This window comes from Etheostoma cragini, chromosome 9 (assembly GCF_013103735.1).
Source record: "Etheostoma cragini isolate CJK2018 chromosome 9, CSU_Ecrag_1.0, whole genome shotgun sequence".
NCBI lineage: Eukaryota > Metazoa > Chordata > Actinopteri > Perciformes > Percidae > Etheostoma > Etheostoma cragini.
In genome coordinates this window covers 10,706,380-10,778,145 of record NC_048415.1, presented here as the reverse complement: position 1 = coordinate 10,778,145, position 71,766 = coordinate 10,706,380, and the positions used below count along the sequence as shown (strand labels likewise).

General features: G+C 40.0%; 3 protein-coding genes and 2 long non-coding RNA genes across 7 annotated transcripts in view; 4 read left to right on the top strand and 1 right to left on the bottom strand.

Annotated features, from left to right (window-relative positions):
* Positions 1-5,182, top strand: part of LOC117950501 — a 786,205-nt gene extending 781,023 nt beyond the window's left edge. The window contains exon 3 of the long non-coding RNA XR_004657922.1: positions 5,111-5,182. This is a non-coding gene — a long non-coding RNA (uncharacterized LOC117950501). The remainder of the gene's footprint in view (positions 1-5,110) is intronic.
* A 1,270-nt stretch (positions 5,183-6,452) lies between these two features.
* On the top strand, positions 6,453-16,708 carry alpi.1 (alkaline phosphatase, intestinal, tandem duplicate 1). Of its 2 annotated transcripts, none has more exons than XM_034882414.1 (11): positions 6,453-6,914; positions 7,862-7,990; positions 9,118-9,233; positions 10,282-10,456; positions 11,225-11,397; positions 11,646-11,780; positions 11,869-11,944; positions 12,485-12,619; positions 12,930-13,121; positions 13,826-13,942; positions 15,191-16,708. In XM_034882414.1, exons 1-11 carry the CDS (start codon positions 6,821-6,823, stop codon positions 15,463-15,465), a joined length of 1,617 nt encoding a protein of 538 aa, XP_034738305.1. In that variant the 5' UTR covers positions 6,453-6,820; the 3' UTR covers positions 15,466-16,708. The 2 variants fall into 2 exon arrangements, with proteins under 2 accessions (XP_034738305.1, XP_034738306.1); XM_034882415.1 differs by having other exon boundaries at positions 7,865-7,990; positions 15,191-15,465.
* Positions 16,709-18,068: 1,360 nt separating this feature from the next.
* Positions 18,069-24,799, top strand: alpi.2 (alkaline phosphatase, intestinal, tandem duplicate 2). Its single transcript, XM_034882417.1, has 11 exons — positions 18,069-18,178; positions 18,659-18,775; positions 20,225-20,340; positions 21,033-21,207; positions 21,690-21,862; positions 22,336-22,461; positions 22,609-22,678; positions 22,904-23,038; positions 23,205-23,396; positions 23,509-23,619; positions 24,445-24,799. Exons 1-11 carry the CDS (start codon positions 18,103-18,105, stop codon positions 24,708-24,710), a joined length of 1,557 nt encoding a protein of 518 aa, XP_034738308.1. The 5' UTR covers positions 18,069-18,102; the 3' UTR covers positions 24,711-24,799.
* A 332-nt stretch (positions 24,800-25,131) lies between these two features.
* ankle1 (ankyrin repeat and LEM domain containing 1) lies at positions 25,132-35,534 on the top strand. Its single transcript, XM_034882302.1, has 9 exons — positions 25,132-25,571; positions 26,903-27,055; positions 27,405-27,510; positions 27,644-27,767; positions 29,419-31,893; positions 32,274-32,442; positions 33,264-33,426; positions 33,505-33,637; positions 34,397-35,534. Exons 1-9 carry the CDS (start codon positions 25,507-25,509, stop codon positions 34,561-34,563), a joined length of 3,555 nt encoding a protein of 1,184 aa, XP_034738193.1. The 5' UTR covers positions 25,132-25,506; the 3' UTR covers positions 34,564-35,534.
* A 7,005-nt stretch (positions 35,535-42,539) lies between these two features.
* LOC117950720 lies at positions 42,540-69,085 on the bottom strand. 2 transcript variants are annotated; one of them, XR_004657979.1, is made up of 4 exons: positions 68,812-69,085; positions 57,069-57,183; positions 45,628-45,739; positions 42,540-42,845 (listed from the first exon to the last, which is right to left on the bottom strand). It is a non-coding gene; the product is annotated as an uncharacterized LOC117950720 (long non-coding RNA). The 2 variants fall into 2 exon arrangements; XR_004657978.1 differs by lacking the exon at positions 42,540-42,845 and having other exon boundaries at positions 45,429-45,739; positions 68,812-69,081.
* Positions 69,086-71,766: the final 2,681 nt, after the last annotated feature.

Genomic DNA, 71,766 nt, shown 5'->3' with positions numbered 1-71,766 from the left:
AATTTGACCTGATGATGGTGTTAGATGAAAAAACGAGGGATTACCAAAATTAATCTAATTCATTTCTCATCCTCATAGGGATATGAAAGTGTGCACCTCATTTCTCAGATATCCATCCAGCAGTTGCATTTCACTCAAAACCAAACATGTGGGGTTTCATTCATGGGGGTGCTAGAAGAAACAACAGCAACAATCACAAGGACTCATCCTGTGGGCACCTTGTTTGTGGAGAGGGCCAAGAGTAGCAGAATGTTGCCTCAGTAGCGTTTGTTCTGGACCAGTGAAGGTTTAGACCTCTCCAATAAACATTTATTTTGTACAGTGGTACTTTATTCATCCATTGTGAAATTGCAAGTGTGGACTGTGTGATGAAGCTCATAGTGGACTTACTGTCAAACCCATGCAATGACAAATTTCTTAGTGCCCACTGGGTGGTCCAATGTGGTCCTCAAAAAATGTCAACCCCATTCCTTATTGGTAATCCATGCATGAGTGTGTGACGTCGAATGCCTAAATTGTAAATACCCCCAAACCAGCTGAAGGAAAGAAGCTGTCCATTCCACAGCAGTTCTCCTCACTCTGCTAACAGGCTTTGTCTGTTCAGCACCTGGCGGACACTGAGGATGCTGCGGAGGATGTTTTTGGACAGAGGCCTGCCTAGGAAAATAAACCTAAGTCTGACCTCAAGCGCCAGTCGCGGAGACTTCCAACCTCACCACCTGACACAATGTTCCTCCCACAAGCACAAGCATCACGCCTGGGTGGCCATGTAGGAAAAAGGAACTCTCTTTGGCGTCCTCCCAGAAGGGAAAACAAAAGCTGTGAGAAACAAGAGCAATATTCTGATTTGAGGCTGTTCCAGCACTCCAATTGGCCTTCATTTACTTGGACTCCAATTAAAAACTTATTTGGGAATATTTTTGCACATTTTTCTTTGGCAACTGCTCGGCTATATCTTGTGTTTCTGTCTGGTCTTGTCCAAGGTCTCGCCGGATGAGGCAAATAGCAGCTGGAATTAATTTGTTTTGTACGATACGTCTGTATCCAATAGGAGTGTGGTTGCTGTCCTTCACCCTCTCTGCCCTCCCAACTCTGTTCCTCCCTCTCTCTCTCTCTCTCTCTCTCTCTCTCTCTCTCTCTCTCTCTCTCTCTCTCTCCCTCTCTCTCTCTCTCTCTCTCCCTGTCACTCCCTGAATCTTTCTGTGCAGGTTTGATAGCTCCCGTAACGAGGGCTCTTTGATGTGGAGGAGATCTAGGGTAAGCAGATTGCTTAGCTGAATGAGAGTCGAGGAAAGCAACTCCGTTCTCCCATCGGACCATGCTCGACCATCCTGAATGCATCTCACTGGGTTTCCCATGTTTCTGTCTGTCTGGTTTTCAATCAACATTTAGCTCATTAAAGTACACGTTTATTTTCACATGCTCGTCTTTGTAATACACAGCATCTTCACACTTGTTAATATAATAATAATTTGCATCCTCCAAACCTTTTGTCCCACTTTGACTCCTCTTAAATCAATTCGGAAATTTCCTACAGCAAACTTCAAAGCCTAAACCTGTGTGAGCTGCTGACAGACGGGTCCACAAAGGACAGAGAGAAAAGAACACTTTGATATGAATTGTGGAGGGAAAATATGGCAGCATAGGGAGGTAAACAGACCCGCTATCTGATTTGATGGATATTTGTGACGCAAACAAAGTAAAAGGTGAGTTATGCTGGTGGTGCCATATAAGTGTGTTCCTACTTCCTTCTCTTCTTCCTCAAACAGAAGATGCAAGCCAAATCTACAAAACGGTAGTGGTGGAAGGAAAATAACTTTTTTTTTATCAGTCATTCGTTACTTCTCTGGATTCCTTGGAGGTTAGAAACTTTGCCCGCCATTGTCTCGAAAGGAAACAAGAAAACAGGAGAGGCAGAAGAGGAATAAGGTCAGCAAAGTGGAGATAACTATAACAGTGTTGGGAAAAGAGAAATACGTCTGATATACTTTCAGGTTTTAAGACTCAAAGGCAAGATGATACCTTTGATGAGCTCACTTCTCACTGGATGTGGCTGCGCACGTGAGTCCAAATTTTGTATTTGTGATGTTGCTATGGAAGCGAGAAAAAGGGCGAAGGTTAGGAAACCAAAAAACTTGCAAATATTTAATGTGGTCAATGTGTGCCCACAAAAACGTTTTTTCATGACATGATGTCAAATGCACTTGGTAACACTGGAGCCATTAGCCTGGATATGACTTTAACTTTTTCATAACTTTTGGTCTGAACTCAGACATAACAAACTATAGACAATTATAACACATCACAAAGAGGCAAGGGAGGCACAGACAGACAGACAGACAGACAAACACACACGCACGCACACACACACAAACACATGTGCACACACACACACACACACAGTAAAGCTTAATGAGGATAAAGTCCATATTTCCTTTATGAGACTAATTAAAAATTAAGAGGGGCCCCTTCTCAAAACTTTGAGACTGTTTGATGTCGAGGTAGCAGTCTCTCTTGACTTTCTGTGAGCCGCCTTGTGTCAGGACGTGGGTCTCTCTGTACTTCACTTGTAATTGTCCCCCAATTGAGTTGCATGCCAGCAGTAAAACCTTTTATGACTGGCCGTCAAACTGTTCTGAGATGGGATCTCAGTCACCAGTGTTTCGCAGTAAAAGGGGTTCATTCATTTGTGGTACCTCTTTAAATTGATGGAGCTATATTCGTCACCTGTCTTTATTATCGGGGAAGGGCGGTTCATTTTTGTTTCGGGCCAAAATAGATCGGAGGCATCACAGCAGACTTAGTGTAGTTGTTCCACCAGTGCTGTCTCTGTTTTTTATTCTCTCTAAGATCTGGCAGTCCATCGGTCTCCTCCAACTTTTTCTTTTTTCACTGGATATCTAACTCTCTCCCTTCTGTAAGATACCAATCTAAAACTTTGACCATCATTATTATTGGCCCAATCGCTCTCTCTCTCTCTCTCTCTCTCTCTTTCCCGCTATTTCTCTCTCTCTTTGTCTTACCTAAAAATAAGCAATTTTAAAAGATTTTAAAAAGGTGTTTAAAAAGCCGTGAAAAGGATTTGGTTCTTTCTTTGAAATTGTGGTTGTGTGGTCTGGCACTACCCACATGTACATCCTTGCTTTGGCAACCTGAACCTAAACATTTTCCTCCATGAGTTGTAATCTAGATGCAAAAAAAACTGGTTAAGTACTGCAATTTGCAGAATCTACAGAATCCGTTAAAGGAGCCTGGCAGGGGTGCAGAGGGGAGTACATTTGTAATTTACTTTTAGGGGAGTCTGACTCAGGATCCAGATGCTGGAGGGAGGGAGTTCTTGTGTGTGTGTGTGAAGAGGTATGTGTGTAACTGTAAACCAGTGCGGTCTGCTGTAGGTTCTTACATATCAACCATACACGGAAACCCCTGCAAGAAACATCTTTGTAAGAGCTCAGGAATCCCAATTCACTTGGAAGTACTTTCGTTCTCTCTGTATTTTTAAAATATGAACATTTTCATGCTTTTTGAGAAATTGGATAGGTGACAGCTGCACAAGACCAAGGATGGTCTATGTCTTACACCCTATCACCCACCAGGACGACCAATTCCTTCATTTTTGTGGTGGTTTTGGGGGATTTTTCCTTCAGATTGATAATTAACACAGGACATCAGTGTTTTGTGCCGAACACACTAGAATGCCAATTGACATTTCATCAAGAGAAACTGGGAGGATTGATTTTCAGTAAGGGACTCCAAGGAAATTATATAATTATATCTGGAACCCTTCTTAAATAATGGTAGTAGATGCTTTCTCCTTGATGTATTATTTCCTGGTACTCAGTTTAGAAAGGGAGGTGGTGTAGAACTTGGATTAACCAAATCTAATACATGAGTTTAAAATCCAGCTTAGGTCTCACTGAAAATTTGTTGATGACCCTTTCTCTTATGAGCGTTTCATTGGGCATCACCTAAGAAAAGAAAACTCTTGATAAAGCAGACAACCACAAAACAAGTAGGAAAAGATATTACCCAAGTGTAGAATTTCCTTGCACAATAAAATATTCGAAAAAGACGTGACACCTGTATGTGAAGCAATGGCGTCATAGATCTAAAACAAAAAAATTGCTGTTTTAGCAACACTCATTAGTCCTGTTCATGAGTTATGATTGTTCTTTACCAGGCCAGTATGATTTTAAGATTCATGGACAGGTGCTTTATTTTTGTTGCTCAGAACAGGAAATCAGTTTGAACACACCACATGATGAATAAAAGCCCCCCACTGTGTAAGTTCCTCTGCGTCATGATCTCAATAGTGTACACAAGTCACCATCTGCTAGACTATAAATATCCTATATACACTTGCTTTTCATTATAGGCCAGGACATGTCTATATACAGTTGGCTACACTGTATATATTCTTTAAGCAGAGACTCTGCACGCGGCATGTGATTTGTTTCACTGGATCATGGCTACTTGCAGTCATGATTTGCTCAGGGGAATAAAAACATGATACGTGTTTTTAGATAGATAGATAGATAGAAAGATAGATAGATAGATAGATAGATAGATAGATAGAGAAATATATAGATTACTATTGATCCCACAAGAACAACTATTACATTAACACATATTTAAAATGCATACAAGTTGGGAATACAAATGTACAACTACTTACCTGACATTGATAAAGATGTAAATAAACTTATTGTGCAAGATGCACTTAGTGCAGTTGTGATGTCTAGGAGTCTTATCTAACACTCAGTGATGAAGTGCTAAAAATGTTATTGCCTGTGGTAGGAATGACTTCTTTCATGGTTAGGGTTAGTTAGTTAGCCAATAACGGAGCCAGCCTTCCTGCTGCTCATCCCCTTCTTGTAAACAGCAGTGCTGTTGATCTTCCAGTTCAGCCTGTTGTGGACACCCAGGTATCTGCACTCCTCAACCATGTCCACAAACTGTGGACTGCCTGTCAGGTAGTCAGTGATCCAAGAGACTGTGGACGCACCAACACCCATCACCTAGTAGCAGTGGTTGGATAGTGTTGAATGCACTGGAGAAATCAAAAATGTGATTCTCACAGTGCCGCCACCTCCATCCAGGTACAAATGAGCTCGCTGCAGAAGATAGATGACAGCATTGTCCACTCCCAGACGAGGCTGGTAGGCAAACTGCAGAGGGTCCAGCATTAAGTGTCTGTGGGTGGGAGATGAAATGTTCTGTAGTGGTGTCAATAGGAAATATCTAGGCTTTGGAGGTAGTTAGGTGAAAAAAGATACTTTTTAATACATACAGTAGCTCAAGTTGGAAGTATTCTGTAAAACCTATGAATCAGTGGCTTTCATTTTAGATACTTTATGTTTAACATCAGAAATTGGTTTCATTACTGAAATGTATGTAAAGCATACATTGGGATTGAATTTCTTAGAGTGTTGTTGTGCTCTGCTTTGTTTACATCATTCTTCTACATTCCCAGGAGTTTGCCGCCTTCCCACAAGCATTAAGCTTATCATGTAATCAGCCAGTAAAGCTACTGAGAAGTGTTTGGTGGATGGATGATCCACGGTAAGACCTTAAACAGCCACCAGGTGTTTACACTTGTCTTGCAGGAAACTAATTTGACTTTCCCAACATAAGATAGACTTTCTCTCAGGGGCAAACCCATAACAAATGGAGACAGACAGGCCTCCACAAGAATTCCTGTTCTTTGCACGTTGCACATTGCCACTGGTATTTCTAGTTCATGCGGTGTGGCCCACATCATGTGAGGCCTCTTTACCAAGATCGCTGCTATGGTTTTATTCCAGCCTTGATTAGGCACATGTGACTAACTGCAAACTCCTGTTGGCAATGGGTGAACGATCTTCAAGAGCACTGAATTGTAACAAGATTCAGCCTCCCGGGTTCACGAGGCGAGACCCGTTCCTTGGGAATTTGATTCTTCTGGCCGAGTGAAACAAAGTTGGCCCAACTCACTTCATTTCTCATATTAACTGTTGTTTTAGCATAGAAGAGAAAATTATTCATTTTGCAGGCAGTATTCCGCAGCCACTACCTCACTGAAGAAAAATGTAAAACCCTCTTCACTTCCCTTGGAAAAACGAGCCAAGACAAGATGGTGAGGGAAAATGTTGGGGTCTTTTAAATGCAAGAGGGGGGAAATGGAAATATGATCATTTTCCTGACATGAAAAGCAGAGCACATCGAGGCAGGAGGGGGGGTTGGAAAAAGACACAATTATGATTTGTATTGTGATGGATGCCAACACAAATTGGGTAGCCATTTTTTTCTCTCCCTGTTAAAGGCTGCTGCATGAAAAAAAGACCCATTTTACATTTACCACATCAAAGGACCATTCACATTCCTATCACACTTCACAGTGGAGTGTGTGTGTGTATGTGTGTGTGTGTGTGTGGGGGGGGGGGGGGGGCAAGCAACCTTTTAAAACAATAAAATGGGGGTGGTGCATTTTCAGAAATCAAAGTGAGTAGAGGGGCTGTGATCCTACTGCACTCTTGTGTGGTCCCAGGCTCTCTCTCTCTCTCTCTTTCTCTCTCTCTCTCTCTCCATCTCTCTCTCTCTCTCTCTCTCTCTTTCTCTCTCTCTCCCCTGGCTCTTCCTCCTTCTCTCACATTTTCTCTTCCCTCTTTTGTGGCTCTAAGCCTATGAGCTGGCGTGGGCACTTCCTTACTACACACCCAGTGGGGCTTTAAAAAGGCAGGGCCGGAGGTCTTAGCAGTCACACACACTCTCTCCCTGTCTCCTTTGGTCTTGGTGTGCTACTTGGTGTGCTTCTCCAGCCTCCAGGTTGCTTGGATTAGAGATGCAGACGCCACATTGCAGGACCCCCAATCTCCTGCTCATCCTTCTGGGCCCCGTACTGTTGGCTGTGGGCCGGGCCGCGATGAAGAGCCAAGGTGAGGAGACGACAGACTTATTATGGCTGCCTGTGGTTGGGATATTAGTAGCACTTTGTGGGCAGGCAAATGGACGCGCAGAGGGACTCAAGCAGGTAACCTCAACCTGGGAATGGGTGAGTGTGTGAGAACAGACTGTGCTTGAGAACTTCAACTGCGTTCATGAGCACAAACACAGGTGTGTAGTTGTAATTAAGAGTCTGTGAAAGTGTAGATGCACATAAGTGCGTAAGTATATTTTTGCCTGTGTCTACCTGTTTATGTAAAATGTGGGAGGGGGTGTTTGCTTTTCCGTTGTTTTGATTTGTGGCAGGAGGGATGTTCTTGTTTGACCTCCTGCACTGTGACTCTCAGTGGGCATGAACGGATTGAAACCAAAGTGGCTGTTTTTGTCATTTTGACACCGCTTAAGAAAGCCTCCTCTCTTGTCTAACCCCAGGCAAAATATAATTCAAAGTGTCAGAAAAAGACGGCGAAAGATGCATGAGTGTGCAGTCTCCCACAGACACAGTTCAACTCACTTGAAGCCTCTGTGTTCTGGAGCTTTACTATTCCACGCATGCAAACACCACACACCCACACATACACAATCATTATGACACTTGATTCCAGTGGTGAAATGTAACTATTGACATTTACTTTACTACTTACTACTTACATTTACTACTTAAGTGCACATTTGAGGTACTTGTACTTAAGGATCTTTCTGCATTGAGTACTTTTATTTTCGGTACTTTAAGTACATTTCCCTGATGATACTTATATACTTTTACTCAAGTAACATTGTCAATGCAGGATTTTTACTTATATTAGAGTACTTTTCACAGTGTGGTAGTAGTACTTTTACTTAAGCAAAGGATCTGAACATTTCTTCCACCACTGCCTGATTCTCTTCTTGCCAAACCCATCTCATTCTCCATCTACTGTATGTGTTTGTTTCCACCAAGAAGTGCTGTATGAACTTGAGAGGGAACCAGCCTATTGGGATGCTCAGGCTAAGGCAACACTGGATGCTGCGCTGAAACTCCGCCCTCGGGAGCACCAAGCCAAGAACATCATCCTGTTCCTCGGCGACGGTGGGTCATGCTATCATTATGGAATATATTCCAGCAAATATTTAACACTGACTTGGTTGTGGTTGAAGTTGGAAAAGCTGCTACTTTCAGCCTCAATGACAAATAAAGCTCAATATGCAATGCAAGTCAATGCTCAAGTGTGCCACTCACACTGTGTTTGCTGTGCTCAGAATAGATTGAGGGAAAATGATTGGTAGAGCAGACATTTGTTTGAAAGGGCTGATGAGCAAGTGGTTGTAATAAAACTTTGGACTTTCTTTTATCATTCTTTGATCAAGAAATGCGACTCTAAGAAGTTGCTAATGTAAAACACTGATTGGCACAAACTGTGCCTATTTTGTTGTTAAAGTAGGACAACTTGTTGAACTTGGCATTGTATTTTTGTGTGAGTACATTTTCTTTTTTTTCTTGTGTTTTTCCTTTTAACTTTTAGAATATTTGCTTTAAATCAGACTTACTGAGTCACATTTCTGGGTGGTCGAGGCTGAGTTTTCTTTGAGCATCTCTCCAGAAATGCCCTGCCCAGAGCATGTTCTCAGTTTTATGACTGTGATGTTGAAGGGAGAGTTAAGTGCACCACTGGGACATGGGCTTTGTAAAGTATGGTTTTCAAAATCAGGGGTGGAATCCAATAATGGACCACAGGAAGATATAAAACAGGTCCCTTAATAGAAAATCTAAACACATATACTGAATGCTTATATATAGTGACATAGCTGAATCTTTAAGTATTTTATGTGTTATATGTTCTAACTATAGTGGTCTGAATACTTGCCTGGTAGAGTCAGTGTTGGTCTGTGTGAAGACGTGGTTATCCTAGACAACCTTAAATGCCCTGTTCATTTGTAGCTTCAGTTGATGTTGATGGCCTTGACATGCTTTTACTTAGATTGTTAAGAGAAGTATTGAATCATCTTTTCCCCTTCAATCTGACAGTTATATAATTTTAGCTTTTCAAAAAAACGCATTAAAATGTTTGTGGTCTGGATTTTTTTAACCGTCACTAACTGGACAGAGGGCAATAAACCTTTACATAATGTGAACACATTAAGAACATATATTTCCAAAGTGTTGTTTCTTTAAGATGTCGATATCAGTGACTTTACCTGTAAATCATTGTCTCTCAGGGATGGGCGTGTCCACAGTGTCAGCAGCTCGAATCCTGCGAGGTCAGATGGAGGGCGGATCAGGGGAGGAGACAATGCTGGCCATGGACACCTTCCCATATGTGGCCCTGTCAAAGGTGAAAGCACAAAACTGTTAACTCTTAGCTCATTAGTCATTATTTACTAACACATTAAGTTTTACTGCAACACAATTTGTAATTTGAAGGTGGCAATAGGGTTACGTCATAAAACTTGCTTTTTTTAATGAACTATTTCCCATTTCTCCAAATATTGTTCATACTCAATGTATATATGTTGTTTTTCTGTAATGTCCTGATCAGCACATGCATTTTTAGCTTTATTGCTAAAAAAGCTTTATTGCTAAAAAAGCTTCTATATTTTTTAGCTTTGTGATCTCAAAGTAGTAGTAGTAATTTAGTATGTGCATATGTTTTTCAAAATACGTTACAGCTAATGAATGGAAATAGGTCTAAGTGACATTTTTCAGTCTGTCACCCCTCTGTGAATTGCTTTGTCTCCCCACACACACACACACACACACACACACACACACACACACACACACACACACACACACACACAAACACACACACACACACAAACACACACACCAAACACACAAACACACACAAGAAGAAAAAGATAGGTATTGTAATACACTTATTATTCAGTTTATTATTTATTGTTATTCAGGCATGTGTATGCATGTGTCTGTGGTTGCTTGGTAAATCAATACATTGTGACACATGGAGTGAGTGTGTTTGTGTGTGTGTGTGTGTGTGTTTGTGTGTATGTGTGTGTGTGTCCATTTTTCACATGCTTCGGTCTTCACAGAAGTTTCATCTCGCCTCATACAATCCCGCTTTAAATTAAGTACTCCAACCTTTGTGTGAAAATGATTTTAAGGGATTTTGTTATAAACAAATCTTCAGCTGAAAATGCTGATATTGGGACAGAAATATTAAAACAGCAAAAGTCAGATAAAATTAGTTTTCCTGCTTCATGGATAAGAATAATCCCTCCATTATTGTGTGAGTGAGAATTAGTATTCAGCGTCTTTGGCGTCTCTGTGTTATATCCTATAGAATGGAGATGGAAATGATGCTTGAAATAAATGTTTATTTCCACCCTGGCCTTTAATAGTGTTGTGCTTTTACTCCACAGACCTACAGTGTGGACAAGCAAGTAGCAGACAGTGCTAGCACAGCCACAGCCTACCACTGTGGGGTGAAGGCCAATGCTAAGACAGTGGGGCTCAGTGCTAACGCTGTAGCCTACGAGTGTAACACCACCTTTGGTAATGAGGTCTACTCAGTACTACGGCGTGCTAAAGCAAAAGGTAAAGCCACTAACTAGTTTGCAAAGTGTAGTCAGTGTGCTGTGGATTGGAAAGGTCATCTGGTTTGAGTCACATTCCTATCTCAAGATATGCAATGTCCATATCTGCCGTTGAATAAAACATGAGGAATAAAACAATAAAACCCTGCTACCTTAGCTGCTACTCCCCAGTTCAATGTTCACACTACCTGTGTCTAAATAAGATATAATTTAACATTGGCCTGCATTTACTTTTGTTCTTATAGTCATGTATGTCACATGCACAAGGTCCTGTATATCATTTGTGTGCAACTGCCTGTGTCCATCTATGTTCATGACTCATGTTTGAGAGCTCATTAGTGTCAATTAATAGAAATATTACACTCACTGTGTGAGCAACAAGATGTATGAGTTGTGTTTTCTATGTGTAATTTGGCGCATGTACAGTCTTTATGCATTTTTATGTTATTATGTCAACACGCTATATGGTTATATATTTCCCATAAAGCCATAAAGCAATACAGTTGTTATCATAATCACGTTTCTAGGAGCCAAGTTTCCCAAGGGCAAGTTGATTAGGATTCATGATTTTTAATTGAATTAGTAATAGTTGGACCAGTAAACACAACAAAATAGAGCAGCTCTCTGTCCAAGAACATTTTGAATAAGTAAACTTCTAATGTGCATACCCAAGGTCCCACTTTCATTTGTCCAACAGAAAACTTTCACATTTTGTTTGATTGCCTAAACAGTGTTTTCTCTGATTTGGGTGTGTCTATGTGTTGTTCAGGTAAATCAGTTGGTGTAGTGACCACCACCCGTGTCCAGCATGCCTCCCCGGCCGCTGCTTATGCCCACTCTGTCAGCCGCAGCTGGTACAGTGACGCAGATCTTCCTTCCAGCGCCCGCCAACAGGGCTGCGTCGACATTGCAACCCAACTGGTCACCAATGTTGACATTGATGTATGTAAGAAGAATTCCGTTATGCACTTTTTTTTTTTTTCAGCTTAATGCATTTTCATTTTCCATCTTGATCATCAGGACTCAGAGATTATTTCTGGTTTAAATTGTAGCTACAAAATCAAATGAGTGTTTATAAGGAGCTCTGTGAAATCAACAGTGCTCTATTAGATTAGTATTATTCTTCAGTACCATGACCACCATAGGCTTATCAAATATAATGTTCCCATTCTGTCTGGGTTCCCTTTAAGGTCATTCTGGGTGGAGGGAGGATGTATATGACCCCAAAAGGCACCCCAGACCCCGAGTACCCTACCTCCAACTCTCGCAAGGGGGACCGCAAAGACGAGAGGAACCTCATTGACGTGTGGCTGAAGGCTAAACCAGTAGGATTAGTCAAGATTGCTTTTGAACATTTCTATATATTTTAAGATATAAGTCACAGATGCAAATGTCTTCTGGTTTGTTTTTCAGAACAAGAAGTCACACTATGTTTGGCACAGAAAGGAGTTTGATGAGCTTAATATTAAAACAACTGACCGGCTCATGGGTGTGTATAGATGTGTTAACCCAGGCAGAAAAGCAACAACACTGCATATGCATGTGATGTACACACACACATATACACAACTTGACCCTGAGGTGTTGAGATAAACGTCTTATCTAAAATGACGCAACATAACCGTTTCTGTCTTGCACAGTTATAATGCTTTCATGTATGTGTTCTGTCTGTAATCTTTACTACATATAAAAGTGCTCTGACATGTTTCCCAAAAACATGTAGCAATAATAATTCTTACTATTTTTATTGTTAGCAGGCTTGGAGAATTTTCTTGATGAATGGAATTGCTTGTCTGAACATCTTAACTGTCTAAGCAGAACCCCTGTTCAACTTTTCAAAATAGAAATAGTATGTGCAGCAATTTTGATTGATTAATTAGTAAATGGCATTCGTGATTTTGGAAGCAGCTTGGATTTTTGGTCATAAGTCTTGTGTTTTCTCTCACTCTGTTCTTCAGCTCTGACAGTTTAGATTTAGCTCAGCATTACCACCATACAAGGCCAAAGTCTTTTCTTTTTGTGGTTCCAGGTCTGTTTGAGCCAAAGGACATGCGGTTTGAAGTTTTCCGGAACAGAACACGTGACCCCTCAATTGTTGAGATGACAGAGAAGGCCATTCAAATCCTCAGCAAGAATCCCAAAGGATACTTCCTGTTTGTGGAAGATGAGTACTATATCAACAATCCTCTAACAGAAAATCTTATTAAACTTGCTGTTGTAAGAATCATGAAGAATTATGTTCATGGTGGTCATTTATACCTTGAGGGACTTTTACTGTATTGTCCGTTAAAATCTGATTGTACATGGCTTTTAATGTAAAACAGGGAATTAATTTCAATTCAAGGTTTTTAAGATACTTTTGGGAAGAATTCAAGGCAAAGACTGCGGCTACTGCTGAAATGAGTTTAGTTGATGTGCACTAGTCAAATGTTTTGGCCCAAGTCTAATTCACTTGTTTTGTGCTGGTCTGTTACGAGGGAGAATTGATCATGGTCACCATGATGGCATTGCCAGACTGGCACTGACAGAAGTTGTGATGTTCGACCAAGCCATTCAGCGTGCTGCACAGCTAACCAGGGAATCCGATACTCTAACTGTGGTCACTGCTGACCACTCCCATGTCTTCACCTTTGGTGGTAACACACCACGAGGGAATCCAATCTTTGGTATGGTTCAAAACACTTGAATTCAGTCCAGATTGAAATTGGCACGAGAGTCATCCTCAGACACATGCCATTTACAAAATAGATGTGTGTTCAGATGCAAACCATATGTGGAAAATAGCATGTAATGACTAGAGTTTAGAGTTTTTTTCATATGTGGAGCTTTTTACTCAATGTTTAAGATTGTGGTTATATCACTTGCAAGTTGAAAGCTTCAAATTTGTATTTTAGGGGGTGGCAGTAGCTCAGTCCATAGGGAGTTGGGTTGGGAACCGGAGGGTCACTGGTTCAAATCCCCGTATGGACCCAAAAAGTTGGGAGCGTGGATTGGTGGCTGGAGAGATGCCAGTTCACCTCCTGGGCACTGCCAGGTGCTCTTGAGCAAGGCACCGTACCCCCCCGACCGCTCAGGGCGCTGGTTCAGCTGGCAGCCCACTCACTCTGACATCTCTCCATGTATAGTGCATGTATAGGTCCTGAGCATGTGTGTGTATTTCAGGCCTGTGTGTGAGTACTAACAAAAAAGTGTGTACACAGAGTGTAGTGCAGTAATTTCCCCATTGGGGACTAATAAACAAATTATCTTATCTTATCTTATCTTTTTTGTCTCATAAAGTACATGTGAGTCTGTTTACTTGTTTTTGCTCTATGTGAAAACATGCTGTGACTGTATTATTCATTACTCACCCTCATTTTTTGTCATTTAGGTCTGGCACCAAAGAAAGCCGATGACAAAATGCCTTTCACCAGCATCCTGTACGCCAACGGCCCTGGTTATGTCCACATAAATGGAACCAGAGGGAACATCACAATGGTGGATTATTGTAAGCACAAACTAATGTCTTTCAGATGTGGCACTTGTATATACTGATGTGTATATAGACAGGGAATACTGTTGTAGTGACATCTGACTCATGTCTAGAAAGCAAAGATGAAATATGATGAAATGAAATTATGGCATTCACATTGATGAATTTGGTTCTGTTATTTGCACAGGCATTATTGCATACATGTAACATTACAGTTATTTGTATTTCTTTGTGGAACACTGGACAGCAATGACCCAGTTCCTCCTCCTCCTCTTGTTCTGCACCATTCACTTCAATCATTGCATGAGTGTGTTCAGTATAGTTTGAGGTGGAAATTTCTCTTTCCAAGGATGAAATACCATCTAAAACCCCATATTTGTCTTTTTGAAAGGACTGGCGTCACTTTATGTTTTTGGAACCACTAGTTATGTCTCAAAAGGGCACAGTCAATCCATCTGGCACCTTAATAAACGTGCAATGCAAGTGAGAGATTTATTTCTTAAATCTTTATGTATACATCTGGAGAAATTTGAAGCACTTAAAATTCAGCATCTATATTATGATGGAGAGCGTGGGGCCAAAACAGTCTTGCAACATTTTTTAGAGAATAGAGGTATGATTAGTCAAAGTTAATAAGAATTCTAACAGCTTTTTTTCCAAAAATCAATCCACAATGATAAAAAAGCCAAGTCACCAAATACTACACTCTGTTTACATCATAACTTTAATAACACAGTGGTATTATACTTTTTTCCACTTTTGGATGTCAGCATTGTTTGCTTTTAGGGAGGAAAAGTTATACAAACTGTCAGTACACTGACTTTCGCTCTTACACTGTACTAAAGTCAGACAGTAAATGCTATAATTTCATTGAAATGACTTAAATTACCTTATGGGCATAGAAGATGTTGTAATTGAATTTAATAAGTTAAATTACAGCAGATTACACATTTTCCTGGGAAACAGCCACAAAAACATATATGAGGCAAATGTAACCTTTAAGCTATCCAAAGGTGTCCTCTGGATTTGAATTACAAACAAAGGGAATCCAGTGCTGTGAGCAAAAGGTGTCTCACTTAATAGGCTACTTGTTTGCGAGTGACACAGTCACTGTGAAGAATGAAGTTAATCTGGACTGAATTTGTGGTTAATTTATAATGAAGTCTATAAAAGCATCTGTTTTGTATGGACAGTTGATGATCCAAGCAGAGAGTTGTCTAAAACAGTGGGTTACATTCTACACTCTACTTGTTTTCTCTCCAGACGATGAGGAGTACATGCAGCAGGCTGCCGTCCCACTGGATTCTGAGACGCACGGCGGGGAAGATGTGGCCATCTACGCCAAAGGTCCAATGGCTCACCTGTTCCATGGGGTGAAAGAGCAGAACTACGTGGCACACGTCATGGCCTACGCTGCCTGCTTAGAGCCCTACACAAACTGCCCTCCTCACCCTCACAGTCATACCTCGAGCGGTTGTGTAAACACAACCTCAAGCCTCCTATTTGGCCTGCTTAGCCTCCTCTGGTTGCTAAAATGACCCCCCAAAACACACACACACACACACACACACACACACACACACACACACTTACACAAACATATTGTATGCCTACAGCAAAAGAGACACTTGATGCACTAAACATTTGTAGAGTGCATGCACACAATCACTGTACTCAGGCTGGCAAGTCAGAATGCAGGGATACACGTATACAGTACTGTGTGTGTTAACATAAATATGCTACATCTTGACAACACAATGTACATTCACATTAGCTTGTAACAAGAGTGCATCCAAAATGCCAGCACAGACATGCATGTAGTACCTCTTATTCAAATACAAACTAAGAAATAGGCACACATTGCAGGCTTGAACACAGACAATTATGCAAACATAAATTTACACGGAAGCAGCTCTTTAAGAAACACTACATGCAACTGTTGTCATTGTAGAGCCATCTATTTCAAGGACTCTTTCAAAAATGTTCTTGTATCATGACTACTAACTTGCACTAACTAACTCTTTTATTAGTTAGAATTTTGTCCTCTTCTTGTTTTTCAAAGTTCAATGCAAACTCTGTTAGCACTCTCGCTTAGAGGTATGAGACATTTGCAAGAAGCTGAAATTTACTATTTATACATCAATCCGAGGCTCTACCCAGAATAACTTGAAATAGGCAAGCAGGCTGAGGGATCACTGTACAGCTTGTGGACATTTAGACAGTACACACAGCTGTTGATGTTCTGTACATGATCGTCCTTCGCCAGATTATGACAGTAGCAGTAACCTGGACTGCAAGCCATCGTGCCGTGCCACGCTGCAAAACCAAAAGACCTTACAAGAAAATGCTGTACCTCTTTCAGGAGTGAAACATATGTAGCTTTATGTTTGTTTGTTTTCATCAAGTTTGCATCTTGACCTTATGGCTCCAAACAGTACTGTAATCTGTTTTCTGTCAGATCACTTGATTTGTAATCTATTTGGATTGTAAGGTACATGAATGTATTTTGTAAGCAAATATTTTGTCAATGTATTTTTATACTGTGTTTTTGCAAATGTAACTTAAATAAAGGTGAAACACTTCTCTGGCTGAGTCCCAATTCATTTAACAACACATATTTTAGGTAACACCTTATTTTATGGGTCCCTTAGTTTTATAACGATTTCCTAGAGCAACTTATATCTGGGACTTTTTCCAAAACGGGTTTGGTGATTTTTATAAAAAGAAACATTTAAAATAGAATGAAGAAGGCTTGGCACAATTTCAAAATGTGACTTTTTGTTTGAGGCTTGCCCATCGATCAATTTTGTCTTGGCTGTATAATGTTCTCTAACTATATAGCTGGTTGGGGGGGGGGGGGGGGGGGGGGGGGGGGGGGGGGGGGGGGGGGGGGGGGGGGGGGGGGTTTAAATGTACATGTAAGATCTCTGCTGCTGCATTTTGAGTTGGGGGCGTCCTACTGAATGTTTGGATAGTCCTGCAAATCAGTGGTGTAGTCTAATGTTTGGTAGTGTAGTAGTTTGTACTATACTGTACTGTTTTTTTTGGGGGGGAAGCATATTATAGTGGGGGGTCTGGGTGTGCTCCCTTAAGGGAGTTTTGAGCATCAACGATTTAATTTCCTGTATATACTTTTAAGCACCAATCTATGGTGGAAATACCTCTGTGAAGAAAACAACTCCAAATGTATCAAAAATGTAATGGAAAGTGTGTTTTTGCGTGTCATTTGGCATTTTTAAGTGGGTATATGGAAATCCTGGCAGTTTCCTAGTGGGTGCACTGCGTATACCTGAGTATGACTGGGGATGGCAGTAGCTCAGTCAGTTGGGAACCGGAGGGTCGCAGGTTCAAGTCCCCACACGAACCAGTGTATGGTGGTGGACTGGTAGCTGGAGAGATTCCAGTTCACCTCCTGGGCACTGCCAATGTGCTCTTGAGCAAGGCACCAAACACCAAATTGCTCAGGGTGCCCTTTCCATGGGCAGCCCCCCTACTCTGACATCTCTCCATTAGTGCATATATAGGTACTGAGCATGTGTGTGTAATTCAGGCATGTACAGTATGTAATAACAACATAGTGTAAATTGTAATTTTCCCTTTCCCTATTATTATTAGTATTATTATTATTATCTCGCAGACTACACAACTGCTGCAAATAGAGCGTTACAGTAATCTAACCTGCTTGTGATAAAGGCATGAACCAGTTTCTGAGAGTCAGTACCCAAAATAATTGGCCAAGGTTTCTGACTTGCTCACTGTATTTCAGAGAAAGTGATGCTAGATGTGAACACATTGTCTGTCTCTGACTTTTAGGACCAACTATGAGTATGTCCTGTCTTCAGCTGCAAAACGTTTTTCTACATCCAGCAATTAATATCCTGTGTAATATCATGTCAGACAACACAAGGATCTACATGCCTAAACACCTGTCAGATGTCACCTCTTCCACACAGCAAATATTGGATACCTACAAAGGAAAATTGAGAAATGTATTGACTTTGCTTTTGTCCTTTTTCTGTGTGTGTGTATGCGTGCGTGCGTGTGTGTGTTGTAAATAACCTGTGGCTCACGTTCAAAGGCTCCTCTATGTGCCCTTTGCTCCTTGACTGCAGCTATAAAAGGAACATCAGTGCGTGTCACTCCTGTGTGTTTTTAATTCACATAAAGTCAATGCAATGGCTAGCCAAAATAACTTCATTTTCATGGTTTTATTGATTTTTATTTCGGTGCAGTGGACTTTGTCCGTTCTAGGTAAGGATCTGTTGAATGTTATATATCGCTGCTGTTTGATACAATTAGGTATCTACAGAAACTAAGAATGCTTACTTTCAGATGTCACGTTGGACTTATTTACCTGGAATTCAAGGACAACTTGAAAAAATGCCTTAGTTAGAGGACTCAACTTTCAGTTCAAGAAAGACAAATGTTTCCTGTTAGAATAAAACATTGTTAATAGGCTGCCAGTGTCTTTTTTATTATCTTGATCCAAAAGGTGACTCTCCTCATGCTAAAGAAATACTATTCACTATTACTCATTTGTTACAACCATTTTTCACAATCATCAATAAACAATTTTTCATTAATTTTCCTGTCTTTTATGACTCATTTTATCTCATATTTTTTATGTAATAATTGGTAGATGGATTTAAATTTAAAATATTAAAAAAACGTTTATTTAAGCCATAACTAAATGTGGATGACCCTATTATTTTGTCTTTTTCTTGTTTATAGAGGAAGAGCTCCATGCCAGCTACTGGAACAACAAAGCAAGACAGGCTCTTCACACTGCCCTGTATGTCCAGCCTAATGTTCACAAAGCCAAGAACATCATCCTATTCCTGGGTGACGGTGAGTATAGGAAGGGAGCTCTTCCCAGCATTTAAGATGTTTCCTTGATTTGTGGAACATTTTCCCTTTAGATAATTGAGTTTGTTCAGCTGAGAAGAATACATTATAGCTTAAAAGTACCAGTCTCATCGGTATTGTGGTGTAGTTTACCAAGGGAGAGAGAGAATGCAATGCAAACCAAATGTACTTATGTGAGACACAAAAGCATGGGTTTTATGGGTAGAAAAAGATGAATGTTAACATCTGATCACCAGCACTTCTAACTGCTTGGAAAGTCAAGCATAACAAAATGAACTGAGGCTAAACCACAGTCAGTCATTGACTGCATTGTCAGTGCATTGTGTAGCAATTTCCATGGGATCTTAACTGATCTAAACACCAGAAAAGGTAAACCACTGCAAAGAGTTCAAAACAATCCCTTGCATAGCTAAGGTTTTAGAAACTGGTTGCCAATTAAATTAGTTTCAACTTCCCTTAATACTTAAATCTCCAAACAGCTAAGACCGGTTACCAGAATATGCTGTGTGAATATAAATTTAACAATTCTGTTCAAACATTGAGCCAAGTGAATTAAACAAGATAAGCTGAGATTTGAACATTTGAACATTAGCAATGACCCAGCATCAAACCCGAAAATAAAAAATAATCACTACTGTGCACTACCTTCTGGTAACGCCACCATCCAAGATCTGTATCTGGCAACCTCACTGCACATATTTAAAATGTGTAGATCATTTATGGTTTTATGGTTACAGCTGCCTACCCCCCAAACCACATACCTGCTGAGAGCAGCACATTTAAGATTGTATCAGGGTTTTATGAATGTGTGGGATTAATCAGTAACATGTAATCACTCCATAATGAACGTGTTTAGGAAAACACGTTCTTGGCGTTAATGATCAAGTGTTAATTATGGAAGGAAGAATGACATATTTAACCTGAAACTTTAGCAACTGACAGTAGTTTAATTAACCAAGTTGCAGATTTATGTTAAGTCAAATTTGAAATGGTCACCTTAATAAACACAGTGACCTGCTGAGAAAACATAGAAAAGAGAAAAATAGGTCATTTGTTTTAGCAAATGTAATTAAGGTGCAGGAAGGAATTTAAATAATGCTTCATCCAATCTGAACTTGTGTTTTACAGTACTGACATAAAGAAGGAAAGGTCCCAAAGATTTCAAAGCTCTGAAAAGTAATATTGGACAAGAAGCCATGACATGTTCATGAAATATAAAAAAGTATAATGAAGTTTGTAATAGGTAAAGAAATGTGGAATAATGCTCTGTCTGCGTCACCGTTTGTATTGGTAAATAACTCAGATGTCTTTCATCGCCTTTTAAACTCTCATGTCAGCTGAGCCTGATGAGGTTCACGGAGCACAATGGCAGCCCTTTGTTGGCATGGAACGTGCTATCTAACTCTCAGGTGTTTTTCCACCTGTTTCCAGGTATGGGGGTACCGACAGTGACAGCTGCCCGGATCCTCAAAGGCCAGTTGGCAGGACATTCTGGGGAGGAGACCAGTCTTGTTATGGATACCTTCCCTCACCTGGCGCTGTCTAAGGTCCGCACACTCCTACCAACACATTCAAATGGCTACGTAGGAATGTGTATTCAAAAGGAATACACATTCCTATGTAGCTGAATAAGAATAAGATGCATGCACTTATGGTAAAAAATGTATGAAATACCCTCATGTACTGACTTTGTGTTATATAGGGATAATTATTATATTACATTATTAAGGACACAGTTTCAAAAGCAACTAGCTCCCAAAAGGTTCAGCAGCCCTTTAAACTACATCATTCTTATACAACTACTTACATAAGGAATACTATTCCAAGTGTCATCCTCCTTTTTATTTTACATAATGGTTAATGGTAAATAGTCAAGTTTAAGCAAGTAAAATACTGTAACTTTAGTTCAGGTTTGCCCCTCTGACAAAATAAAAACAAGACTGCAACCTGCTATCCCAACCAGTTCAAATGGCAGGTGTTTTATTACCCAGACAACAACTAAATTGAACTAATTATTATTATCCATAAACTCATGAGTGTATTGCTTGTATGAGTTGAGGGTGTATGTGTATACTGTTTCTATGTTGTTGTTGTATTTTTGTGATACACAATAAAGCTTTTTGAATCTTGAATCACGACCATACTGTCAGTGTAACTAACTGTGGATAAGAACACCTTCTAAATGTCTGAAATGATACATGTTCATGTTAATGTGTGTGGATATATTTGGCACCTGCAGACGTACAATGTGGACCAGCAGATGCCAGACAGCGCTGGCACAGCCACAGCTTACACATGTGGTGTGAAGGCCAACTACGGCACCTTGGGTGTCACTGCTGCCACCCCGAGGTACAACTGTAGTGCTTCCTACGGGAATGAAGTCACATCCGTTCTGGATCGTGCCAGGAAAGCAGGTAAGTTCTAATTCACACAGATTTTCTTTATACTGGTTTTCATTTAGACTTGGCTTTATAGGCTGTCTTCTTTTACATGGTTTAGATGAGTCATTGTTGATGTTTTATTCATAATAAGCCAAAGTTCGTTGTTTATGTCGCTCCCATGAGGAATTCAGAGGAATACAGAGAGCGTTGTGTGGAGCTGATAGTCTTAATTAGCTTTGTACCAATTCATTTGGCAATGGCTTGAATGTAACGTGACGTTTTATTAATATAAAAAAGTTACGCACTAAAGCTTTCAGAACATTTACTCAGAAAGACCAAAATTTCTGTGTACTAACTATATGCTTTTGTTCGTCTGCACATGTTATTTATATGTAAGGCCGCTGTTGCTAACCATTCTTTAATGTCTCATGAGTATGTAAAGTATATACATGCCAATAATTGGGCTTCAGTATAAAAATCACCAAATAAGACCACAGTTGCATTGTGTGTTTCAGGAAAGTCTGTGGGAATTGTGACTACAACTAGAGTGCAGCATGCCTCTCCTGCTGCAAACTACGCTCACTCTGCGGACCGTGGCTGGTATTCTGACTCCGACCTCACCCCTGAGGCGATCCAAAATGGCTGCCATGACATTGCTTACCAGCTAGTTCAAAACACAGAGATAAATGTAAGCCTTAACATAAAAGTATTTCAGAAAATAAAACATTAGAGCATTGACTTCACATCGATAGTTCCATATGTACAGTCATTCCCTCACATAAGGGATGTCTATAAGACCAAACAGCAAGTGTGGTTTTCTTGACTTCCTATTTCTTGGTTTTCTATAACCTGGACGACAGAGAATATCCACTGGCATATTATAAAGTCAACACAATCATTATTATGAAGCCATATTATGTGTGAAATTTGATCATTACCAGACAAACAGATTTGATAATTACCTTGCAAGATACGGTGCCTAAATTAACATCTTCAAACAATGGTTGTTTGGAGAACATTATGCAGAGTAAACCAAATGGGAAGCAAAAAGGGTTAGTAGGGACATCACTTTGGAATAGAGAATCTGCTAAAAGCTTAAATTATATCCTATTTATATATTTATATATAATATGATATAGATATATATGTCCCTTGATCCAGGTTATTCTTGGTGGAGGTCGCCGATACATGTTTCCAAAAACCGTGATGGACCCAGAGTATCCAACTCAGAAAGGAGGAAGAAGTGATGGACAAAATCTGGTTGAAGAGTGGAGGAAGAACAAAATGGTAAATGGTCCCTCCAACTGCAACACATTTTTTTAAATGATCAATTAACAAAAGTTTACAACGCCTCCCCCACCCTTCCAAAAATGTCCAATCAATTTGTTTAGTTTATTATTGTTTGTTTGTTTTGTTTTTATTCATCACCTACAGAATGTTAAATATGTTTGGAACAAAGCTGAGTTTGATGCTGTCAATCCTGCAAAAACAGACTTCCTGATGGGTAAGGAGAACGGCTTTTATCACCATTTTATCAATTACCACTTAAGGCACTCTCTTTTCTTAATATAATTTAAAATTTAGAGCCGTTACGCAAGTTGTTGCTGTTTTGAAGAAAAATTTAAACTGTGCACATCCAATGCATTTAGTGCATTAAGACTGCCAGCTCTATTAAACAAAAATGGTAATATGTTTCCTTAAAACTGAGGCCTGCTGTTTCTCCCTTTAGGTCTCTTTGAGCCCAAGGACTGCCGCTACGAGTTGGATCGTGATCCGTCCATGGACCCTTCCCTTACGGAGATGATGGAGAAAGCAATTAAGATTCTCAGCAAGAACCCAAATGGATTTTATCTCTTTGTGGAAGATATGTGTTATTGTTTTCTGTACATATTTCACAACAAACAACCACTTAATCCTGAAACTGTCAGTGTCACTGTCACACTACAAATTACCTTAAATTCTGTATAACTAAAATGGGTAATATACTGCTGATGATGCTTATTTGTCAATTACTTTCTTTTGGGCTTTAAGAGGGAGAATTGACCATGGTCACCACGCAGGGAAGGCCAAAAGAGCTCTCTATGAGGCTGTTGAGTTTGACCGGGCGGTTGGGCGAGCAGCTGAACTCACCAGTGAGCTGGATACCCTGTCTGTGGTGACTGCTGACCACTCCCATGTCTTTGCCTTCGGAGGACATTCTGCCAGAGGAAACTCTGTTTTAGGTACATTAAAATGCACTCAAGAGCTGAGTTTTTATAATTAAAAAGAAAACATCATCTGATGCTCCAAGTTTAAACAAAACCTGTAGATACCAATTTGATTTGTGATTCACAGGAGTGTCTCGCTCACTAGCCGACGACAAGAAGCATTTCACCACCACTGTGTATGGAAATGGACCAGGACATCGGATCGGAACTCGCCCAGATATGAATGAGACTATTTCATGTAAGTGTACATTGATACTTTTTCTATGGAAGAGTAATTTAGTAGCTCCATCTTGTGGTGTAATGGCATACCTGCTGCAGAGGCAAGAAGAACTGAATCTCGGCGTTCTTTGTGACAAGAATGTCACGATGAAGACGATACACCACCACCTTCCTAATCATACTTTAAACAAACGTGCTATTACTTTAAGCAAATGTTGATTCTTTATAAAAGGAAAGAAACTTACATAGGTAACACCTTTATAAATTACATCTACATAAAATATTGACAAAGAACTCTTTTACCGCTGTTACATTATAAACATAAAATGTATTACTCTAAAATACTATCATCATCTACTCATTCATTAAGCAGAATCAGATAATCCCTCTATTAGGACATTTGGTGCAATATACTTTAATATACTGCAAAGTACTGTCTACCTTATGTTATGTTGACTGATTATTTCCTACTTAATGCAATGATACAATAGCTCTGCAGTATCTCTACTACAACAAAAACTCCATTAGCAGCATTAGCAGCACCTGTGAGTTTATCATGTGACAGCGAAGACGCGAAAGGCGGGGCAGTATATCTTGCATGTCCCTTAGAGGCTAACTTATTTCAAGATGGCACATGACTATGGCGAGTCTACTCCAGTTCAAGTGCAAATGTAAAATTTCAAGCCAATAGGAATACTTAATATTGATGCTGGTGGTCAATATTCATAAAAAAGAACAAGTTTGTGAAGTGCAAAACAGATTTTGATAATGGACAACTACAAAAGTTACACACTGAACCTTTAAAATAGCTACTATAATGCTCCTTTGTTCCTTTGTTCCTCAGCGGACAATGATTACCTTCAGCAGGCTCCTGTCCCTCTTGATTCAGAGACCCACGGCATTGAAGATGTAGCCATCTTTGCAAAAGGTCCCATGTCACACCTTTTCCACGGGGTCCAGGAGCAGAACTACATTGCCCATGTCATGGCTTATGCTGCCTGCCTGGAGCCCTACGAGGATTGCGAACTGCCCAACCACGCTGGATCTTTCCACCCCAGCCTGCTGTTCCTCCTGATGAGCCTCCTACTCCACATCCTCTGCCCTGTCTGAGGTGACAGCCTTTGGAATAGTTGTCCTGACCTTGGAATAACTGTGTTATCTGAGATTTTTGTTAATAAAGAAAGTATTCTTTACACTGACTTTTCTGTGCATAATTTAAGAGTGTGTCTAAAATGCAATATGTGTTTAACTATAAAGATGTAGGCTACATCTAAAATAAAATTTCTGAAACTAGGCATTGAAACTATTTTAGTGAAGTTAGACTATTAAAAAAAGTCCAAACATCCTTTATTCAAACATTAGATAGAAAAAGGTGAATCTTAATTAGGCCTACCACACTGAATAGTGTCGATTGAAACCGCGGACGTCTGTGGTTAGAACGTGCGCCTCCCTTGTATTGAACCTCACACCTGATTGGGTGAAATGAAAACCTTGTCCATCCAGAGTCACCGAAGGGCGGGACTTCCGCTTGCTGACAGAAAGGAGGATGGTTTGTGAGCTTGGAGGGAATTTCAACCAAAATAATCGTGTTGCTCTTCGGTAACTAAGATTAGATGGATAAACAACGATCGTTGGAGTTTGAAAACAATAACGTTACACCCCTTTAATTATTTAAGGGAAGACAGTAAGGATACTACTCATTCGCTGTTGGCTCACTGTATATAAAAACGTAGCTTAAGCTATGTGTGTGCAGGAAGCTATGCAGTCTGTCTTCAGTCGCTATTATTTTAGCTTGCTAGCCTTAAGTTAGAAGTTCTAACGCTTGCTGCACAGGTCTCGGCTATATGCTAAATCGGAGAATGCTAATACACGACCACGCATCATTCATAAACGGATAATATTGGTCATGGATTATAAAACGACGAGGCTCGAAAGTCAACTGTGTAAAGCTGTGAACGACGGAGAACCGAGGTGATGCTCAGCCCCGTCTTTGTTTTGTCACGACATGCCTTTTGTTGATAAGAGGCGACAGCTCTGACTTGATACACGTCTGTACGTGACGGTAGCCAGCCATATTGCACGATCCAATATCTAATACGTAATACAAGTTATTTTCTCGATGCAAAAGGAACGTTACAAGCAAATTGAATACCGTTATGTACGATGAATAACGTTAAATTTTTTTTTTTTAAACTACATTTGTAAACTGTTGGTATCTATGAAGTCCTCAAAACCAGCTTTTATTTTTTATTTTTTACGTGTTTCCCATTAACTGTTGTCTTTGTTTTAGCATTGTTTGTGAAAAAATATCCATGTGCATTAGGGGTGTGCTTGTGACCACGGGTTTCCTTAAACAGTGTAGTTCTTGTTTCATAAATGAATTGTTCCCATAATCTTTGGCATGTAACAAGACTCTGAAGAGTTTCACTGATGCCCCAGCGAGCTAAGTGAGGTCTTAGTTAAAGACAGAGGTTATCCCATGTTGTAGCTATAGATAAAGCTCCCTAAGGCAAAATAAATTGTAGGCCTGATTTTGCTTCCTGTTCACTAACACTAAAGCCTTACTTGTTATTTACCTACATCATCTACAAATTAAAGATAAACATGGATCTTGACACAGCCTACAGGGTAGTATTTTAAGGTATACATAACGTCTGATAATAATATTCTTACACATTCTTACACTTTCTTACAACTATCAATTTGGTAATGTCAATATATTGTAGGGGTGGGTTTCCCCAGACGCCTCTGGATATGATATTATTACAATACTTATGTCATGATACAAGCTTATTGTGTTTTTAAACATATTGCAATGTTCTGTGTTATATTGCAATTTATTACATTTATTCTTCTTCTAATATTTAAAATTTAGTAATTTAACTTCTAATTTTTCCCAATTTCAAAGGACGTCCCCAAAAGGAAACTTTGTCAACATCTGTTTTATCTAAAAAAGATGCATTTTTCAGTTTGTTCATCTCACTTCAACTGTATTGCTGCAAAATGGCATTGTCAACTAGTCAAACTGACCAACACATATATAATAAAGACTGTGTATCAATACAGCATTGCTACGCAAAATTTCTCGAAATTATGCTGTATCAGTTTATTTTCTCCACCCCTAATATATTGGCGGCAAAAGGTAATCACTGTGTTGAGTCTTAAGGGTTTCTGATTTCCCCCCGTCCTTTATTCAGCCTGCAACATTTAGCAGAACATTATACTATTATTTTCAATAAAGTAAAACTGTATCCTATAATGCAAAACATGTCAGATGGTAACATATCTCTCTTCCTTGGCAGATATGTGCAGCTGCTTCTTTCACAAGGTGCATGTCCTGACGCGGTGGGTAGTAATGGAGTGGCCGCAATACACTTGGCTGCTGGCAAAGAGACTGAGAAGAACACACGCTGCTTGAAAATGTTACTGCAATATGGAGCTGACCCCAATATCAGGTATGGTTTGAAACACAGTGCAAAGGAAAAGTCCATTTTTAAATAATTTTCCTCTCAACATTTTCCATCTGGATAACTCAGAAGTCATTTGTTTGAAATAGGTTATTTAGTTAAAAGTCACAGTCACATTTCTTGTGATTGATTTGCCAATGCAACATCTATACGTGTAAATGAAGGTTGTATAGATTTTGGAGCAATCTTCCACATAAGGTCTGCAGTGATGTTCTGTCATCTCCAGTATCATCTTTCTTTTGGAAATATGTTAAAATATAGATCCAAGACACTAATTCTTTGAGCATAATGATAATGTAATGTTTATTAAAGTTGTCTTTTCTTGTATTTTTCCCAGGTCATCGGATGGCCTGACTCCTATCCACGTTGCTGCACTGTGGGGATGTTATCAAAATCTAAATCTGCTCTTGTTAAATGGAGGGAATCCAAACGCTAAAGATGTTGTAAGAATAGTTTTTAGTGTTATTCATATTTTCCATATGTGCTGACACACCCAACCTGTAATGAGATATGTACTAATGTGTGCTGTAAATGTTTAGTTTGGTTTACACCTGTTAACTCCTTTAATTAATGTAGGAGGGGAATACACCAGGGCAGCTTGCAGAGCAACAGGAGAATCGCAAATGTGCCCTGCTCCTTCAGAAGTACCATTCCAACTCAGTGGACACAGAGGAGGACGACTTACCTCAATTCCAGTACTGTAAGAAAGTCTCCTTGAACCTTTGGTTTCTGGAAGTTACTTAAAACACTTTGTCTGAAAAATAGCACTTGAATGCACATTCATTTATCCAACTTGTGTTATTTCATAACTGTACAACTTGAAGAAAATTATACTTTGATACGTAATTTAAAGTGGGATGAAGATACAGTATATTCCAGTAATATTCATTCAGCCAACATTATGCATGGCTCTTAATTTTCTCTAAATCCCACGTCCAAGAGCATTGGGCTGATTGGTCATTAATGCATCATCAGTCTCCACTTAGGCTGGGCCAACATTTCCATCAACCATCTAAAACATCAATTTCAGCATTAACATTTTGGCAAGTAAAGTACATGGTAAATGCAATCACAAATGATGACACAAATTATTACATTATCACATTTTGTCAAAAAAACAAAATAATGACCATAAGTCTCCCTTTGCGTTAGTGTTAGTCTCTCCATCCTAGTGCAGACTGTTGTTCAGGTAAATAAAACGTTTCTATGATCAACTCCTGCAAACAAATCCTTTGCACCATGCACAGTTCTCTTCTGTTTCGGTGCAAATGCATTTACTCGCCTGGCACTGCAAGTGAGTGAATATTGGCATGCAAATTTGTGTCTATATCCCATTCGTTGTCTCAATCTTCTTATACAGCCATTATGCAAATGCATACATTTGGCTGCCACTGGAGAGTACCGATGTGAGTCGGTACTACTCCTGGTGCAACTTCATGAAACAGAAACACCAAAACCTATTGTTCTTTCATTATGACAAAATCGGCATTGTGCAGAATAAGAAAAAATCACGGGAGGAGAGAACTTATTATACACAATGACGGAATAGTTCAGATTTTTGGAAATACAACGTTAATTGGCATGGGGTATGGCAGTCCTAGTGTTAAAACACTTAAAGGTATACTTCAGCGATTAGCATTAAGCTTCGTATCCGTAGAAACCTGGTAGTGTTTTTGAATGACCGTGCTTCCCTCCCTCATGTCCCCCTGAGACGAGAGATAGCTGTATTGTGTGTCTGGGATAAAACCTCTGATGATGAAAAATCATCATATTTTGCATCATCTGAGGCATTTTTAGCTAGAGGCTAGAGACTACAGCCAAAAAAACAGGAACAAATAAATAACTAAATGAAAAGCCTCTGATGACGCAAAATGACGGTATTGCATCATCAGAGGTTTTATTCAAGACACACAATACAGCTACCTCTCGTCTCAGTGGGACACGAGGGAGGGAATCACAGTCATTCAAAAATTACTACCAGGTTTCTACTGATACAAAACGTAATGCTAATTGCTGAAGTATCCCTCTAATCTGAAAAATACCACTTGCATGCAAAATTAATTTCAGACAGTCTGTAACATTGTGTATGGCTGCAGGCAGATTGCCATATCATATTAACACCACAATTATTACAGTGATCACACGCCACTCTCAAGTGATAACTTCATTAAATCCCTTTAAAAAAAAAAAAAAAATGTAAGGAGCCAATGTAAAACAATACGTTGTCAATACCCCTCAGCAGTGCCTATTTTACTCCAAAATCTGTCAGTAGCATTACTGTTGGGCAGTGTGCAAAGATAAGTTGCAGTAAAAAAAAAAAAATTACAAATGTGTTTTTTTTTTCTCCACAGCTGTGTATTCAGACCAAACAGACACCTCCAGCTATCCTGTATCAGACTATAGCTTCAGTTCCCACTCTTCTATCATAAGTGACTTTGGTGAAGCCCCATTGAGCAGCACAAGGCGCTCATCATTTTTCAACCTGTCTGACGTTAATGGAAGGCCAAATTGCAGAGGAAAATCATATACCAGACTTTCTGGTATGGACACTAAGATGCATCACAGCCAGGACTGCAACAATGTCTCTTCACATTGGTCATCTGAAGGTCCCTCCATATTATCAAGCACTCGCATGTCTGCAGTGGGACCTGTAGCGGCAATGCCAACTCTTAAGGAAGAGGATTTATTTACTGACGATGGTGTGTTCACATCAAAAGCAAACGAACATGCTGCTCCAACTGATGGCAGAATCTCCCCCTCCAGAAGAGACAGTCTTCCAGCATTTCCCTTCAGGCGAGTGAGTCGTAAGAGTGTGAGTTTCAGAGATGTGGATGAATATTTCCCTGTGTTTAGTCCTGAAACCCCCAAACAGGACAGAACGGGTGTTGACGGCAGCCAGTACACCAGCAACTTACATTTTGACCTGTCAGAGTACCCTGACTTCCTGGATTCTAAACGCATGGCAACGGTTTTACACACGCAGGGAATTGACGTCACATCGCCGGATCACGTCTATGTTTTTTGCAGGGAGAACAGTGAGAGCACAGAGGAGGAGTTGGAGAAAACAGTCATCAGTCACTGTGCTTTGGAAGAGAGTGATGATGAGCAGGAGGGTCAACATGTGAAAGAGGCTCAGGGGAATATACCAGAACAGCCAGTCCATTTCCATGTTGGCAGCAGCAGCAGTGGGACTGGTAGTAGTCATTATAGTAGCTGTGACAGCGATCCTTACACCAGTGCTCTGGATGCTTCTATACACCCCAGACACCTTTTACCCCCCAACGTAAAGGAGGTTTGTCTAAGGGCTGAATCTGACAAAATTATTCAGATTTCTTCAGACTCTGATTCTAAATTGACAAGGCAATATTGGAATCTTCCACCTGTTCAAACAGAAACTAAAGAGCATGTAACAGGTGTGCATGATAAACTGAAACTGGTTGAAGTAAAACACCCAAACAACGATTTGTTTGAGGCTTGTAGTGGTCCTGTTGTGGACACTTCAAGTGAATGTGGTGTTGACCAGATAGTGGCAGACGCCCCATTGAATGATGCCGCTGAGGCATTACGTGAAAACGTCAACCTTCCATTCACACCAAGTCCTTTTGTAACAGGCAGGACTCGCTCGAGGTTGAGTCGCTGCTCACTGAGAACAAGCAGGACCCCAGAGAGCCCTCTCTTCATGTCTTCTCTCTTTGAAGACACCCTCCCCACACCAGTTCGAACACGCCGCCAGACGCCCAGATCTCAGAGCAGTGAGGACTTTTACAGTTCACCACATGCATCCTGTTATACACCATCCTATTCAGGGAACAGCCAAGGAGGAGACTCATTGCCTGCCGATTGCCTGGCCACACAGTCCAGCACCCTCAGAGCTGGTTCAAGTGTCAGCGATACCCAAGCTGACACTCTCATCCTCTCCAAGAGTGTAACTGATTCTGAATCGCAGACTCTGTCCGACACAGTCATGCTGGAGGAAAACCAGGACTCTTCAATGGATGCTTATGAAAGGAACCTTGCAGAGATTATACTGGCCTTGCAAGGCAATGATCTTGCCGAAAGTAGGCATTTTCTGACTGATGATCTGACAAGTACAGACGAGGCAACAACAAAGAGAAACTTAAATGTTGCTCCTGGTAAAAACAAATTGGAGAGCCCAAAAAACAAAGATAGCCTAAAAAATGAAGATGCCTGGATCACCAAGGACTGTAGCTCGGACTCTGCCTCATCTTCATCCAGCTCCTCCTATTTTTCCCCAAGGAGGTCCAGTAAAGACTTGGACATTCCTTGCACTCCTGGCACTGGATGCACACCCAGGTACAGCATGAGTCGACTGTCAAACTGCCGCAGGCCACAGCACCTAGCTAACCTGTCTTACACACCTGAAGGGCGTCCACTTATTCAGGAGCTGGATGAACCAGTGGAGTACCTCTACACTGATTCGGAACAGGGCCACAAGCTGATCGAGACCCATGTCCCACCTACAGCAAACACCTCGCTCAGCTGCAGCATGAGTACAAGCAGCAATGATGAGACCGTCCTTTATGACTGGCGCTCCATGCAGACTGACATGGTGAACGAAGGAAAGGAGAACCAGAAACCCCAGATGATGCTACAGAAAGAGGAAAAGGAAGAAGACAGGCTGTGCCCGGAGACCAAAGGAATAACTGACAAGGAGCTGAGATTGAGGCTAGTAGAGCTAGGGGAGAGCCCGGGCCCTATCAGCTGCCGTACCAGGCCCACCTACATGCGAAGGTTACACCGCCTGATGCAGGAGTCAAGTTCCCAATCACCACACCCCAAGAAGCAGTTAGACCCACCACAAACAGGTCACGCTAGTACTTTTTATTTAAAGTTCCCTGATTACTACTTACCTATTTTGAGCTAAGATTAGGTAATGATAATATTTTTGAGTTTGTGGTTTGGATGGTGAGCAGCTTTAGGATGAGATGGGGAGTGTGTGAGAAAAATGGTTGTTTCTTCTTTGAAGCAGTGAAACAGTTGTCCGTAAAATCACTCTTCTAACTAAGCATGAAAATGGAAAATTGAAGTCATTATTTGTATTGAAGCTCACCATGACTGTTGAGGGTGGATTGGATTAGAAGCAGTGAAGACATGAAGCATATTAATAGTATACACTTATTCTCATTTAGCGTATCAACCCAGTTACTGACACAGCAAGTCTCCTGTTGTCATTTTATTTCTGTAGATTTAGGTTATAGTCCAGAGTTGTGTCGGGCCCTGCGGACCTTCGAGTTGCCCCATTGCCAAGCAGACGAGCAGGCTTTGTGCCAACAGTTTGACCAACCAGATCAAAACAGAAAGTGGAGGGAGGGCATCATCAAGTCAAGCTTCAACTACCTGCTGCTCGACCCAAGGTCTGCTGTATTTTGAATTGTCCTTTTTAGTTGCTTTCTTCGGGGCAGTGTTGAAAGCTCTCTGAATAAAGATGAAACACACTGCACAATGTGTCTATTGTGACGGGATGATGCCATTCTTATTTCGCATGAAAATCATTTTTACAATCCACTGCTTGTATACAGAACAGGTGGCTTTTAGGCATGGGCCAGTATGAGATTCTGACAGTATGATAACCTTCAGCAAATTTATCATGGTTTCCTGGTATTACAGAATTGCAATTACAGCTATAAATGTATTATTTTTTAAATAGGACTTTCTGTCCTTGAGGACTCATAAAAAACAGCTCATAACTTAGGAGCGGTATAATTTTAGTGATTTTGAAACTGTGACTTTTTTAAACCACAGTATACCTTGAAACCAGTAACTGGCCCATGTCTAGTGGCTTTGCTTTGAAGGAAAACCAGCTATTTCATTTGTCATTTTGGGATTTACTTTAGGAGTTCATACATTTATTTTTTTTTGTTTTTTTAATCCTATAATCGGAGAAGGCGGCAAGTTTTTCGGTGTAAACTTATCTCCATATGTGTGTTTTTATTTATTAGGCTCCATAATCATAATAGAAGGTAAACAGAGCTAAAACTACACAGACAAAACAAGTTTATTGGCTGATTTTATAGATGATTGGACACGTGGACAACTCTGTAAAATAAATAGTAATAACTATATCTTTAGCGATGTATCCTTAGGACTGTTGTTCAGTCTTAACAACCACATCTCTGAAATACAGATAAACACTTTCACCCTCAAAGTACAAATACTTTTTTTTCTTCTCTGCCAGAGTGACAAAAAACCTCCCATTCCGCAGTCACACCATGACTCCACAGGAATGTTTCCAGACATTTGTCCATGCTATATTTTATGTGGGCAAAGGAAAACGCTCCCGTCCATACAGCCACTTGTACGAAGCTTTAGAGTACTTCAAAGGGGACAAGACCTCCAAGGTAAGCCAGCACACACTGATCAGTCTTGAGATGTAAGACACTAAATATAACGCTGTCCCTTTCTTCTCTCTGTGACAGAAATTGTGCCCCAAAGTGCAGCATATTCTGCAGGTGTGGACCGCCAAGCAGGGCGTCATCTCTCTGCATTGTTTCCAGAATGTCATTCCAGTGGAGGCTTACACAAGAGAGGCCTGCATGGTGGAAGCCATCGGTGAGTACAGGCAGGGCTGAAACTCTTAGCCAGTTATCTCTGTTGAGTAAAAAAAAAACTATGATGTAACTTACTGTAACACACCGCCATAGCTATTTAATGAGAAGTATCGCTCACATATACAGTATATAATGTGATAGTTAGAAGTAGAAGGACTTAATTATTGCTTGCTAGAAAGGCTGTAGTTATAGACTTAATTTTAACCTAATTTAGACTTACGTAAAACTGTAATATATTGAATCAGTAAGGGGAGGTAGATGCAGTACAAAGTTTTGGGTTGAGAGTAACTCAAGGGACTTCTGAAGGAGACAAAATAGAGTCATTAACCAAATTGTATTGGTTAAATCCATGCCACAAGAATATGCCTACTCATTTTGAGTTTTATTGTGTTATTGATATTTTGCCACATCATAAGGGAAAGTCGCCAGGTTTGTTGCATGCAATTACCATAAATCCAATTGAAAACTGACAAATCAAGCCACAGCTTATCGTATAGCTACTTGATCAACGTTTTTTGTTCCAACTGTTGCTTATTATCTTACCTTTTCACTATTTTTTTGATCAAAAATTTGAAATCTTACCAGTGATCTCCCGAAAGCCCTTGACACGGACTTCAGTGTTTTGTATAATTTTTCTAGAGGGACATCCGTTAATGAACAAAAAAAAAAAAAAAAACTCTGAACCAAACAAACTCCGAGAACATTGATCATACACCAGTCTAGCATGTCGATAACCTTCTTAATTCTCCAATTGTCCAAGGGTTGAAGATGCTCACCAATCAGAAGCGAGGGGATTTTTATGGCGTGGTGTCCAGCTGGCAGGCGAAGAAGAAGCGGGACCTCGGCGTCCATTTGCTCTACCGGGCCATGCAGATCTTCCTGGCCGAAGGTGAGAGGCAGCTCAGACCAGCAGACATCAGACAGTAGTGAATCCCACTGATGGGGATATGAACAGCAACAAATGAACAGCAGGGGGAATACCACTGTTAGGGATTAGGAAGGTACAGATTCAATTATTTGTAATTTAACCAAATTGACAAACAGTCAAAAGGGGGAACCGCCCTGGAATCAGCGACCAATAACTGAACTTTGAAACCACTACTTCAGGGTACAAGAAGAAATGCTATGAATATGAGCATGAAATGAAAATCTTTTTTGACTGCAGGTCTGTTATGATGCATGACAGCTATTTTCAAAAAAACATTCTTCCAGTAGGACACTTTGCTTCTCAACTGTTGTAGTAGTAATGCATTTTTCAAATGATCCACAACACATTCAAACGCCTTTCATTATAATCAAATTGCAAATAAACAAGTCAATGCATAATTTCTTAAAAAACAATCTTTGAAAAAAGTGGGGAGGGAAAGGAAGACTGGTATTTAATTATGTAATTTTTGTAGTCTTAACAAAAAATTTGATGGTAATTTTAGCAGAGGCACTGGTGCTGAGAACGATAGGTCTCATGGATAAATCAACAATAAAGTGTATAGTTTTAGAATCTCAATTTGTAAAATGTGATACATTTTGTTTACATGGCTAGATTTCCATATTTTTTCTATGTCTTTTTTGTCAAAAAAAAAAATGCAGATGTGATAGCGCCCAATAGTAGCAGAATTTTGGGTATACATTTCTTTCAAGCGTCACTGCACTAAGACAAATAAACTGGATGCTTAAGAATTGCCAGTCGTACATCAGCACGTGTGTTGTTAAAATAGCAGCACTATTTTGTATATGTTAGCATTAGGGCTGTGACCGGAACCGCTATACCGGTGTGACATTTGTCGATTGTTTGTCTATCTGTGGTCTAGTGAAATTTCTAAAGTCTTTGAAATAACTTTATAACCCTTGCCAGCTGTATGTAAATCAACAACTCTTTAAAAGCTTCAGGTTCACATACTTTGTCTTGCCACTGTATTCTTTATTTCACACAAAAGGCCTTAATAATACATATTGATTTTTTTTTTTTTACATTCCTCCCAAACCATGAGATCATATCACTTATCTGTACCATTTTCTTTTAATTATTTAGTTGCAATTAAATAACAAACCATTAATAACCATTAATAATACAGCGTTTAGGTGTTTAGACACTTTTTAGATTATTTCTTTAGCTTTAAATATAATGCCCATTCATTGTTGTTCAGGGTTGTGTGTTTGATATGTTTTCCCGATTGTCAAAAATGAATCGGAATGAATTCATCACGTGTACACGTAATCTTTTCTGTAGACTGTAATGTTTTTATTATGATCGTTAACGTCTACTGTCACTGCTGTATTTTAGTGCCCCTGTATTGTGCATTTATGTAAATGTAGCAAAAAGCAAAATACAAATAGCATAAACCTGAAGAACTGTGTGACCTTTTTTTCTTTCATGTCTTGTCCTTTGGTGTCCCTCTAGTGGACAAAGGAAGTAATTAATGTTCTTTGGTCTAGAGTTCTCTTCATGCAATAACTGGTCTTCCTTTTTTAATGACTTTGACTCTCATTTAATTTTACGAGTTGACTGCATCACAAATGCTTCTACTTTCTTCTGTGAGTTTTAAACATAGACTGTATAAAAAAGATTTTAAAGCGCTCCTTTGCGCTGCATACTCTCCCTTCTCTTCATTGTCTACAGGTTTGTGGTGATGCGCAATGTGCTATAGGTGCCAAAACAGAACTATGTGTGGTACTGGCAGTTTGTTTTGTTTTGTCGTGGTTCATGTGTGCAATAAACATTACACTTTGTGAGAAAAAATTTTTGGCCGAGAATCGTGATATCAAAAGCTAAAGAAGTCATGATTGATATTTTTCCCCAAATCGGGCAGGCCTAATTAGGCCTTAATCCACTATGATTCATTAATAATCATGTTTGGTGTTGATACTGCAAACCGTTAATTCACCAAGAGCTGTATGTTGTGTTTAGGTTTAATGCCCCTTCTTTGACAAACTAAATTTCATTTTCACAACTTTATTTAAAAACTTGTTTACCATTTTGCAAACAAGGGCTTCAGTTGCCTCGATTCTACAAAAAAAAACTTTTTAGCATTTAGTGTGTAATACAGCCCTTTGCAAGGATGCAAAGCAATGATGCACATCCTTATTTAGGAACAATGGTATTTCAATTACTGTTATCGTGACTCATTCTGTTTTGTAGATCTGCAGGTTTTTGTTAGTGGTCAGCCAATGTTTTCTTACAGGCATCATTGTGGTTTACACAATGAATTTCCCTTTGTCTAATGTCAGCCCTGTGGCTCGGTGAGACATTAAATTACTAGACTGAGCAGGTCTTATTTTATCTGAGTATTTTATCTCCCATCCACACATTTTACAATTTGGACCTTTAATTGGAATATTGTGTAATGTAGGCATAAAGTAGTATTATTATTCTTAACTACATTGCAAGGTCTAAATGAAACCTTAGTCACTTAAGGGATTTTCCAGTTGTACTGTTCCTCATCTCTGCTGGTCAAGCAGTGGTTATGATACAGAATCAGCTCTGTTCAGCTTTCCATTGAAATACCGTGCAAGTACTTTCATGATGAGATGGAACAGAAGACTGCAGAAACAAGCACACTCTCCTAGCAGACTGGGAAAGTCAGTCAGCTAGGAGAGTATGCTAGGAAACGATTGTCTATGGTTGTTTTTATCATCATACTTTAATCCTTCACATTTACCAGTATACATCATCAGGTAAATACGAAGGCACAAACTTTACTTCCACTGTTATCATTTGTAGAGACATAGTATGGAATAAATTGTTCTCATGTAGATGCAAATTATTCAAGTTTACTTGACTTATACAATGTCTCAAATTGTATTTTGCTAAATGTGATCTCAAAAGGGCAAGCTGGATAAGCAGCTTCATTAAAACAATTCCATATTTATTTTACAATATATTCCTCTTCTTAGATTTTAATAGAAATGAAATGCCATTTAACCTTAAATGACAAAAGAAATATGAATCATAAAATAACACTACAGCAGTGTAGCCTACGTTGAGGCCTAAGTGAATGTAGGCCAACAGGACGCGAGAAAAACAAAATCGGATTTGTTTGCATTTTTGTTGATTGCATGTTCATAACAGTTTTGTGGGGGTTATCATTGTCAGCTGCAGTTCATTTTCAGTTTCTGTGCCATCTGTTCTGAAAGCTTTCTGTGGTTGTGTTATTTACTGTATGTAATAATCCGTGGAACCAAAAGTAATTTCTATAAAAAGTTAAGAACCTTATCATAGGACCACTTGCATTACTGCATTTTATTAATGTACAGTATATTTAAGTATCACAATATCCTCTAGTAACTGTAAATGTAATGAATCAATATAAATCCCATCCGACTACTTTTTATATAAATTGTTTAAAAATATTTCTTGCTTTAAAATGTGAAGTGAGTAAGACCCATTGTATTCACCTGATATAAAAAGTCCAAAGTAATGATAGATGAAAAATGTTACTAAAGAAAGTAGATTCCTACCAGTCAGCACTACCATTGATATGTAATATTTGGATAAGCACTAGATCAGTGGTATGCAGCATGATGCAGATTTATGAATGTTTACAGGACAGGGCTTTGACTCTTACATCCAACCTCATCACTTTCACATCTCCTTGAACCAAACTAAAGAACTGTTGAACAAAGAAAGCTCATACAACATCATTGAGGGCTGAAATGGTGACTTTATTTAATAAAATACAACAAATCAAATAGCATGCAGTATTAAACTAAATGTTAAGTTCTGTATCTAATGGTTCTTGAATGGTTTGCCAGATAGAAAAACTTGTAAGACATACATGAAAAGCAAGTTTTTATTTCATTCCACCTTCTGTAAATAGCTTATGGTAAGAATCATCTACCATTTGAAAGCTGGTAAAGCATCTGTTTTACCAAATAGACTTCATACAAAAATTGTCATATTAATATATTTAGATTTACATTGAGTGGTTTAGCTGGTCTTATCTTAAAGATCCAGATAAACGTATGACCTTTAATGACATAGGTTTTTCTCCAAAAAGGTCACTGACTATTTTGAAACTGATCTATTTATATTGCTGCTGTATTTTCCATGTAATATTTACAACAAATACATTTTTATGGACCCTAGATGCAATCTTAGCCATATACTCTGTGTATTTTTCTTTAAAGGTCATTTTATTCCATCTACTTTTTGCATCGTTTTTCTTCTTCCCCCTCTTCTGTTGCCAGACTCCGACCCCTACGCCTCAGCAAGCGTGATCAAGATGCAATCTGAACTGCCTGTCAATTCACACTGTGACTGTTGTTGGTGGGAGGCGAAGGGGGCCCGGGGGGCACAGGCAGAGAAATAAATAATGCCATCATCAGCATATCGTGAAGCTATTCCTTGTGACGATCGGATGAAATCTGGGACACAGTTGCATTCATCGTTCAGTGAGCTCTTCCACACAGTTAAACCCACCGACAGCAATGAATGTTGATTGTGACCTTTGCTGTGGTTTCAAAGTATTTTTTTGTTAGTTTGTAAAGGGATCGATTAAGTGATTTTTCAAGACGTCATCGGCCATGCCTGTGTACATTTTTTCCTTCTTTTGTGAGACACATATGTGACAAAGGCTGGCCACAGGGTACAATCAACGGTCGATGGTTTTTTCAATTTAGCTGAAACTCACCGACAGCGTTGAATGTTCACTGGGGCGAGCACAGACCTGATGGTGACCAGGGTTGACAGTCTGCTTAAAGATGCAGAGGGAACAAGTCTTCTGTGTGAGGGGAGAGGCTTCTAACTCTCCCCCTCTTCTACCGAATCACTCTTTCATTCTCTGAGCTGGAAGGACACTGAAAAATTCACCCGTTTTTTGCGTACTTTGATGATGCTATATTTTTCACAAAGCAGATAACTACAGACGTTTAAATATAGCATATCTTTTCAAATTCACAACACCGGCTGATAAATACACATACATACATCATGAAAACCCTAATTTGGCTTTTTGATCCTCATTCTTTGCACCTGGTGTTGGTCATTCATTTACTGTACCTGAGGATAAGAGACATGAAAAATTCATATAAAGAGTTATATTATGCAACAAACAAACAGCTAAGATTTATGCATACATTATGTTAAATGCAATGTATTTCCTCTACCGCAACCCTTGCAAAAGAAAAAGCAGAACTGGCTTTAACTTACTTCTTCTTAAATCCCGGCAATGGCATTGAGTGCTTTATGCACGATTAAATCCCATGACACATGGTCATTATGACACCACTACAATACAGTGTCAGTGTGTGGGAAAACATTTTACTTTACTGCAAGTAGCAGTTAAGAGGAAAGTCATCTTGAAACTCCTGACTCATAGCGGGTTTTAATAAACACAGCACCTGGTTGGAGGCTACAACTAGTTGCCACATGCTGTATTATAGCACAGCGGTGCTGGCTATAGAAAGGCACCAGGATGCCTTGAGAGCTTCATGCAGGGTCGAGGATGAGGAAGACATAGGGTATGAAACTGTCAACTCACCCAGACCAATAGCGTCTGTTGTTTCGCTATGATGTGGCACTAAGGCTAGAGACTTGGGTGTTTTTCTTCCAACACCAATACCAGTAAAGAAACTGTCCGCCATCTTGTATGGTTTTATGACACACTGCTGAATCATTGTCACTCATCATGAGAAAAAAAGTGCAAAAGTTGAGTTTTGTGAGAAGCACAAAAAATCCAACACCACAGAACTGTTGTATAGCAATTACATACGACTTGACAATTAAACTGTGGCAGTGAGTCAAGATGTGGTCGGATGATAACTATGGTACTGGGACTCTTTTACAGCATGATAAGGAGTGACGAAGACGATGTGGTGGATATATCATGTCTTTCCAAAAACTCATTTCATGCAGAAAACAGAGTTGAAAATAAAACCATGACTTTTGATTTGGCCTTTATTATTTGGCAAAACACAATGAGTATTAATATCTGAAGAATTTTAAAGATAAGAATTTCTTAGTCATTCTTAAAAGTAAAGAGGGTGGTAATTCTCTTTTTTGTTGTCTTTGGATCACCGGTGCTGCTTCTACTTTGTCATTCCCTGTGTATATCAGCCCTCTGAAAAGCTTGTCATTTGTGAGCAAAAACACCCCAAAATAATCATAACTCAAAATACCTCAATCAAAATCCAATTTGCTAGTTGTTGACACGTCAGCCAAGCTTGGGCCAAAAAGCACAGTCCTCGCTGGAAGGGACACCACTAACTCGGCCTCTCTCTATTCTTCCGAACAGTGATTTGAGTGACAATGTTGGAATTGACAGAAGTGGATTAAAAGGAATGTTGCTTTATAAGGTCTTCTCTGGCCGCAGGATGAGAGTGACAGTAGGAAGAAAGATTTGGGACACGCATCTAGAGAGAGAAGGGCCCTGAGCTGACAATGTGGCCCTAATCTGAGTGACAAGGTCTGCACATCAGCCCTCAAACCTGCCTTGGTTGGGTGGGGGGATGGGGGGTGGATGATGAGGGAGCTAAGGGGAGAGAGGAAGGAGACGGGAGAGAAATAAGAAGAGACAAAGGAGGAGGAGGGAGAGGGCATGCAAGGGTGTCCTTCCTTCAAACATGCTGGCCTTAATGGCATAGACAACTCTGACATTTAACCACTGAATGATTTTGGGATAAGTGGATGTGGTAGTTGTGTGGGGACAGTTGTGACTTGTAAAAAATTCAGGAGGTGTTTTATGGCTACATATAACGAGCTTTGAAAAAGACATGAAAAACCTCAGCTAATAAATAATGGTGATCAAAGAATGTGGATGATCTGCCTAATGGGAGAAACAATTTCTATTTAAGGAAAGATGGAATATTAGAGAAGCAAGTTTGTGGCTTTAAGGAGCAATACACTGCAGAATCACTTGGGAAAATCTGTCCAGGACACATGAACTGATAGCTCATTCTTATTTAGTAATTACTGTGGAGGTTGTCTTGAGCTACAATGTAACAGTTGGTTCAGTGAAGCGGCCCAGTAGAAAACAAAAACTGCAATGGGCATCGCCCAAATAATAATTACTTTGAATGTGATACAGGACTCCACAGATAAATCCCACATGTGCTGAGCCAATTGTGAATGAAAGAAAGCTGTTAAAAAAAAAGTCAAAGCTGGAGTGCTAACAAAAGCAAACTAACATAACAAGTTTATGTAACGGATACTGTCAAGTTTCACAATTAGTACTGCCGACAATGTCAAAACACCCTTGTAATTCCAGAATGACAAGTCATACAGGAGGGGATCGAATTACTTTGAAATAACAAAAGAACCATCTCTACTCGATATTACAGTAGCGTGTGAATGTACTGTTCTCTATTAATGTCAAAGGATTACTTTTCATCAACTGAGTTAAGGGAGAATGTTGGGCTAAAAATGCAACCAAAGGAAGAGGCGTACTGCGTCACTCTCCCGTTTCCCTGTCCCCAAGGTGTAGCATTACTTTATTATCACTGCGCAACAATAATTTTGGGCATGTAAAAGCAAACCTTTGCTTGGAAAAAACATAGATCAAAATAAACAAATTGCATCTATATGAGATTTTTTTTATTTTTTATAATGACCTGAGTCGAATACGAAAACTATGCTAAAAAGTGAAATATGAAAATGAATGTAGCTGTAAATCTCCCTACATACAAGCTGAAATCTAAAATCTAAAGCTCGACAAAAAATAGTTTTTAATGCATTGTAGGAGAAACCACATGTATAAAAGTTCTGGGTAAAAAGAAATAAAAATAGAACCAACAAAAGCCTCTTTTTCATGAGATTCTGGGCTGAAATACAGGCCTCTCATTATTTCATAACCAAACGTGTCTCTTCTGCTTCTACTAAAATATTTTGTCACAGTTAAGATACCTGAAACATCTGAAACAATTAAATGTTTCTAATCAGGCTTTAACTATTTGGCTCTGTTTCTCCTTCACTCTCTCTCTCTCTCTCTCTCTCTCTCTCTCTCTCTCTCTCTCTCTCTTCCTTTCTCTGAAGGGGGATAAAATTCCTAGCAAGGGTGCTGGGAGTTGTTGCTCTCTGCCTGCAGGTACAGACCGGCCTCCTCTGTCTGCCTGTCTGCAGATATCATACCGCGACGTGATCTGTTTAGCTTAATGCTCACCTGCTCACGCGCCTCCGGCTGTGTGTGTGTGTGTGTGTGTGTGTGTGTGTGTGTGTGTGTGTTGACTTCTTCTGTCTCCTCACAGCTGGAATGGCGTCTCCCTCTTTATCTGCTGCCCTGTGATTACAGACACAACCAACACACACACAAGAAAGATAGATGGACTTTTACTACACTGACAACATGTTTAAAAATGTAAACACTGTTAATGCGATAGCAAAAAATATGCATTGAAAAAAAACGCACACGCAAACACACAGGACAGACAAGATGGACTGTAAAGAATGGGGCTGATTACAATAATTGGGTAAAAAGAAGTAAGACCGCAGGGTTGTACGTGCAACGGAACATAGACATCTAATTTCAATACATTTTAATCTTTCTTTGAGGTTCTTTGTACATCTAAATAGGTAGCACAAGGGGTTCAATTCCCACTTGTGCTGAAACTGGATGCTTTTCTCTGTGTTGAAAGACTCTAAATGCATTGTGTGCCAAGCAGCGAATTATGTTTATTATGTATATTTTTCGTTATTGTATCCTCAGGTTGTCACGGCACTGACAGATGCAGGCTGACGTGTACCACGCTCACAAAACACACATGGACACACTTGAGTAGGGGTCTGACCCAGCTGGAGGTGGTCTCCTGCCAAACCTGACTGTGTTCATATTCATCACACACACACACTGATTGGAACTGACAGGACACACACACACACATACACATACAAATTCACATACACAGCTGGATAAAAGTATCTTCTGGTGAGTAAAACATTTTTAAAGGGCAACCTGCTATCCTAAAAATTGTATTACAAGAAACTATTTTGCCACCTCTGCTCCATTATTCAGTCTTTGTCTTGTTTTTCTGCTATTTTATTTCCCATCACAAATGGCATGTGCACTGTACATTTAAACAAAGGGAAACCATTGAGAAAAGAGAAATATAAGTGCATGTGAGAGAAAGAAAGCCACAATTGGATGTAGACCAGTAGCAGTGAGTAGAGAGAGGAGCAGACTGGGAAGAAAAAGCGAGAAGTGAATAATAGCCAATAGACTGGGAGAGTGACAGAATAAGAGATATGGAGAAAGAGTGCCTCTCACACATATACACACACACACACACACACACACACACAAAGTAGAGACTCCGCAGGGCACCAAATAATAAACCCTCCCTGTCATTATCATCGCCCAGCCAAACCGCTCCACTTCCTTCCATCTTCAACCCAATCATTGCCCTATCGTTTACAGTGTGCTGCTAAATGGGAACATCAATAGACACATCCATTAGCAGTGCGAGTCCCTTCCTCTCTGATTCTCAAGTGCTTTAATAGTCCGCATGCACGCACACACACACACACACACACACACACACACACACACACACACACACCCCTTGGCCGACTGTTGACCAAGCTAGCCTTGCGCAGGCAAAGCCGAATTGATGGAGTGTATCATTACAGCTCGTTAGTAACACGGTTGCTGTGAGGGCGGTGCCGTTAGTTAACCTGAAGCTACAAAGCCATGAGGATGGGGCACTTTCTGATTTTAGTAGTTTTCATAAAAGCAGCAATCCTAGAATGTCTTCTTTCATTTATGTGTTTATTTTGCTTCTGCTGCATTGTTTTTGCACTACACTTTTCAAAATGTCAATAGATTTTCTGTTTAAGCCTTTGTAGGTACTCGTTAGTCTTTTCTGGGAACCATTGCTCAGGATGACTACTAAAGTGTTCCTGTATGTATTACAAACACACCATTGTCACTTTGAGATACATTTTCCCTGGGAGAGACCTGCCAGACATCAGGTGTTTAAACCTGAAGAGTGCATAAAAATAAAATTCTACTGTATTTCTGATTCTAAAAAAATATCCATTAGTACTAGTGGCCAAACTTATGAGCACTGATTTATATACTTAAAGCAAAATTAGACCATAAGAAAACTTTTAAACACATGAATCCAACACTGGCATAAAACCAAAGTGTTCTTCTTTTTGATGTAGAACAGTTTTTTTGCACACCACATTTTCAATGTGATAACCTGGAAACATACAGGATGCATCAATGCAAAGTAGTCCCATTTGTTGTTTACTAATGTGCTATTTTAACAGTTCACTGATGATAAAAGGACAAACTATCATCTTTAATGCAATATGGAAGGCCAGAAAATAAATAACCAATCCAGGCCAATCTCATTTAGAACTGCATCAATACCTTGTTAACCTTAGTTTTTTAGTCTAGTAACTAAAGATGCAAATTTAGTATGGTGAGATGTTTGACAGTTTAATGAACATCAAAATAAAACCTGCCCGAACCTAATCTAAAACAGTCGCTTAATGAGAAAAAGATAAGGAGGGACCAGAAGGGCAAATACAGAGAGGGAGGGAAGGGTTTCCCACAATGACGCCTCACACACTTTAATTTCAGCATGCATGTTTTTTTTAGAGCAAAGCAGGATGCTGGGAAGCTGGATATGGGGGTTGGTGGGATATGTGGTGCGGCTGTTAAACTTGACTTGTGAAAATTGGTTTCAACTGATGGAAATAGAAAAAAATGAAGCAGGTTTTGTGCATGCACACAGAGACACGCTGCAAATGGCCTGCATGACAGCAAACACGTACGCTGCAAGTTAAAATGACATTGCATAATTTCAGACTTGCTCCAAAATAATAATAAAAAATACTTAGTTGCTAGCACCAGGAAACCCTTTAAAAAAAGTTAAATTACTGAATTCGGCTAATTTCTTTTTTTTTTTTAAATAACTAAATGTAAAGCATTTTGGACTACAAGCCGTAAATGTGTCTTAAAATTACTCAAAGGAGACAATAGCAGTGTATAATGAGTTTGTTTTCTCACATTCACACCATTATTATTCCCTAACTCGGTGGCCTCCGATTCTTACCGTAAAAGGCATGTGTGTGTATTTGGCAGTGTGGTGGTGGTAGACCGCAGACAGACTCTAGGTGCCGTAGCATGTGTGTGTGAGTAAATGCGTGCCTCCTTCATGTCTGGACCTGGACAGAAAACAAACAGAGGAGAAGAAAGCACAGGATAAATTCAGGTGTTGTCTGGTAAACCATGTTATTAAAATGTCATACACACTCACACTGTGATGTACACTTAAATTATTCATCAGCTCCGACTGATGCGTGAAACAGTATTAGCTGTAATAACTTTACACTTCCATTTCATATGTACAACAAGCCAACTCACAACCCAGTTTCTATTTACACTCTGGGTGGTCTCAAGAAACAATAACAAGCCACTGCTGTGTGTACATTAACACAATACATCTTATAAAAAAAGGTTTGGATGTAGGCTAGGTGGTATAAAATAGAAATACTGTGCTAACACAAACATATGGAATCAGCCTTTAAAGCCACTTTGCGGATCTAGATAAAACATGCAAGTGTTTGTTTTGCAATGGCTGTTATGTCTCTTCTAATAAAGCTCAAAAGTCATTCATGTGCTTTTATGTGGTGCCCTAAACAAAATAAAGAATGTCGGGATAATGAAAGCACTGACTGTAATGTATTATATAGAGCTGGGTGTCTGACATGCCCACAGCACAGTAAGGCTGGTAGTGATGTGCACTGAGACAGAATACATTATCAAAAAGACTTCTTGACTATAACATCTTAAGTTGGCCAGATGGTATCCAACCAAGCCTATACATGATTTACTTTGTTTGAAAAAAAGATATTCAAATATACAATCATAATTAGCAAACTGACAAACATATTTAACTTATTTTCAATGAGGCATCAAAGGGAAGGTATTATAAGGATATCAGTGTGGAAAAGGATATAACATTGTGCATGTGTGTACATGTGTATGCAGTTAGTTTGTTCCCCAAAAGACTAACACTGCGCGTTCCCTGCCTCTATTTTTCTCTACCCTGGTAAAAGAGTAAGTGTCTAAGATTGCAACTAATTTTAGTTTGGGCTTTAAAATGTCAAAAAAATACTGAAAAGTACAGTACAAAGAACAATCATTTTGGAGCATCAGAAAAGCATGGAAAAGAGGAGTGCCCCAATTAAAATGGAATGTGTATATACACTGTATAATAAAAAAAGAAATAAATGCATGCATGTGTTATCATTGCTAAAGTAGAATCTGTAGTAGTATTCAAATCACATGATAGTTTTCAGTCATGGTTCTTCCAGCGTCCCCTGATGTTTTCTTTGATTCGAGTGCCATTTGGTCTCCCATTGTGACTAATAATGAGTCACACTGTGTACGCTGAAAGCTGTGGGTTCATTTGTAGTCAATAAGGACATTAAAGTTCTTGTGAAAGACATAATTTTTTTTAGCTACTTAGGCCAATACAGGTTTATTTGAGTACCCTACTGTTTGCAGGTTTAAGAAGTCGTTCTGACTTCTTTGCTTAGACCATTTGGTCCTTGACAAAAACACTAGTGAATGGTCAAAATGTAGATGTGGCATGTAAAAGGGCTTCTTACTAAATATATCTACAAGTCTAAATATGCTGTGCATACTTAGTGTGTCCTAACCAGTTCCATTTGTGGTTGGTGTAAACATTTTAAAGAGTGGAGTTTTGGACCAGGCCTGCAATGATAAACTACACTTTTCTGTGCAGACTCTAAGGCCAACTTCAACTTTGATATTATGGTTAAATGTAGTAGTAATATTGCATGCTTATCAGTCTTATTTTTCCTTCATATTAAATGCAGTCAGTCCCATGTATTATTTAAAGAAGTTTAGACACAGCTCTAATGAAACCTACGCTAGAAAAATGACACACCCCACCTTAATAAATGGACCTGAACATTCCTAGAATTTAAATGTACAGTCTTAAAACCTAGTTGTAAATGAAAACACACAAAAAGAAGAAAAGAAAATCGGTCCGAAAAACCGTTGAAAGGTGGCTTGCTAACGTAAACTTGCAAGTAAAATATTACTCTGAATTCCTCAGCCGGATCTACATTCATAGAGAAAGAACAATGATTGACCTTGGCCAGATGAAAAATTGCCTCGTTTGTTCATACTTTACTTTGATGTTAAATACAGTGAAACCGGGCCACACAGGAAAGCTGCTCGCCACAGCTGAAGGAGAAATTAAACCTTTTCTTCATGAAAACTGCCCCTGTCGTTTCTCTTTCTAAAGTTCCACTCTGTTCAATTGCCTGCATCTGCAAGAATATGCATGCAATTCACTATTTCTGTCTTGCACCAAGGTAATGCATCCATCCTATGGTATGTTCCTGTATACAATCGCTACATTTTTTTAAGCACCTCCTGCATCCTTTCTTTCCCACCTCTCAATTTCCCTCTCATTGTTTTTGTTTGCTCACTCCCACCCCTCTCTTTATCTGCTCCAGTAAGCAGACTTGCCGAACTCAGGGAGGGCACCTCACTCATTAAGGTCCCGGCACGGAGTCACCAATTAATACTCTCATTAACAGATCCATGTGCTGCTCAGTTCAACAACAAAAAAATGGGACCACCCACATGTTTAGGGCCCCTCAAAACAAAATGCAACAATGAAAGATGTGTGCCGGCTAAATGAGCCAATTCCCGCGAATGGAAAGAAAGAACTTGGAAATGAAGGCATGGTTCAATAATACACAGGGTGTTTATGTGTTAACTAAAATATGCCATTAATCAGAGTTGAGGTCCTAAGTAGTCCTTCTTATGGGATTGGCCTTGCAGTTTTAGTTTTTTTTATTTAAAATAAAGGAAGTATGGTATAAATTACCGTTTGTTTCCAGAAAGTATCAGAAAAGAGTGTGTCCTTAAGCACAGTTTATAAGAGACCAACTGCGCTTTTTTTGACTTTTCAAACTATGCTGTATATACTGTATCTGTATACATGTATTACAGAGCAGTGTGCCAGAAGTTGTGTAACACTGATCCAAACATCAAATTTTTAGTGACATAGGTGATGTTGTTTCTGCAGGGTCAAACAATTAGAATGTATTATGTTAATCTTTGTCAACCCTGTACAACAAATATTTCATAATGCTGAACCCGGATCAGTTTGTGGTTAGGACTGAAGTTCAGTTTAGGATGGGGTTTTGATGTTATATTATATTATTATGTATATATTTGACACCTTTTCAACTGGTTCAATGTTGTTCTGTAATGCTAATATTATGCTTTCTGGCCTATTCCCTTTACTTTATTGTGTTATATATCTTTTTTGTGCATGTAATAGGTTTACAAAGTGAAAAAGCCCAAAGTCCACCCCAAGGGGACTTACCATCTCCAACAAAAAAACAGTTCTATTGTAGTTTAGACAAATGCACGTTACTTCGTAACACACGTTATAATGCTCGGCTAGCGGCTAGCGTGGCACGCTTTAGTACTCTACTTCTGACTGGCTAGTAGTCCTCACCTAGCTACTGCGCATGTATGATTTCCATCAAACATGGAAGAAGACATGAAATGCCTCGCTCTGTAGCTAAAACAGAGAGCTCAACACACAGGGTGAAAAGAGGAGCTACAACAATGTGGTGTTTTTTGAAAATGAAACCATGAAAACCTATTCTGGTACAACCTCTAAATACAGTTATGAACCTGAAATTGAGCAGAATATGGGCGCTTTAATGAACAGCTCCTTGCAATTTGAAGGCGGTTGTGGTCCTGAGTGGCTCAATCAACAAAAAAACACAAACATTGCAAGTTAGGAGTCCAACTTCTATTGGGCCACCCAGGGTTGAAATGTAAGCTACTTGGTAGAGTAAGACATGCCTGAGCTGTATGGAAAAAAATCTTGCAATGTTTCTTTTGGGGTTTCTTTGAGCTGAATAAGGGCACACAGAACATATATCTTAAAGAGAAGATGTGAAGCATTTATGCTCTTTGTGGTAAACTTATACAGTACATCCAAGACTTTTTTATCAGATGGCTTTAGTTCAATACTAAAGAGAAAGTAAAGACCAGCATGAAACTGTAAGATGCTTCAATAAAGGCTTCCAGATAAACGGCCTGAAGTTAAAAGATGCTAAAGTTGGTTTTGAGATGAGATGTAAAGTCAATGACTCTTTTTTGCAAAGTAACGGAATAATTTGTAACTGTACTTCTATTAATTGCAGGTAAGTCTGCCAACTGCTATGATCAATTAGGATTTTTTTTTAATCTAATGTGCCGTGTCCAAGCAATTAACAGCCATAGGACAAGGAAACAAGCGCCATGGCTGTTTGCATTTCTCTACCTTTTGTGTCTTAACACACTATATACACTGATCATTGTGCTTTGTCAGGGTATGTCTGTGTTCTTACCATATTGTGCCTGTTTGTAATAAAACTAGCAGAGGCATGTAGAGCTAGACCACCCAGAGAAGTTCCCCAAACACCCTCCTTACTCACAAAAAAGAAAGAAAGAAAAGTCACTAGTCTTAATTATATCCATCCTCTGGGCGTGTCTTTCTGCCTATAACAGACATCTGAGCCACCCCCCACCCACCCACCAACAGGCCACAAACCTCACCGAGGCCTTATGGAAAGAACGTTTTGGTGAACACATTGACCTTAGATGGAAGAAAAAAAACTATTCATCACTGTGAGGAGTTATTTTTACTGAGGTTACAAAGACAATTGGATTTTATATTGTTTATTGTTGGATTATCCCCTCCTGTACCTTAGATTTGACTTTAAAAGTTCCTGCTGACGTTCGTTTGAAAACAAAATCTACAGGATGTTAAAATCAAGTGTGTAAATTGTTTACCATATCAAAAGAGGTGGGATGAAATACCAATAATATCAAAAGCTTGCAGAAAGCCAAGACTTAGATGAAAGAGAGAAAAAGACTAGACAACCTTTGCACGCACACAGACTCGTACGTTGTAATAAAGAGGCGTCTGCTCCAGGGAGGAGGCTGTTGTGACTGCTCTGGTCTTTTTTATGATCTATAATTTCCATGCTGGCAGTGTGATTGGGCAACCTAGTGGTGTCCACATAGAGACACATAAAGACATAGAGACAGAGATAGAGTCTACACCGGCAGGACCCCAGCGGCTATCTGCCAGACAAATCCTCTGAAGGCTTTGATCCTCTGCCCATGTCTCTCTCTGCGGTTTTTGTTTTCAGACAAACAACTGTGATGTTTAGTTGAAGTGCAATGAGATTCTAAGGACCCCAAAAAAGGAGAACTATTATAATCTGCTGCAAAAAAACACAAAGGAACACCAGCTCAAAAGAGCCAATTTATGATGGAGACAGCTAAAATTGTACCAAAATGATCATCACCCCTGTCCACCCCTTCCTTCCTAATGTTTTCAATATTCTATTCACCAAGGACAAAGAGGTTAATCAACTTCTGTTGCATTTTAGCGGAGATGCTATCAACGGCCATTTGGTCCAAGCAGTGTGGGTAATGACCCTGAGCCGACACTTGCTGTTTGGCCGGGAAGAGCAAGTGCAGGTAAGTAACCTCATATATTCTCGGGGGCTGAGCTAATGAGAGGGAAGGGGAATTTGGATTACGGTCCATCATCTACTTAGGACCCAGACAGCAGTGCCGTCGTTCTCTGCTGAGTGTGAATACACCCTAACCATCCTCCTCTTCATGCACCTAATTTTGCTCCTGTCGTAAGTAAATATACTATGTGTGGTATTTTATCATCAATGAGTCATGATCACATTATTTCTGAGACACGGATATTATTACTGTAAACAAGGAGTTATATTATCAAACAGCTGGCAGTTTCTTTGACCTTTTAACAGAATCTGTGTAGATTTTGCCCGTCTGCTTCCAGCACAGAAAATCAACTAAAATAAAAAAGAAAACACTTTAACACTACCACAGGTGTAAAAGCCATTAGTCCTCTGGACAATGGTTGTAGCCTATGTATGACATTTTATGAAAATAAACCACAATTAACCTAACATTCAATTCACTTCAATTTTATTCATGTAATGTTAATCACAACACAAAAATCATCTCATTGCGATTTTCATAAAAGAGCAGGTGTAGACCGTACTCTGTGATGTTATTTAGAGAAACCCCACAATTCAACATGGATAGGACTAATGGAAACAGAGTTTTTCAATAGCTTATAATAATGACATAACAATTCTTCATCGTAAATGACCAATAGAAGTATGTATAAAAATACTTTTTCAGAGTTCTGTGCATTATTTAAAGTGGCAGCCATATATGGAGGAACATACATGCATGAACAGAAGAGGTATAGCTGAGGGTGAATTCCCCAGCCATGTGAGGATGAGTGAAATCTGCTGTGGTGGAACAGCGGCAGGGGGTCCACGTATCTGCCTTTTTTCGATTCAAGTCGAGCCTGGCAGCCTCACTCACTGCTCTGAAACCCCCACAAATATTTATGCTTGTGTATGTGGAAAAAGAGAATGGATACTGGAATAAGTACCGTACTATATTTTATGTATATGTGCGTGTGTGTATAAGTGTGTGTTGTGTTTGTTGGTAATACCTCGAATGGGAGACTAATGATAGGTCTTATCGACACCCAACAGTGAATGCAGGCCTTTGTCTCCCCTCAGGACGCATTATGGAAAGCTTAGGGGGCTGCCTTTGACTCCATTTTATTCTCTAACCCACTGATAAAACCCAGCACAAAAAAGCAAGTGTTATGCAGCTCCTGTAGCATGGCAAGTTGGGACACAATACATCCCTGTGACCCGCCATCAAAATAAGCAAAAGTTTGTTGCATGGCACATAACTAAGTATAATTCCCTGACAAAGGATAAAATCAACTCCGAAATTTACATTTTGGAAAACAAAATCACAACGTCCGAGATTACCAGTCATTTAGAAAATTCAGCATATAGGGTGACTGGAAGGGAAGGGACCACCGCAAGACGCGTGGGCTTGTTGAATACAGCGACAATAAAAGTAGACCGATTACAAATTACATAATTACAATATACAATGATTTAAATATGCATTCGCATTTGCATGCATGGCATTTTTTTGTTATTTCAATGTTTGATAGTTAGAATAATGTCTCATATAATATTTAAATATAAAAGACTTCAAACGGATGTTGTCTTATTTTGAAACAAATATTGATATTAACTGGTTTTTCATTCATATACATCTGCAGGTATGTAAGGGATAGTTTGGAATGAGTGTGTGCTGTATAAAACTAAGCTTTTTTCTGCCTCTAAAGGCTCTGTTATTTACTGTGCTCACTTGAGGTTTAGATGTTGGGGCAGGGTCCCTTAGACAAGCAGTTTATGAAATGAAAATGTTTTCTTTCCACTGATGGCAAGCGCTACTTTTCACGTTTTAAAAGTTCAGCAAACAACTCCTTTGGGAAGCGTAGACATTTCTATGGTCCTTTCCTGCTGATGCAATACAAATCTTTATCTCCCTCTCTAACTGTGTTTTTTTTCAGCTTTAATTTCAAGGGGTTAGTGTCTGGAATAACATATAAATACATTATATTTTTAATCTTTGTTCTCTGTCCTATTTCTATTACGTATTCCCCTTTCTGTCAGTCTCCATTCAACTTCATTTTCTGGCCATATAACTCTACGGGGATCATTAAAATGCAGTACTGTCCCATCTCTCTTTGCATGTCTCTTTCTCTGTGTTCTCCTTCTCAACTTCAGTCTTCAGAAAAGAACAATTAAGATTATTCAAACACAGACCTTTCTTGAATTGATCTTATAGCAATCCAAAAGAAAGCCCCCAATGCCAAGCAGAGAGGATTCAGAGGCCTCATTTAGTAGGCAGGTATAATCCAGACTCCCCCATCCCATCCCTTCCCATCCCTCGCAGTAATTAGAGAGAGGCCAGGAAGTGCAGTTTTTATGCCCTTATAAAGACAGAAGCATCGCTCTATTGGCCCTCAGCCCCACCTCTCCATTTCCCAGTTCTCTCTCACGGATGATTTGCTCACTTTGAAATCTTCTCCACTCTTTCCCTTTCTTGTTGATTCCTTCTCTCTCTGAAATATTCGTCTGGCCACCACCATCCTTCTCAGTTTTAATTATTCTATCTCTGTCCCCTCATGACCATCATTTTTTCATTCACCCATCATCCAACCAGTCATTTTAAAACTGCTGTGGCTTCAAACTCAATAAAAGCGCTCATTTTAATCTTTAATCCTCTGGTGGTTGGTGGGTGTCTTTGCTGAGGGGGGAAATGCTTTGATGGAGGAGCACTGTTGTTCTATGCTTTCCTTTGTGTGGACACAACTGTAACCATTTTCAACACTTGTCCATCAGGCTTCTACGCCCGTTCGGCAACTAGAGTACGTTCTCCCCCTTCACCATTGTAAACCATCGTTCATCATTTGCCGGTTATTTTGCGTGAGCGTGAAACTGACAATTACTCGCTCTGTCCTCCAGTCCTGCAGTGAATTAATACGAGTTGACAGAGTGACTCATTTGCTTGTCATTTCCCCATATCCATTTTTTAAATATGAAACCATGTGGCACATTGTGGCTTCAGCCTTGCAACCCAGCCTCAAATGGACACCCAATAAAAACCATTGCGCTTCTTGGGTCCTGCAGCTTTTAAAGCCGGCTTAGCAAGACTTGGCTGCTCCTGAAAGACCTTCTTCCACCGGAGCGGAGGGAAGACACACTTGAGAGGAAAAAGGAGGGGAGAAGAAAGGACAGTGGCCTGTCTGGATACTTACTTACAACATCCTCCATCTTATTCCTTTCTTTCTTCCCCAGACTACGCTTGCATCATTTGACCAGTTCCAAACAAGATAGCTTTGTGTGTAGCTGTACAAGCTGTGACTCCACTAATCTCGGTTGCTTGATATATAACACATCCAAAAAAAATGACAAAAGAAGATGTGGCAGGCATTTCTCCCCCTCACTTCCATTCAAAAACAACTTTGTGTTGTCCAACGGGGGTGATTTGGACAACAATTTGAAATATTAGGAAATTCCAATCATTAAAACTGATTTGTTTTGGCATTGGGCAATGCCTTGGAGGATAGTTTTCCATTCTTTTAAACCATCTCTGTGCACCCCTACAACCCCCCTAACCTTGTTCATCATTTTATCATTTAAAATATTAAAATGCCCTTTTTTTAGTGGTTGGGGAGAATAGAAAGATCGGGCCATGCAGCAAAAGCCATGAGAGTACCAAGAGAAAAGAACTGAAGGTTGCACGGCTCAGGCGAGCTGAAAATAAGGGAGTAAAAGACATGAAAAACTATAAGAAGGAATTGAGTTTGACGGGAATGGGTTTATTTGAAATGAGTTGAGCTGAACTGAAATAAGCTGAACTGAATTTGTTCGGTCTTCAGCAGAACGTCATTGTGAGCTACAGTTCAACATGAAAGTATTTCTCAGTGAGGAAAAAGAAAGTGAAAGAAAAGGACTTTTGCAACGGCAGGACACAACAAGGGAGTACTGTACGTATTATGTTGTGTAGTAGAAGAGCCACACCCAGTGTGTAGAACCCAATATGCTTATTTGTGCACTCCCTTTTTTCCTTCTGTTGTATCATGACAGTGTTTTGACCCATATCCAATTCATTGTTTGTTTTTACATTTTTTTGATTTTCTAAGGAAAGAAGGAAGAAAAATAGAATGGCACCTTTAGAAAGTCAGCTTTCACAAATAGGAAATCCAACCCAGAAAAATTGCAGAAAAAAAGACTCACCAAAAAAGAAAAGAAAAAAAAAAGATCCTGAACGTTACCATTTACACAACCTACAATATAATAATAATAATAATAATAAAATAATAATAATAATAATAAAACCAGTATCAATAAAATATAAATGACCTTTACCCACAGAAGGACCAGGGGGATAAGTAGGAATAATTTCCTTCATCAAGTGCACTAGATTTTCTATGACTAAAAGTAAGAAACCCTTGACTGGATAAAAACAAAAAGGATTTAACAGTAAAAAAGCACACCATTGCTTTAGTAACCTCCGGGTGGAAGGTGGAGGTTGAGGAGAGTCTTATCAGAAGGGAGGATGACAAGAACTGAAGAAAAAAAAACATTTTCTTTTCCTCACATTGCCTCTCCTCTTTTGCTACCCACCTAACGGTGTACGGTCATCCTGGCGGTGGCTGCATGGTGGAAAAAGATTTACTGCTGCTGTCAGCCTCACACTGAGATGGTAAGAAGATTACTCTCTGAGAGACTGCTCGCTTTGGGAACCGCTGAAACACGTTAAAACAATAGGGTGTCTCTTTTCCAAGTTTCACTCCTGTTTTGCCTTTTGGTTATGCTGTTCTCCAAGGTAATGTTTTTTTTTTCTTTTACTCCCTGCACCCCTGAAATGTTGGACTGTTTAAAAGCCGTACGGGATGCTGGGATATCCTCACAGCGTGACATGGAGCCTCTCTTTTCTGACACAAAACAGAGATGGGCTAAATATCTGTGTTGACACAGGGAGAGTTAATGCAGCAGCATAGAGTCATATTTAGGACATGAGTTCAATAAGATCAATAATGATTAAGATATTACCATATTATAACAATCCTTGGACCAATATTCAGTATCCATGACCAAAGAATATAAAATATAGTATTTCCATTGAATTTCAATCTTTTTGGGTGGAATAAATAGTTTTAGTTTAAATGGTTCCTTAATGCAAAGTAATGCAAAGTGAGTCATATTGCCTATTTAATATAAAAGGACACCAAATAAGATTTTGATAAAGGAGGGACTAAAATGTATAAAACGGCCGATTACAATCAAACATTAAAAGGTGGGGTGCGCCTGTGTAGCTCAACTGGTAGAGCATGCACCCCATGTACCAAGTCCTTACTGCAGCGGCTCCCCGGGTTTGAGTCCTACCTATGGCCCTTTGTTGCATGTCATCCCCCCTCTCTCTATACCCCCTTTCTCTCTCCATCTGTCCTATCAAGTAAAGGTTGAAAAGCGCCCCAAAAAAACTCTTAAAATATAAAAAATGTGCAAAGAAATCTAATTACAGACTATTGACTGTAAATGATGCCAAGCAAACGATACCTGAAACAAAAAGTGTCATCCATTGGTTAGCCACAGTCATGATAAAATTTTAAAAAATGCACTGTCAACCAGCAATTTCTGAGAGACCAAATTATATAAATGAAAACATATATTAACATACAAAGAAATGAAAAATGCTGGTGGGTTACTCTTCATTACAGATAAATGAATGTGAGTGAAAAAGGTGAAGAGATAAAGGCAATAGAGAGGTAGAGGATGCAGCAGGTGACTCAGCCAGGACAGTTGTTCTTCACCGGGTGGCTGTGGCTCGACGCCAGGGACACACACAAAAACAAACACTGACGCACTCAAACGCATAACAAAAACACACCAAACCCGCCCCAGGTACACAGCTGACTGAGGCAATCAGGTGAAGGGGCAACAAAGGACAGACAAACACACACACACAAGACAACGTATAACCCCGGGGCAAACCAAGTTCTCTTACCTCTCTTTCATCACTCTTATCTTCTTCTCATTTGCTCTGCTGCTTCCCTTCATTCCCACTGCGTGAAGGCTAACGCTGCAAGCGCTTGTTCTGTTTCTTCTTCTTGTGCCAGGTCCTATCATGGACAAGGAAAAGGACAGCAAGGGGAAACAAACACATTAAGACATTGTTTGAAATAGAGATATTGCTAACAGCACCACACATAAAAAAAAAAACATGTAAAATACTCCATTCATAGAGTTTGGCATTGTGGGATTCCAATGATTGCCTCTAAAATTCAGTTATCCTTCAAAACAGTTTCTCACTTGCCATGAAGAAAGAATGCATGAAATACAAATCCATGAGGTTCACGGCCTGTGAAGCATGAGCTTCCAACGTTTAAAGTTAGGAAAGATTTTGTTTTGTTGTATTTTCTCCCAAGTGATGAGTAACTATTTTAAAAACATACAGTTGAAAAACTGTGCAATGGTGAGTGACAGCAACTGGTGTTGTTTTTCCAGAGTGGAGGAATATTGCTGTAAGGAGGAATGAGGTTCAATGTGGGGTCAGGAAGCATCAACTGTAACAACCAGTGGCAAAAAAAGAGCCATAGCATGATGACTATTAACTGCTGCATGCCAATCAGTTTGCATACCTGCGTTGGCTTTTAACTCTGTCCGTTTCATCGTTCACTTTTTTTAGGTTGACGTGTAATTGTGCCGTTTAGAGAATGATTTTGTTGTGATTATACTGCTTCGTAAATTGACAGGGTTTGGGTGAATACAGTGCCTTACAGCGAATTGAGAAAATTGCTAACAGCTGTGACAGGAGCCATTGCTCAAACAATACACACCTCTCGTCCATCTCATATGTAGCATACAGCTGCACAGATAAAGCATGAGGGTTAAGCAAATATTGTACAATGGCCGGGAAACAATGAACCATTCCTCCCTCTCTCACACTCACTCACACTAACTGCAACATTGCTAAGAGTGTGGCAACTGTGTGTGTGTGTGTGTGTGTGAAAAAATGACTGGCACTACTTGTCCTCTTTATTACTGTAAACAGAAAAAACACCCCTGCTCCCCTCCCATTCACTTTAACATCTATTCTTAATGATAAACCTCCTCAGTCACACTATCGCTCCGTCTGTACCCCTCCACCCACACCCCTCCAGCCTGGTGTTGACCCTCCGCAAAATCCCAGCGAGGCAACAGTGCTCCTTTGTTTGCCCGCCTCCCCCTCCTCTCTTCTTGCCCCCTAGCCCTGCCCCGGACTATGCTGGTTGGCGGGGATGGAGGCATGCCTCGACAGGAACGCCGGAGAAGAGGAAGGGAGGGAAGGAAGGATGAAGGAAGGGATAGGATAAAAATATGTAGGTTGAGAGGGGGAGGGAGGGGGGTCACTTTGGGGGAAAAAAAAGTTGGGGTCTTAAACTCATTTTTTCTCTTCTCACTTTTCATTCCTGTACTTCATTCATTTCTGTCCAATCAGCATTACATTAGAGGGACTTCTCAGAGTGTGGGGATGAGGGGGTCGGGTATTTGGGCGACTACATCCTCATTAAACCCACCGACTCCAGTTGACTGAGAGTTGAAGAAAGTTGATTGCAGATGACTATTTCTGGGTTGGACTAGGAGGCTAATTATAAAGACCAAAGTAATTAGTAGATAGAGAAGAAAAGAACCAAAACTTTGACTTCAGATTTGTTTCTCTGCTCTGAAAGCACAAACACTTAAAAAGAAAAGCTCTGTTCCTTGGCTTTTACATTCATATGGCTCAGAAGTAATGTGCATCCTATTCCAAAAGGCAATTTGTAAAAATAGCGTTTAATTGCACAACTTCTTATTTCTCATTTATGTAAAAAAATAAATACTGGACCTGCCCATTGAGGTTAGTCAAGACATAATTTTAGCTGTTTCATTCTGGTACCACTGCTACCTCGGCAAACCCAGTTCCTTAATAGCATAAATACTGATCTTGTGATGGTGCCTAGGACATGTCTCATTTGGAAGTGAGGGAGACAGCACAGCAGAGTATTGCCTTTTCCCCTTAGCCAAAAACACACATGTGCACACACACAGACGCTGTGGCAGCTCCAAGGCAATCGGATCATTAACCCCAACTAATCTACCAACATTATGTTTATAGAAAACGTCTGTCCAGTTTAGGCACATGTACAACTGGGCGATGCTAATTCATTCCATGTGTGTGCGCAGGTGTGATATGTTGTCTTTGTAATCCATGTGTGTGTCGGCACTGCTGTGAGTGCCGTGTCTCTCATTATACATGTGTGTACACTTGTGTGTCATGGCTGCCTGTGTCTACAGTGTCTGCTGTGACAGACACAGAGAGTACATGACAGGGACTGTGAGAAATAAAAAGTGTGTGATTGTGCTAATGTTTTTGTGCATGTGTGTGTGTGTGTGTGTGTGTGTGAATGTGTGTGTTGTGACTGCCAGGGATGCAGTACACAGCCTTGATCTAGACTCCTGCCTCTTTTGGACACCCCGCTGCGCCTGCTTCATCAATCAATAGGACAGATGAAGACGGTCTCCTGCCGCGCTGCGAGGAAAAATAGTGGCTTGCGTGCGCGAGTGTGTGTGTATGTTTCTGCATGTAAGGAGGATGAATGCCCTCGGGGAGAATGTGGCAGACATGATGCAAATCTCCAAGGTTTCCTGCCCACACAGAGATCATCTGCACTAGATTTCCTTCTTGTATCGCCAGAAAAAGTCAGATTCTATTTGATAGCTGATTTGCATAGACTGATATATTTACCAGTGTTTTAACCCTAACTTCCAACAACCTCTTCCACGTCTCAGAAACTTGAAAGTTGCTTACACAGAAAACCTGTTTTTGTGTAAGCAACTTTCAATTAAATTCTAAATTTTTCTCACCTTTTGAGGGTTTTTGGGAAGTGGTGCAACTAATTTTGGAAGCATTTAATATAACTACCAAAAATCATTCTGCATTGATACCACAACCATTCTCCTTCTACAGCTACAATTTAATCCCAGGCTAAAAAAGCACCATGAATTCATTTCTGATGGTCAGATGATTTACCCTGAACCTAGGAAAACTCAATTACATGCACACACAACTGTAATTACGTACTCCCTCACCCCCAACACACACACAAAAAACAGCCCATTGCTGTGTCTATCTACACTACTTAAAACTCTGGCCATAAAAAAACGTCTCAGGGGCTTTAAAAAAAAAAACTTTATGAAAATGGTTTTAATATACCTTTAGGCACAGTCAAATAAAGTGGAAAATTAGAAGCAAGGGAACTTTATTTTCAGTCTATTAAAATGCCTGTGAGACTCTGAACATAGCTGTAAGAGAAAGACCTACAACTCATAAGAGCATGTGGGAAGGCTCAAGTGATCAAACATAGCTTGTTGGGTGTCATCACAACCTGGTGTATTTACTCATTTGTAAAGTAGGAAGATCAGCCTTGGAGAAGGCACACTACTACCAATTGTTTATTGAAAAGGTATGTGAAACAATTAGTCATTGCAGTACACGTTTGTGAGTCAGAATAAGCTGCAAGTTTGGTTTGAGAATAGCTCAGACTGAGAAAGTGTAGTGTTCCCATAAGTCACATTATGATTCAGGACACCCAACCTTAAGAAAACATTTTTGCTAACCTTTTCAGAAATGCTGTATGGTTGAGCTAGAGAGGCTTTGCCCCTGTTTGGATGTTAATGCATTTGTGTTTCTATTTCTCAAAACATTTACAGAGACTACAATTTCTACAACAAAAAAACACAGTTTCACTTATGCTGCATTTTATTTTTCTTTAACTTAGTTAATATCGAACTGAACTGAACTGAAATAATGTTAAATTAACCTTTACTTTTAATTGTAAGCCCAGTTCTTATAAAATTGTCCTCAAAGTACATTAAAATTAAGACCATAAACCAATTTAATTTTACGACATTGAAATTGTAGATGTAACTGTGTTGAAAGAGTAGGAAGCTATATTTTGGGTTTATTTTGTTACTGGGAAGATGGAATGTGTATCATTTCCTGGTGCTCCAAATACCAAAGTGACTTGAATGGAAAGCCACAAAAGCCATTTCTCCCAACAGCGCCTAAATCCTCCAGAACTGTTATCAGTCATTTGGAGGTTTTGAGTCCTCAGTATGCAGCAAGACCGTTTTGTTTGTTTTCAATGTAATTTGTGATATTTGGCCGAGGCTCAGTGCTCTCTTTGTTAGCCATTGTGTGTAGATGAATGAATCTTTCTTCCAAATTTCATACAGAGACGCACTGTGTGAAACCATAGAAACACCTTTGAGACCATTAAACTGAATTCTAGAGTATGCGGGCACCAAGAATATGCCGCTATATAGAAACTGATATAAAGCAAGTATTAAGTCTTGATTTAAGGTAAATTCAACTGTACTGTTACGCAACTATATTACGGATCTGATACCTTTAAAGCATTAGTTCATGTGTTTTTTTCTTTTCTTTTAGTGGTGTCCTGCATGTCTTAAGAGGGTTCTTCAAACATGAATAAGAGAACATTTAGTGATAGCATTGAGAGACTGAAAAAAAACCAATGGCATAGCAACAGATTTTTTTATTAATTGGTCATGCAAGCAGTCTTAGATTAGCAAAGATGCAAGCTGAGCCTGCAAAGCATTCTGGTTTATTGATGCTACTGTTAAGAAATGAGCATCGCTTTTTTGTTCTGTGATGGATTATTCTCTGAATGACTGTTGAAAGTAAGGACAAAATGGCAGAGCTTTTGTTTTGATATTGAGCGACTCATAACACATTGTATGCTCATAGATCAAATGTGCTTTGACCTGATACTATTCTGAGAATATAATTATACTGCGTCACATTTAAGTTACACAGTCATTTACAAAAATACATAATGTAACTACAGAAGGGGCCAAGAAATGTGATGCAGTCTTGATAAAAATAGTTTTAATCGGTATTCCAGTTAGGATTACAAAAAAACATGTGTATAGAGAAAATTGACTGTATGAATTCTCAACATAACAATTAAGTTACTGAAAAAAGAAAAATCCAGACATGAAATCCTGTGTCAGTTCATAACCCGAGATGCCCTGATTACATCGGCACATTGTGTGATTTGACATTGTACCGACGCCTGACGCTCAGACAAAGGAGCCGCTGCAGGCCTCGAGGGGGCAGATGACAAACACTCCAAAACCATGGCCAGACATAATCCTCCTCCTCCCCCCCCCGCCTCCCGCCAAACCCCACAACAAATGCACAGCGGACTTATTCAGAACATATTAGGGAGGTGAAGGAGGCCAGGCACTGAGGGACTCTCCCCACTTGGCTGTCCTAATCATCTGAGACATGCTCTCCAGAGGCAGACCCCCACCCAATCCCCTTCCCGCCTACAAACCCCACCCCACCCCCCAAATGCATGACCCAGACACGTCCAGGAGAGTTTACAAGGGCGCGTGGCCATGAACTGGGGTGGCTGACCAAAATGAACAGCCCCTCCCTGGAGCTGTCGTTTAATTGTCCATCTTCTTGGTCCAAATTAAACAAGCTCGAGCACATGCAAGTACCCATACAGACACACACCCTTCCCACTGCCAAAACCCCATTTTTAACAGACTGGCACGTTCCATAGAGCATGCCATTGATGCAGAATGATGAGCGGGACCCCATTGTCTCGTTATATTGTCTTCAATTAGGCAGGAGATGATAGGAGACAATGAGAGAAGCATTTGTAATCATGAGCCTCCCAAACTCATGCTGGGAAACAGAACTTCATTATGCCCAATGGTCCCTCATTGACAATAAAAGCAAGACTATGTGTTGTTCATCCTTAGGAAGTTTTCAAGCATAAATGGCTTGGAAAGAAGTGAGTCACCAGGAAATGCTGTAGGGGGTTCTGAAACTGAAAAACAACAGATATGGGTAGAGACCAATCTTCTTTTGCCTGCACTACATGTAAACAGCAGGTTTCAACCTGAGAAATCAAATTCGTCCTCTTTTTACATGTCCTCTTCACTTACCTGAAATCTCATCCTATGCAAGTTTATCACCCCAATATTTCTAGCTATAAAAGTCCAAATCAAAAGGGCTTTTAGAAAAAAGAGGTTGGTTTTAAATTAGAAGAAAAAAAAAACATGGAAAATACATTTCAAGAAGAACAAGAAACTTAGTGTTTTTCTGGGATAGTTTGACAGGGATGAATTTACAGGAAACAAAGTGTTGCCATTATGTCTTTTCATCTTCGCAACATACACGTTGTACACGCTTAGCTCTGAGAACAGAAGCTCTGGCAGCGCTGGTGTCAGCTCAGAACCATCTGTAGAAACTAGACTTCTTTAAGAAAGCAAAAGAAAAACTCGAGAGCATATTATCTGCATTTACCTGGAGAGTGTTCAGCTGAGAGATGACTCTAACCTGACACGTTGCCGGCTTTGAAGCTTACCCCGTCATTTAAATCACGTAACTCGTGGCTGTTAGGCCTCTATAGAACTATCCGACCGAACAAATACAGCTTTCATAAAATTGTGCAAATGATTTCTTTCAACTTGGATCGCCGCAGTATTGTTCCCCCATCCCTGACCCCCCAGCACCACCACATCTTTCCTCTCCCCTCACTACACAAAGAGCTAATCTGAGACGAACACACGCACCAGCTCTGACACATTGTCAAACCAAAACGGGGTGATTTTAATTGTCCTTATGTAATGTAATGTAAGTGAAGCATGAGGTAAAAGCCATTATCCATGGAGGACAACAGAGGGGTTAGAAAAAAAGCTGCATATTTTTCTCCCCATACATGTTGCAGGGATTATATAGCATGCTCCCTTTTACCCATCTATCCCTTCAGCTGTTCTTCAACATGTACATAATCAGAGAATGATTAGATAGATGCAGACAATTTTGGTTTTTCCCATTTGCAGATGGAATCAGTCAGAGATGGGTGCCAGTAGGAGGGATATCCGTCAAGTTGAGCAGCCCTGAGGCCAAACAACCTTTCCTGCAAGGCTCTGCTCCCTTATCTGATTCCAGCAGACGGGGTGAGATGATGGCCATGCCAGCCAGAGCCTTTGATTTTTTAAGTATATCCCTCTGCTTTCACACTGCTTTATTGATCGCCGACAGACCTCATTGTGTTCTTCTGCTAAAAGAGTGCTCTGAGAATGCTCTATTTGTAATGTGATCCAGGTGGACAGACACTAATCCTCTTTTTGCCCCAGTCACCAGCATCGTCTATGACCATTCTGGTGGATCGCCCGCCAAGTTTCTCATCGGCAGAGGCGTAGATGACTCCCTTCTTCCTGCCATTTCTTTTTTTATGGGGAGGGGACACACACATTTTCTGAAGAACAATAGCTAAGGTAGGTTAGAGTGGTTGTCAAATTGGATATCAACCACATTTCACATTCACTCATTTATTCCCCCATTTGCCATAGGGTTAAAGGAAATTTAACACATACAGTACATACTACCAAAGCAGTTTGGTCGAAGCTTACTGTATATCTACAGGACATTTCAACTGCATCAATTTTCATTAATTCATGATTGTTTTTGACCACAGGTTAAATGTTAAATGTGCTCATTGACCTCTGTGGACCTGACAAATTACTCTGTGTTGAACAGCACCAAGCAACAGTACAAAGTAAGAAGCATCTGCCTCATTGCTCCACCCAGATGGCAGCACAAAATATGTAAATTGCTTCATTAACCTTACAGTGCTTTAAGCAGTGGGCCATGCAGAGGGCTTGTTCCATCCGGGGTTTCTTGAATTTTTATTAACGCCCATTAATGGCATCGGGAAAGTTTCCCTAATGGCCTGAGGTGGTTCACTGTGGTGTTATCAAACACTGTAGTAATTATACATGACATCCCTTGATTAACAGTCCTGTGATTATTGCAACATGTCAGATCATCTTTTTTCCCCTGTTTAAAGACAGTCATCTATTTTCTTAGCAAGAACATATTTCAGAGGAAGAAAAAAGAAAATGAGGCCTCATATTATCACAACGCTCCCCCACCCCAACAAGCAGGCTTGGATCTTTAACCACTGACAATAGAAAGGCATGTAGAAAAAGAAGCAGTAGGGTGAAAATGTTTGAAAGGATCAGCATTTTCACACAGCGTTTCCCCCCATTGCTTGCAGTGTGTGAAAAATTATCTTGCAGTGTGTGTCTGTGTGGGAGCTTTCAGCAGTGAGGGCTTGCACCTGGATCAGGGAGGAACATGCGAGGGGTCAAGGGTCACCTTGTGGGTTAAACAGGATTGGAGTTCTCCATCTTCCTAAGAAGGCAAGACGACCCCAGCGTCTGCATTGCACAACATGGGCCTTTCACACACCCCTTCCTTCCCTTCTCTCCTTCCTTTCTCATTCACCTCCTTTTCGGTTCTCCTTTGGAAAGGCGCAGTAATCCATAATCCACTCAACTATCAGCAGCTCAATTATCCCACCCGTTTGCCCATTTTCTCCCCTCGGATGGAGTTTCAAAAACAATTAACCTCTTCACGGCTGGGGACTTTTCCCAGTAAAGGGCACAGTGGTAATTGAAAGACTCCAGCATTTACATTCCTGACCATGACTTCACTCCTTCACGCATAAATCTGGTTACCGTAAATCCTAATCTGTGGCTTTGTGATTGTCCAATGACATTATGACGAATGTTGTATTATCAGGCTATGAAGACAGTATTTACCTTCAAGTAGTGTTTAACAGGACAATCTGTTAATGTTTACATAGCACCCGTCTGACCAACTTCAACCTTAATAGATTAACATAATTTGTACTCAAACATGTTGACAATTTAGTGATTCAGAAACTGATGCCTTTAAATAACCTCAAATAATAATTATTCTCATGTCCGACTCAGTAGACAATGCTATCCTTTAAACTGTGAACTGGACTATTTCACACCAAGTGTCTATAAGCTATTGCGCATCCCCCACATCCTCAGCCTTCAATAAAATGTTGTCTTCTCCCCCTTCGTTATGGAGGGGCCTCCCATTCATCACCAGGTAGAAAGCCTCAAAGTGTAGGAGGGAAGAACAGCTTGTTGCTCCCATTGAGCTTTTTTTTATTACTTCCCCCTACAAAGGGTGATGGCGGAGGAAGAGACATCCTCAATCTCCTTGAGGCCATGATACACAGAAAACACACACAAACAAGTAGCAGGATTTTGATTGAAGCTCTTTGCAAATTTGACAAACCGAATTCTTCATAACATCATACTGGACAAGATGAAATGGTTGAGGGTTCAGAGAGAGCCCATTATAGCTGTTAGGGGATAATCTTCTAACAAACAGGTTGGTCAATAATGGACACTGTTGACAAAACAACACCGGAATTATTAGGCTTATCCGATGAGAAACAGAAAAAAGAATTACATACAACTTAACTTTTTGATTTTCACTGTGTTGTCGGGCAAAGATGTCAAACAAAGACTCCACTCCAACCAGCCATTTTCCACAGAGCAAGCTAGCTTCTTCTTATCTAGCTAAACCAGCAGCAGCCAAATGATGTAATCCCTAACCAACACACATCGAGAAAACAAAGGCATGTACTCATCAAAAGGAAGAATGAATTTGTCCATCAAAGAAATCCACATATCAAAGCATTTTTTACCAACTCCCACATCTAATTAGTGTTTTCTCTTTCCTTTTGCTTGACTTCAGGAACCACATCTGCTTAAGACCCACCTCAAAGACGGCCAGCGCGTCAAGGTGCGACAAGAAGCATCTGAGGGCCTCATTTAAAACCTCCAGTAAAGTAAAAATGTAATCTTCGATAAGAAATTATATTTTATGTTCATACTTGACGCTCACAAGATTCAACTCCCCTTCAATTGCTAATGGGATAATTATTTTATTGACCCTAATTCTTTTGAATTTCGAGTCTCAGATTTACCAGTATTAAACTTAAACAGGGAAAATGTCAAGCTTCAGAGCCTCCCTTATGTGGTACAAAACAATCCTGAAGAGTCATATGGTACAATTAATGTAACACTTAAAAAAAGAGCCAAGTGGCACCGCACATAAACCCCAGCTAATTGAACAGAATATACACAATTAAATAACTAGAGGCACCATGGCCATAACTAGATTCTTGCCGACGCTTGCCAGAAATCTCCCTCTTTCACACACATTGAGACCCACACAAACACACACACACACACATACACACACAGAAGAAGTCTTTGATGTTTTCTCATCAGTGTGTGTATTGCAGCTGTGTGAGTAACCCACTCCATCCAAGATACATAGGCTACACAGTGGCAGCAAAAGCAACAGTAGCGGTGAAACTGCCACGCTGTACCACACACACACACACACACGCAAACAAACTCGCAAACAACATAGCTTGTCGTGATTGTGGATGGAGAAAGGAGAAAGAGGCCCAGGCAGCGCCAGCATGAGGACAAAAAAGAGATGACGAAGAAGAAGAAAACCTCAAACAACTGGCTGTGCTCCAGACAGGAACTTCTCTTGATCATTATGTCTAGCCTTCAGGTGTCTGGGTTCAGGCCGACTGTAGGTGGTAGTTAGGTGGAAAGGGGGGGGGGGGGGGGGGGGGGGGGGGGTGTAGATAACACAACAGCCAGACAAAGAGGGAAAAAGAGGGCTGGCTATATACTGCAAGCATCAAGGAAAGGAGGTATGGGAGGCAAGAGAGGGAGCAATAAGAATAAAAAAGGAGGTTTATCAAAATTTAATTAGACAATCCTTTGCCAATGTGACTTTTTGTATCGGTTTTCTTTTCTTTTTTTGTTAGCTCCCCTCCCTTCTCACTCCTCTAGAGCGTTGCCTCCGATAATCGGGCAGCCAGATTTTATAGGTCCTAATTAAAGCCATCTGAAGCCTTTCAAAATATAAAATGGACTCGGTCCCCCGCTCTTTTCCTCTGATTGTGCTGAAATCACAAGGCACCGATTTTTGATTGTAGCTCCAAAATATACCTACATTTTGCAACAGCCCCCTGCCTCCCCTGACCCCACTACCCGCTAATTTAAAAATCAGTAAAATGGTTCAATGAATGACATGACCTCATGGAGTGTGTGTCAAATTCACTGGAATTTGACATAAATGCTTGTTGGCGGCACAACTAATTTCAGAATTAAAAAAGAAAAAGAAAAAAACATTATAATTTTTTATCTGAGCCTGACCAGAGTCTAAACTTCGGCGATGTATTTTTTTTGTCATATCCTGCATTGAAAATGTCACAAAAGATTATTGAAGATCCACCCTTATCCTGCCTGGCGGGTTGAAGTAGAGTGCAGCCCTGTTTTAGTGCGCTTCAAGTGCTCAATTTTTCTCTCTCTCTCGCCCCCCCTAATTGTCCTCATTGAGCCGTGTGGACCGGTTGCATAGCCTGCCTGTCTGCCTGGGGTCAGCGGGTTTACCGTGTGCTTTTTATCTATATTTCATGCTATGGCGCTGCGCGCAGCCAGCCACACATTCACACAGAATACGCAGACAGAGACGCATAGCCTATAGCATGTCGAAAGGACGAAATGAACTCAAGATAACACTCAAAAATCAAGTAAAGTACAGTTGTTTAGCGATAAAAAGAAAGCCTATAAATCGTTTCTAGTGTTTAATTCGCTGTTAATACAGCCTAAATAAAAAGGACAGAAAGCACACGGCGCAAAAGTGACACATGGAGTCATGCAATTTTTTAACCATGATCCAATACAAATAGGACTAGAAGATTAATATAACTTCTACTTTCCGGAATATTAGCAATAAATAAGCTAATAGAAGAGGAACAAATATAACTTACGATTCATTTCAATAACTTTTGGGCGTTATCGTCTCGCCCTTGCGCCTCTCCGGTCGTTTGGAGACGGAAAAAAGTCTGTTCCTCCGATGAAGCGGACTTATTCGGATGGACAGCTTCATCTGACGGCGATACAGTTTGCATATCACCTGATTAGCTCTGCCGAGGACAGCAGACGTCCGATTCCGCCGGTGTCAGGTCTTCAGTGATGCCTGCACTCGCCGGGATTGAGTGCTGAGATGAGAAGGAGCGCACAGAAAGGCGTCATGTGACCAGGGAGTGGTGCGCCATTGGCCAGCCGGGGATAAGTATTAAGGCTGCTCTGTGCGCCATTGGCCCATGACTGGAACGGGCGGAGGCGCCTCCTCACTTGGCTGTGCGCAAGAATGTGAGTGCGGCTCACTGTTCATAATTCTCAGCAGCCGGGGAGGGGGGGCAGTAAGTAACAAATTGTTCCAATGATCTGTTTTTTTTTGTCATCTACGAGTAACAGTGAGGGTAACGAGGGGAAATGCACGCATTATGTTCCCTCTCAAAAAAAAGAGGAATGAAAAAAATGCCTGACGGGTCCATATGAATATATTAATATATGAATTATTGAGTGACTGTCAACTTGAAGATGGGGGAATTTTAAACTATACAAGCCATTCGATCTCAACGTTTTAAGTATTTTGAGTAAATATGATAAAAACAAAAATGAAAGCTCTAAAAAGACATAGGAACAGGAACTGCACCCGTTAACATTGGCCAGAAGATTATACTATGTTATCAGTCAGTCAACTTTCATTCCTTATGTAGTTCAGATAACACGTTTTTCAGTGGTTTAAAACTACACGGATAACACGTTTAGTGTTTTACCAAGGAGTGTAGACCTGTTACCCTGACACACATTCACATATCTGATTTTAACAGACCATCAACTGCAATGACATATTCAATTACAAGAACAGAACTAAATCATCTGGTTTGTGGTATAGTTTGAATTGTTGCGTTGTCTTGATGGATCATTTCTGGACAACAACCTTACCACATGCAGGTGGATCATAAATCGTGTTGATGATGATGATGATGATGATGATGATGATGATACTTAACTTAACAATTATCACAGCTCAAATGCAATGAACAGGATCATTTCATTTTCACAAGTTGATGATGAAAATTGATTAAGAAAGAAGAAGTGGGAATCTAAAAAAAGAAAGAAATCTTTGACACTAAAATAATAATCAGAGCAAACACTTTCACCTTTAATTTTTGAAATGCTGTCACTTCATGTTGTCACTTTCCAGTTCTGGTACTAAGACCTAAAGCAACCTTTACAATGCATTTTTGATGGTAACATGTTCCAAAGCTAATTTATTATTTAGAAGATGGGGAGCTAATTGAAAGGATGGGATGCAACCTATAGGTGCTAAAGGGGGGGTTACAGCAAGATCACCCATTAATGTTCTCTTTTACGTGTACAGAAACAAAGGGAGCATGATATGTTTTACATATTTATACTGTTTGTACCTCTTCTATATTTCCATATTGATTTTCGACACATTTGGACTTCACAGAGAGCAACAGCACATAAAAGAACACCCTCTCTCTGTCTCTGTCTGGTTCTCTGGTGTGGAGGCAGAGCAACTCAAGGTTCTGTATGGGTGGGAAATAGAGCGCATGTAATCTGGAGCGCGTATCTTCCCCTGCTCAGGCTGCGGCATTAAATCAATATTCCGCAAAGCTTTCTCTTGTTTTCACATTCACTTGACTGCTGCCGTGATGCGCTCCGAGGGTCGAGCAGCCGCTCCCTGATTTTTGTGGCACTTGCCCCCCTCCCTCTTCCTCCTCCTTCTCCTTCACTTCACTTCACGGCAGACACCCTCTTTTGGATGGCTCCAAGGCAATGCGGCCATTCCATTTGTCTTGTGCGTTAACGGGAGGCGGCAGGATTATGGCAACGCGTTATCTCAACACAAAACATTATCTCCGCCTCGCTCTTCCAACACCGTGAAACAATGATTATTAACTGCTTGAGGAGCATGTTGGAGGGTTTTCGAGGCTTGTCACGACACTGAAGGAACATGAAATGTATTTCACAACACACCCCCTGAACTAGATTTTTAAGTTTTCAACTTAAGATAATGCTTCCCCTTTTCTGGCCACTTGTGAGTACTTTCAGTACTGGCTTACAGTCACTTTATCTCAGCAAATGTATTGTGCTTGGGTGAGTGGTAGACATGCGCATGTGTGATTACACATCAAAGGCAAGACTGCAATGTTGGAACATGGCTGTCTTTGCTGAAACAGGACTTGAGCAAGTCGACCAGTTCACTGTGTTTGGGGGTTGAAAGTCTGTGTGATATAGTTAGCCCCAAAAGCCAAAACGTCGGTCTTTCGTTAATGCCTTCAAACAGCCGAGAGGAAGGTGCTCTTGCTCTAAGATGAACTCCAGTAGTGTCATTTTCATTCCACCGCAGTGCCCTGTATACGTAACTACTGTAACTGTTTGCTTGAATACGTCGGCGATTTCAAGCAAACAGTTGAAAACATAGGATTTGTTCCAAACACAGAAAAACTATTCACCTCTGGTTTGTGTACAAAGATACACAGAAAGGCTTATGGGTACAAACACACACAAACACACACACACACACACGCTTGCCGATGTTTATCCACTGTGGAATGAATTTAAGCAGTGGGGTTCAAAGCCCTACCAATCAAAAACGAGAAGACAGCTCTGTGCCATCGTCTTATAGACCCATCACTGTGCAAGCTAATCTGCAGTGCGTTCCAGCACTATATTTAGACCATTTTTTTGTGAACACTTGGCATAATTCGCTGAGACGAAAGGAGCTCTTCAAAGCTGTTAACCTCGTCTCTTTCAAATTCATTTGGAGTCTTTTAGCTGTGCATTCCAAAAACAGCTGTTCTCACAACTGTTGTCCTGTGAAATATATTCTTCATTTCAATGGG

What these genes read in the sequence shown, in the direction of transcription:
- ankle1 (XM_034882302.1), top strand. Translation starts at nt 25,507, where the DNA reads ATGGATTATAAAACGACGAGGCTCGAAAGTCAACTGTGTAAAGCTGTG. An exon ending in GTGAACGACGGAGAACCGAG is followed by an intron (nt 25,572 to 26,902) that starts GTGATGCTCAGC and finishes CTTCCTTGGCAG; the next exon opens with ATATGTGCAGCTGCTTCTTT. An exon ending in AAGGGGACAAGACCTCCAAG is followed by an intron (nt 33,427 to 33,504) that starts GTAAGCCAGCAC and finishes TCTCTGTGACAG; the next exon opens with AAATTGTGCCCCAAAGTGCA.
- alpi.1 (XM_034882414.1), top strand. Translation starts at nt 6,821, where the DNA reads ATGCAGACGCCACATTGCAGGACCCCCAATCTCCTGCTCATCCTTCTG. An exon ending in TGTGGCTGAAGGCTAAACCA is followed by an intron (nt 11,781 to 11,868) that starts GTAGGATTAGTC and finishes TTTGTTTTTCAG; the next exon opens with AACAAGAAGTCACACTATGT. An exon ending in CATCACAATGGTGGATTATT is followed by an intron (nt 13,943 to 15,190) that starts GTAAGCACAAAC and finishes TTTTCTCTCCAG; the next exon opens with ACGATGAGGAGTACATGCAG.
- alpi.2 (XM_034882417.1), top strand. Translation starts at nt 18,103, where the DNA reads ATGGCTAGCCAAAATAACTTCATTTTCATGGTTTTATTGATTTTTATT. An exon ending in GGATCGTGCCAGGAAAGCAG is followed by an intron (nt 21,208 to 21,689) that starts GTAAGTTCTAAT and finishes TGTGTGTTTCAG; the next exon opens with GAAAGTCTGTGGGAATTGTG. An exon ending in ATTTTATCTCTTTGTGGAAG is followed by an intron (nt 23,039 to 23,204) that starts ATATGTGTTATT and finishes TTTGGGCTTTAA; the next exon opens with GAGGGAGAATTGACCATGGT.